Source organism: Phalacrocorax carbo, chromosome 1, assembly GCF_963921805.1.
Source record: "Phalacrocorax carbo chromosome 1, bPhaCar2.1, whole genome shotgun sequence".
NCBI lineage: Eukaryota > Metazoa > Chordata > Aves > Suliformes > Phalacrocoracidae > Phalacrocorax > Phalacrocorax carbo.
The window spans coordinates 186764762-186836850 of record NC_087513.1 but is presented as its reverse complement, the minus strand read 5'-3'; positions in this window follow the sequence as shown (position 1 = coordinate 186836850).

The window sequence follows — 72089 nt, the reverse complement described above, 5'->3', positions numbered from 1 at the left end:
TACATAGCTGAAAGGTCCAGCAGTTCAGGAGTTGGGCATTCATGCACAGGGTGAAGTCATCTGATAGACTTCACACAGGACAGAACCTTTTCCATCCCCATTTGCTCAGTACTTGCAGGAATTTTTTGATCATCAAGGTGTGCCCTTCAGCACTATCAGAGAAATGAGCACATGGATAACAGCAGAGAGGTTGCTACATATCCACACAAAAAGGAAGCTTTCAGGATCCTTTAGCCTTATGAATCATCTAGTGCCTTTTTTATTCAGATTGTCTGTAGTCACAGTTTAGCAGGTGTACCACAGGCTGTGTGATAAAGATGAATGGGCACTAATGCTTCCTTGTGCTTAAAGATGTGCAAAGATGTCCCCTTCCTCTCCCTCCTTGACCTCCAGCTTCTCCAGAAAATCAGTGATATGAAAGGACAAAAGATCACTTATTAAAGGCATGAGACAAACACAACTGAAGGCACTCCAAGTAGTTTTTAAGGCATTTGGTTTAGATTCTATCCCTGTACATTAATAACCAGTGCTGGAGCATTGACTCAGCCAGTGTTCTGATAGGAAAGGAAATGCCTGGCACCTGTGCACTGAAACACTAGAAAAACACATGGGGAAAATTTAACTATCCCAAACAGACAGTGCCAGAGGCAGAGGGCTGTAACATGGGAGGCACCCTGTTCATGATGTTATACTACTTCATAGAGAATCTAATCTCACTTGTTGATGACAGTGGTACCACCCATCAGCTAGGCTTCAGCTTCTTCCTAACCCTGGGTCTGAGCTACCTGTGGAAATGACTACTGGATGGTAGTTAACTGGGTATTTTGACAGCATCTTTGCTACCCCATACTAGATTAATACTCTGGAGGAACTCTACAGTCTGGAACATCTCTGCAAACTGATATTTAGCAGAATTATTATGTTCTGTACCCACGCACAGGAACCCCTCCACTCATGTTATGAGAGACACCGTGTTCAGGACTGAGCTGTAACAGAGTAGGCTGTGTTTCCATGGGCTGAAATGTCTAGAAGAGGCTCTTATTCTACTTTTGTGCTGTTGAGAAGAAGGAGGAAAGTGATACCAAGCTTTCTTTCACACACAGGCTTGGTTCTTGTTACTGCACAGATACTTTCTCCTAGGTTTGCCCAGGGAAAGCACCAAGTGATTACACTTCTGAGGTGGTTTCATACCTTTCCAGAGAAACTTGCACCCTGGTGAAGCATGGCTGACATAATACATGACTGGAAGTTACACACCTGAGCACCTGGCATTTGTCTCTTGGACCCAAAGCAGGGTCTGATCCTGAGAGCTGCATTCCCCACCCAGGGAGCTGCACGCGGCTAGAAGCAGCGGTGTGGCTGTACACAGTCACTAAGCATGTGCCTCTTCATGGTTGTTTTCAGCTTTCTTCATGAAAAACATTTTTACTAATGACCCCTTGTTCCTGAAAGTGTGTCTGTATTCCTGCTGAACTCCTAATAGAGAAATACTTTCCTGGCTAAGTGTAGTGAATGTCAGTAATTACTTTCTTTCAGTTTACCACAGTTCTCAGGATTAAGATTAATAAAACACTGACTATCAGCAAAGAAGCTTAAATAAAGGATAGGTACTTCAAGTTCAGCCTGCTATATTGATTAGATAGCTCCATTTATTTTCCCCTGTTCACTGAAATAGTTTGAGGCAGTTTCATAGCGTAGGTAACTAACGTCAGCTGTGCTTGAGATGAAAGGTTTTTGACTCAAATGCCATGGAGAATAAACTTAAAGTGTTGTTATCTAGACATCACAGAAGGGAAGAAAATCTAGAGTGTAAGCCCTGAAGTAATACAGACAGATACCTGCTAGACATGGAGCAAAGAAGGAGGGCTGGCTCTCTAATAAAGCACATCTGACTTGTGCTCCACGTAGCCCCATGCGACCATAGGCTGGAACAAGGCAGTTTGAAAACAGAAGGAAAACGCAGCTGACAGGATTGCTAAAAACACCAGAAGCGAGACGCAAATACTGATGCCAAGGTGGACATGGCAAAGCCTCCGACTGGATGAAAGAAATGGATGAAATTCTGCAAAGCAATGAAATGCTCGTCAGGAGGACAGGACAGTGGAGATGACCCAGCAATACATAGTGTTGGAAATAGCACAAGGATCTGACCTCCCATGAAGTGACACTTTTTTATTGGCACAAACTAAGGCTCTTCCCGATTGTTTCTCCTGCTGTGTAATTTTCAGCAGTAACTGAAAATGTGTTTTCACCACCTTACCCATTTCTACCTCAGGTGTTAGGGAGCAGCTGAAGTTGTTCCTATGCTTCTCTGACCTTTTCTGACTTTCACACTTTTATTCAAAGAGGTTGTCTATTTTCCAAATCTCAGTAGCATCCAGCAGACATCAAGTGCACACCATACAAGATTTATATATACGCTCTCTATTATCTCATGTCATCAACTCACAAGCAAAACGGCTTAGGCAAAAGTGTGCAGATACAAAGCATGACTTTACTCAGAATAACTGTTAAAATGTCCCTTGCTCTATGGTGTAGTTCAAAGTAATTGTTAAAAACTTGGCATGAAAAGGTTTGCTGACATTTCTGTAAAAGACCATTCTGTGGACTGTGGGATAGATAGCATTTTATTCCAGGTTTGCTCACCCAATAAATACCATAAATTGCTCTGACCTGCCAAGGGCTCACCTTTGAGTACTTCATAAACAAACCTAATCTCATGCCACCTTTTTTGCCATCTCCAAAACTACTTTTCAGGTGTACTGAAAGTGTAGGTTATCCCTTGGGGCCTTGCAAGGGAAAAGCAGAAACACCATAGCACAGCATATGCCATACTGAAACCATGTAGAATAGTCAGTCCACAAGCTTCCTCAGGAAGGAGCAGAGGAGTGAAGGAAACATTTTAACACAGCTGGATACCCAGTATTTGATGCCTTTACCCAAAGTTTATCAAGACTTTTTGGTGTGACCAGCTATATTTGTCTATAAGCATGTAAATTTATGTGTGGGAAAAGTTTTCAGGTACAAAAGTTTGGATTTTTTTAAGGAGTGCCTACTTCCTTATAGGGGAGGATAATTTGGCTTATTCTTTCTATCTTCATTTAAAAGTAAGGTTTGAGAAAACAAAACATATTACACATGATGCTTTAAGACCTCTCACAGCCCTCTGCTCCCTCCAGGGGTGCAGCATGAGCTCCCTGGTTTTGGCCAACCTCAGCCTCTTAGCGCTGAGGAAGTGCAGAGCATGCAGTGCTGCTGGAGATGACATCCAGAGGAATGAGGGAAAGATTTTGGTTAGCCTGAAGTCATTAGTTACCATCAGCCTGTACCAATCCACTGAACTGCTTTTGCATCACAAAATAATTGTGAATCTCTTAATCAGAAGAAATTCTGAACTGTCAGGGTTAGGAGCAGGTGTGAAGGCAGCATCTCGTGCAGACTTTTTTGATGACACAAATGGTGGTGGTTGCTGTCAATCTGCTCTCCCTTTTTCCTTGTACCTGCAGCAGGAAGGCAATTTACTGGCTCACTTCCCATCTGATATTATGAGAGAGTTGCAGGATAAAAAAGAAGAAGAATGGCACTTGAAACTTTTTGCTTTTGAAATCCTGGGTGCTTCTGCAACCATATGCAGTCAAGGGCATAGCTGAAGGCAGGGACGGGAAAGGGGCTGATGGACTTTCTCTTTCTGTGTTGTATCCGGGGTTTCTCACACCACAGCATTCTTAGTTTAAGTGAGAGATTAAAAGAACTTAGGCACGTTAGGAAAGAAAAAGCATGCACAAAGACTTTTCAAAAGCTGCCACTCCACTGTTTTAAGAGTCCACCAAGCTCCTCGTCACAGAAGTGGGAAACTTCCCAAGCTGAGAAAGGGCTCGATGCAGTAGCCATCAGGTGCATGATCTTGCTAACACGTGCAGCCTGTCAGCTCTCTCTCTGCCTCCCAGCTACTGCTGGTGCTTTTTCTAGCTGAATGACAGATGATGTCTGAGAGGAGGGGGATGAGCTCTGTCACATTTCCCTTAGCGCCGCCTGCACACATAACTAAACGCCTCTCTCTTTGCCATATGACAGTTGTGCCAAAGCATGCTGGGCATTACACTGTCTGAAGATTTAGAGCAGAGATAAAAGTGGAGAGACAGGGAAGAGGAAGAAGGTGAGGGAATAGTATTAGTTTAACTGGAGGGTCTGGGTCTGGGAATTGAGTGCAAATTACCAGCTGGCAGGGTGGTGCTTTCTACCATAGACCATGTATCCCAGCAAAGAGTTATTAAAAATGACTGAGACCAGACATGGGGGACACATACCATGTTATTTCCTATCTCATTAAATTCTGCAGCATCTGTATTGTTATATTATTGTGAAAAATTTGAGAGGAAAGTTCTTTGATTCTCCAGAAAGTTTATGTCTGAGCTTGGTCTCTAATTTTTCCTGAAGACAAAAGGGCACAGCAGGAAAGCAGATGGATGAAATATAATTATGTTACAACAAAAAGAATTTAAACCAGAGGCTAACTGGGTTGGAAAAGATTTCATAGCAGTCCCACTTTGGACATTGCACGTTTTCCTTCTTGAGATTGATCTAGCACAAATAGTTGCAAGATGCATGATGGAGCCCGGCTTTCCTGGAGATGGCTGAACGCCAGCCTGCCCATGGGAAGGAGTGAATTAATTACTTCTTTTGCTTTTCTTGTGTGCATGGCTTTTGCTTTACCTATTAAACTGTCTTTATCTCAATCCATTAGTTTTCTCACTTTTACTCTTCTGATTCTCTCCCCCATCCCACCAGGGGGGAGTGAGCGAGTGGCTGTGTGGTGCTTAGCTGCCTGCTGGGTTAAACCACGACAAGAACATAACCACCTATTAACCATGTCTGCCTTTTCTGCATTATTATTGACAGTGTCATCACTTCATCTATCAACATGTCAGTACTGTTGGGGCTTTTAAAATTCCAGATATTTCACTCTTCCCTTCCATTGCCAGTATTATGGAGTAGGTCACATTTATCCCCATAAAGAGGCAAACCCGATTTCTTCAAATTATCATCCATAACATTAGTTTTTAAACTTTCAACCTTTCTTTAATACCTTGTGTCTTCATGACTGGTTTCAGCATCTTGGCTTTGTACTTGATGAGTGCTTTTTGGACCCACTCTTCCTGCTGTTTGTAGGAATTCAGTATCTATAGGATGATTCCAGTCAGCTTGCACTGCAGAAGACTCCTTCCCCTTTTAACAGAAGAATCTCAGAGTGGGTGGGTAACTGTGTCGCTTGTGCACCATTATGTGTGCTGCAAATCATTGCATTCAAGGCTCTACATTAATGGCAGAGTTAAAACAAACAGAGCTGCAGAATAATTCAGGTTAAAGGCACCTTGGGAGGGATTTAGTCCAACCTTCTGCTCAAAGGAGGGCTAGCCTCAAAGTTAGATCAGAAACAAAATGCTAGTTTTGTTAAAAATAACACATCGCAGGTTTCAGTTAGGTAGTAATGAATGTAATTCTCAGTGGAGGTTGCGTTCATAAATTTTAAAAGGAAAAAAAGGAGAAAGAAGCACTTTAGAAAATAACAGCCGTATTTGTCTCTTTCTTCATTTGAATTTTCTTCCTAAGCCTGGAAAAGCACCTGGCCTTACCTTACCTAGTGACTTGGAGGCAGCCTGGACTTGAATAATGAGATCAGGATAAACCAGAAGAACAGCCTGAAAGACAGGATAGTTGACTTGTTTCTTTGTAGACAGAGGGAAAGAAAACAATGGAAAAGACCTGGAGGTAAAGTATTAGAAAACCCAGCTCAATGTAATGACATAATTTCAGTCATAGGTGTGTAGAGCTGCCCTCTCCCCTTTCCAAAGAAAGAGTTCAGTAGAAGACTTATGCAACCTTGCAGAGGGGGGAAAACAAAGGCAATAATATGACCAATTTTTTTCTTTATGTGTGGGTAGGAAGTGGATGTCTTATAAGGTCCTTGATAGTTTTCTTCTAAGATAGGCTACTTCTTCAAAGGATGCTTTGAGGAGAAGGAGAAGTGTGATTCATCCAGCTCTCAGTTAGCAGATAAAGTGCTATAATGATTTATGACTTTATAAAAGGTGGAATAATTTGCTATAGAAAGCAGTCAAGTGTGATTACAAGCAGTGTGATGTAGCCAACAGGGCTGACTTTGACAAACTCGTCTGTATGTGAAGGAATCTGGGTTCTTTGTTGCTGCAATACAGATCACAACATGGAGAGTCATGAGTACTAGGGGTTTTGTCTGCCCTCAGATCACTTCTGATGTGAGAGGAACAACAATTCTCACTACTTGCTGGAAAATTACAGCTTGCAATAAAAGACTGAAAAAATATAATCTGGACAAAAAGAAGCCAAATTTTCAGGCTTTTAGTTTTGAATGCTCTTGATTTTTATTTTTAATGCTCTGACTGTTAAACAGCTATTTGCTTTATTACTTCTTAATGTTGAATGAAATATTAATAATCCTTTTTATAGGATAACACTTCAAGCTACAGTAAAATGCAATGTCTCTTCATCCCATTGAAACAGATAAGTTTCTATTTCTAGATATGTATATTTTATTTATATATAATTAACTTAAAAAAGTATATAATCTTTTAAAACGATATTTAAAAGTCACACTTAGAAAAACATGCACCAGCATTTTGTATACCTTTAGTGGGTAAGCTCTAGTTTTTAAGTGCACATGCAGCAGCCACTTCCACACTCCTTGTCCAAGTAAACTAGTTTCCTGCCTTTGGAGATCAGTTTGTGCTTCACATTTCACCATTTCACTGCCAGAGCCCAGATAATCTATCACTATGAGGGCAGCAGTGGAAAATATGGCAGTGGAAAATATGGCTGTGGCAAGACTTTAGGTGTGGGTTAAAATTCAAGGAGCTCCCTGAGCAGAATTGCTCCTGGTTCGGTGCGTGGCTGAATCAAAACTTTGGCATATGCTCAAGTGCTTTTCTGAATTGAAGTCTCCAGCAGCCTCAATGTGAAGTTAACAGATCCTTCTAGATGCCTTAATATATATTTATATTTTTTGAAAGCTGTGTGCATTCATAGCTAGCATATGTCATTATATATACATCATTATATGTTTTCTTCCCAAAATAGAGTTTGGAGGTGCCAAAGTCTCTTGATGGGAACACACCTGACTCTCAAAACTCCAGCTGTGACTGATTCATCAATGTAGATCTAAATACCAACTGTTTCCTGGCATTTTAAATTTACCTAATTATTTTCTAGTAAAAAAAGGATTATTTTTTTATTGCAACAATTAGGAAAGTTAAATGATACAGTAAGCAATTGCTATGAGTTTATTATACCTTCTAAAGAAGAAATGTCGTACTTTTATATGCTTCAGCGGCACAATTAAAACAGCAGATTTTCTCTTCCCTTGCTCCCCTAGATTTTAATTACCAGTAAAACCTGATTACTCAAACACAAGAAGGCATAGAGCAATAAAGGTTGTTAAAGGAAGAAGCAAACTGTTGGAGAGGCATGTGAGTTGTAAATGCACTTGCCTTTCACTTTGCTGGCAGGCACTGGAGCTGAATTTTAGCAAGAGTCTGGTCATTTTCTGAACAATTTGTAGCAATTCCAAGCTGCTGCTCCACTTTGGGTAATGGAGCAGTTTTACGTGCAGCTGTCCGGCTGAATTGTTTCAATGTCTTATTGGAATGACTTTCACTTCACTGAACCAAGGGATGTAATTACACACTTTATAACTAGCTGTGTAGCAGGTGAAAATTACAGTAAACATTTGAATATTTTAAGTGATGTTGTCAGGAGTTAGGCCAATTCCAGGTCCATCCCCTGCACTTAGTACCTAGGAGATGCTGTAACATTATCCAAGGCAAACAAGAAAGCTGACAAGGGTGCTGATTGCTATTTTTAACGTGCCCTTCGTTTGCGATTTCAGATGGAGCATTTCCAGGTGAAAACATTTCCAAAGTAGGTCACTTCTCCAGCTATAGCTTCAATGACAGCATTCACTGAACTACAACACACCAAGAACCACCCAGCATTAATATTCTATGTCATAACTCCAGCTTAAACTCCTGGAGCCTGGTCAGCTTGCTGAAGACTATTTCCCAGCCACTTCTTTTTCCTATGAATTTTAAAGCACCACTAAAGTAAAAAGTTTACCTTTCATAGGCTTTGTAATTGCCAATGTTCATGCTCTGTAGTGGGTCTGTGTGTTGCAACTACTAATCAAATCCTATTGTGTACCAGAATGATGTCAACCACATTTTAAATTTGCACACCTCAAGGGTTTTTACATTTCTTTGTCTTAAACGTCTAAATACTTTAATGAGGGAAATGTTCGGGGGGAGTGTTAATGCAGTAAAGCAATTTTCTATCTCTGTAATTTCCCCAGCCTGCTTTTTGGCAATGTATGTTGTTTCAAATGCCGTGCAAGATAAACAGCTTTTCATAGTAAAATACTGCTAGGAACTGTAGAGGGTTTTTGAACTGGGAATGCAAGATCTTCTATGAAGTGCCACAATTACAACAAAGGTCCTCCTTCCCTTCATCTTCATGTTATTGATTAAATGAAATTGCACCGTTGTCAGCAGTGTCTGCATGCCTCATGGATTTCTTTTGACCCAGCTAAGCCATGGTTGCTTTTCCTATTTAATCGTAAATACCAGTTTTAATCAGTTCCTGTCATTTCTTGTCTGAAAGGACTGATATTAATAACTCCACATGGTAGAGAATGACAGGTATATATTAATTGCACCATGATTATTTCTGCCCTTTCTCTTTGTTAAAAAGAAGCAGGACTCTGTGTGTCCACACATCGGTGCAGGCAGTGTTGCTAGGCTACTGCTGTGCTGGCTGGCACACGTGGGCAGCATCATTCACCTGTGAGAATCAACAGTACCTGAGCCATCAGTGCACATGCCCACCTCCTTTGTATACGTGGCTGAGGTGGCATAACACCTGGAGCTCAGAACGACATAAAAGGGATGGAAAGATAAGATCAGTAAAAAAAAAAAAATTGGGCACTGTTGTTTTCAAAGAAGTAGGCTCTGTGCATTGCCCTGTCCTATGTCCTCAAAGACAAAGTGCTTAGACTACCATAATCTTGCTTGGTTAGTGAGCAGTCCCCCTTCCCAGCACCGGGACAAGCTGATCAAATAGCAGGTGAAAGACCATGCCTCTTCACCCCATCACCAAACCTCCCAAGCACAAAAGCCACTGAAGATCTTAGGCATCCCAAGTGGGACTTGGGCAATATTTTCTTGCCTGAATCCAAACCCACATGCCCCTCATTCCCAGACTGCAGCAGCCCTTTGTTGATGGTGTCTGTGAGTGTTGCTGAGGGTCCCTGGTGGTCCCCGAACTTATAGGATGGTGCTGTGTGTGGTACTGGCTGGCACCTAGGCCAGCCAGGACCTGGCACATTGCTGTTCATCCACTGTGGGAAATCCAGAGAAATCTCCCTCCTGCCCAGTAAGCAGCTCCAGCCTCTGTCCTGGAGCTGTAGGTGCAACAAACACCCCCAAAACCACAGCAGACCTTGCACAGAGCTACTCTAGCTGAATACATAATTTTAAAAGTACTTCAGTGCTGGAAACTGCTTTGGTGGCTGTAGTCCCACCTGGTTTTCAAGGCAGTGTTGTTACCAGTTTGAGTGAAGGGTAAGCTAAGCTTGGAATAGCCCAATGTGACCTTCTGAAACAGGAGCAGAATGACTGCTGTTGACCATATTGTAAATTATTTTAATTGAGCGGATTTCAAGCCATGAAATCCACTTGCAGCATGTTTGGTGTTGGCTGATAGTGCATGTCTGAGAATACAAACTAATTAACCTAGTACTTCAGAATTCACCAGGCATGGTCACTTGAATGCAACTTTTCTTTAATTGTTAAGAGGTCTCATTAGTGCATTTAAATCCTCAAGGAAAGCATCCCATTTTGTGTGTCTTAGTCACTAATAATGACAACTAAAGATAGCAGCAACGGCAAATAATTTCATTACAAAGGGCAGAGAATCCTCTTTATTTAATGTGCTTTTAATCTGATATACAGGAGAATACAGATATATCCACAGCTGTCCTAGGTTCAGTCCCCAGGCACAAGATCTCACCAACCTGCCTGTAAGTGTCCTGGCATGTCAGGTGCCTGAGATCCCTCTGCTCCAGAGCCATGTTCTCATTCAGCTGCTCTTTTTGGCAAGGGTTCACAGATTCTTGTCCACCATTTCAGTGCTTCCAGTTCCTTGAGGTTTGTTGGGGTTGCATTGCCTCTCCAACCTGACACATTTCTTGCTTTATCTTTCCACACATAATTTCCTCAAAGTTTTTTTGTCCCTTGCTCTGCCCTAAATTATACAGGGCGAGCTCCTTTTCCTGTTGCTAATTTCTGGTGGATGTTCAGTGGTGGATCACTTATGCTAAGTGTTGCTGATGTCTGCAACAGGCTGGTTGCCTACTAGAGAAAGATTTGAACTTTATTCCACCTTGCCCCAAACATGGAAGCAGAGTTATCATCCTCATGTGCACACTTCCAAAGCTGTTATTTATTCTTCTACATAGCAGGGGTAGCTTAAACAAGGGAAATGAAAATGCCAATAGCCCAGTAAATAAGGACCTCATCAGAGACACCGCTTGAACCACAGCTCTCTACCCAGGTGTCTGCCTGGGATTAGGTACATCTTCCTTTTTTTAGTGCTTAGGGGAATGAAGGCACCCTGCTCTGACCTAGTAACTTCAGCTCTTACTTGCACCTGGTCACTTAGCACTCTTTTGGGGCACATCTTGGTTGGCTGTAAAATTCTTGCCATTTGACTGTTCCTTTCAACACTCTTCCAAATGACCTTCTAAGATTCGTAAGAGCCAACAGCTTTGGTTTGTCAGATCACAAGCAAATTATCTGTATTTCCTTTGTCAGCTTCTCAAAATCCTTGCCAAACTGAGGCTAACACTTATTTCCATGCATCTGATTGAGACACACACAGCACTTTATAACCAATTAAGCTTCTTCCCTGTGTGCCCAAAATACAGATGTATCAAGACGACTGACTGCAATCTGGAGAGAAGTTTGGTGCTTTTGATATATAACCATCCAAGACACTTGAGGGAACCATGACAGAAACAGGAATGACCTTTTTTATTCTCCCTTCTGCCTTCAGTTCTACAATGAAGAATGTGTTTTAAAAAATGCATCAATGTAAGAGTGCATCTTGTATGTGGAGGTTAAAAATACATAACCTACATCTGCAAATCTCTTGAAGTGGGAGATTTGATCAGAGGAAAACATGTAACTTTGGCTCTCAGTAGATGCTCTGAATATTTGATTACCTGCTTAGATTACTTCATTACCATTTAGACCCTTCAGCTTCATCAGTCATTTTGGAAAGGGATCTGACGATAAAGCTCAAGGATCCACCATTGTAACCCCACCATTTTTTCTCTGCTGCAAAAGATGGATTTGTCACTGAAAGAGAAGACACTGTTGCAATTAAGCTGGTAAGATATGGCTTAAGACCTTGGACTTTATTTCAGTTCTGCTGGAGGCTTTATTCATAACATTGGGAACATCACCAAATTTTTGGGTCCCTGTCCTCTATTCATACATGAGATGTCCTTTCACCATTGCTCTGTCTGCTTCATCTGGCTGAACTTTCCTTGATGTTTGTACTTCAGTATGTTTCACAGGGGTCTCTCCTCTTGCCAGGGACTTTTAAACATCTCTAGAATAACAACAAAATAGAAGCAATCCACAAACAACCTGGGAAGGGAATTTACAGAGTTGAAGTATGTATTCTACTCAAGGCACTACACAAAAGCATACTATATATCATAAGACCTCCTCTATTTCTGTTGTCTCTTTACCTCTGTCTCAGATTTACATCACCATGAGTAATTTCTCTAAAAACTACCTGATTGACAAAAAAAAATTTGTTTTCATGCTTGCCTGCACATGTCTTTTGGAAGAGAGTTTCAGGAATAGCTCCATATCTGAGTGCCTACTCCAGAGTAAGAATAAACCTGGCTATATCAAGGGAAAGCATACAAAGTTTTACCTCAGAATTGCCCTGTTCTCTCTGAGACTTCATGAACAAAACCTGTGACCATGGCTGCTGTAGATAACTTGTGGCAGCCTTAAACTACCCAGCTCACATCCCAGTGGTAGTGATGCATGGGGGGATGTCAGAAGCCCAAAGGACCCCACTCCTGGAGGCTATGCTACTGTTTCTACCTGCTCTAGCTGGTTTCAAAATAAGGTGGCTGCTTTTTAAAGACTTTATTTTGTCCTGCAGAAATACCCAAATCCTGGTATAAAATGGCTCACTGATGGCTGCAAGTGGTTTTACTGTTGAGCAGTGCTTTGAGTGCAGCTCCCCCTCTGTGTCTATAAAGCACACCACATTTGGCCAAACGTCTTAGGGGTCTCAGTAAGTACCATTTGAACAACCTTCCCTGTATTTAAAAAAAAGTATAAGGTGGCGACCGATCCTTACTGGACCCTTTGTACCAGCCCTGCAGACGGGCCTTTGAAGGGCACCGCTCTTAGACCAAGACTCTGTCCACTAATGAATCTCCCTTGTTAGCTTTAGAAGCAGCTGAGAAATAGCTAAACAAAAGGTTGGAGTGTAAAGTACTGGCCTGAACGTGTCTATTTGATTTTCATGAGCATTATCTCTGTGGATTTCCACCATTCTCTGGCTGATGAAGGAAGTAACTATGATCAGTACAGGACTGAGAATCTCTTCACAACAGGCTACCAGTAAATGCAGCTGATTATTTATAGTACAGCTGGAAGAAAGAGGTTGTTTTCCTTAATGTATTTTTCCCTACAGTTGGCATAAACAAAGGAAGAAGCACTCAATTTTTTTTGCAAATGAAAAAAAAAAAGGAACTAAAAAAACCACCAGGCATAAGCTTAATTAAGTAAAGCTGGTGTAGATTTCAAACAACAACAAAAATTGAGCTAAAATATTCCTGCTAACATGACATATTGTGAAGGCCCATTTTGCACCAATTCAGAATTATGCACTGAAGTCAAAATTGCATTAAGTGCAAGGGATCATTTTACAGGACTGGCAGAATTGTCTGACTGACCCATCACCTCGAGTATTTCTAGATGTATCTGTTGTGAATGGAATGTCTTTTTGGGTGGAGCACTAGAATCTCCAAAGTATTCTTCGCTTCCAAATTACTTTAAGAAAGATGGCTGTATGACTACTGATAGTGATATTTTCAGTATTTCCTTAAGACCTGCAGCCCAGGTCTTAAGAAGACAGACATCAGCTTGAATCAAATCCAAGATGCATGCAAAGAAGAAAGTCTCACTTAAAGCCATGGGGAAATCTTCATGTGAGCAAGTAGTGGGGGACAGCAAGTTGTTTTCAACTCTGTACAGAGCACTAGGTGAGCAAATCCTGTATGGACCTGATCTGTCCTGGATCACTTCTTGCTTGAGTTTTCATACCTGTCTAAAGACCTTTCATGCTTGGCTGATGAACTGATTAACTGAATCACCACTTTCCCCTCTCTGTTTGCAGGAATAACCTTTATTTCCCTTTAAAGATAAATTCTGGGTAAATTGACACTTTAGATCCAGCAGAGAAGATAATCGCGTGTGAGGTAATTAACTCTTAAAGTGAATTGCACAGTTAGTTCCATTAGAAAGCTGTCCTTGCTGTTCACTCCTCTTAAGTGCTCCTGCTTACATGACACACATGTAAAGCTGTGGGTTTAGATTAGTGGATTTATCTTAGTTTATGACTGTGCTGCTGTTAATTATGTTAATGGTAATGTAGTCTTACGTTTCTTAGTTTTCATATGCAATGACCATTATCCTACATCTGTTTTTCCTGCTTCATGTTTTTCTCTCCTGTTTGTGTCTCATTTTTGGGGAATATGCCAGTATAATGACATGCCATTGAAATCAGAGCCAGGACTCATTAGCTTTAGCAATTAACACCTTCGTCTGCCCTGGAGGCTTAGAGCATCACTCCTCTTCCTACTCTCAGCCAAGCCTTTCATTAGTAGAGCCATCCACAGTGTTACCAAACTCACTTGGAGCAATGAGCTCCTGCAATGCCCACCTAGAATGTAGGGATGCTCTTCTCTCAGTCAGGGGATCTCCTCCCTCTCCCTCCACTGAATCACTGACATAACAGCCAATGCAAGCTGTCAATGTACATTTGAAAATCTCCCTCATTATGATGACTTACGACTTCTTTCCACATCCAATTAGAAAATATTTTCTCTCCAATACAACTCATATTCTTGCCCTTTGCTTTTCTTTCTCCACAGTTTCACTACTCTTTTCCCCATGGTAACATTCTATGGCCTCATTCTTGGGTATCTCTCCTTGCACCAAATCATAACGGTGCTTGATTTGCCTCACACCTGCATCCCACCTCTTGAAAGGATCAAAAATAGAATGAAGAAGAAGGGTACATGACTATTGAGAAGTTGGAGATCCAACGTCCCAGAGACTTCCTGCTTGAGCCATCATTTCAATACAGATTAAAATGTAGGCTGGGGGGGCAGGTCCTGTTTCTTGTCATGCTGTAGATTTACTGAAAATCATTGCAGAAGTGTGATGTCCTGTGCTTTGCTTGTGCTACTAAATATCTGTTTTATTTTGATGGAAGTTTATTTAACACACTTTTTTGAAAGGGGTTTTTACCACTCAGTTATGACAAAGGGATGACAGTTGGGTTTCTTTTCTGGTTGAAACATGGCATAGCTAAGATTATCTTTAGCATTAGCAACAGATGACTACTTCTTCCTTCTTTTTAAAACCAGGAGGGATGGGAGGGCTGTTATTTTTGGACACTGAAGATGTTCCCTTACTTTTGGGTTGCTGAGGTTAAATGTCAGAGTCTGGTTTTGATTTCTGGCTCTTATGCGTCATTGCTCTTCCACCACTGCTGGCTTTTCTCCTGATAGACATTACCCTCTCTTTGGGCATCAGAGAAGCACAGAGTATGAAGAATAAATAGAAATGAATGGTTTGCTTTGTGGACCAAAATAGCCAGAGATCATACATCATGGGCAAGAAAGCACAAAAGCAGTTGTGCAAGATTTAGTCAACGTAGAAACATGTGGTCTATCTGCACTCAAGCGAAAGCTAGAAGAACATGGGGTCTCAGCTCAATTCAGACCTGCTCTTACTCTTAGCTACATGACAAGAAATAGCTTGGTCTCATTTCCTGAAACTTCAGTAAACCATGCAAACAACTTTGCTATTATATGCGGATGATGTAATGTTTTGAGACCCAGTCTGAATTTCTACACTGATTAAAGTGTTGCCCTATATGGTATGTCACTGTGCTGGATGAAGGGTAAGGCCTTCTGCGGATGATTAGCACTGCAGAACATCCTCTGACATCTTCTGTTAGGAGAGTGACATCTAAAGTCTTATGCCATTAGCTAGAAGATAAAATGGTCCTAAATGACCTTTTTTTTTTGAGACAATTAGAAGCAGTTATAACATTTACATGTATTTCTGTCATAAAAGCAAATGCATTTACAGAAAAATAAAGCAATTTGTTGGAGGTGAAGGCATCGTTCTCAGACAAGAATCTTAGCAGAGAGATTCCTTCTGGCAAAGCATGTGTGTCATTTACTTGCTAGCCCTGCTTGGTAGTATTCTTGGAGAGTAGAGATCAGTCCATGAAGGGCAGAAAATTGTCTTTTTTCCACTGATGCCAACAGATCTGCGTGAGTTTAGTGGTGGTGGTTTTTTTTCCCCCACACTAGTCACAGGTCTGAATCTTCTTTACTACAGAAGGTTTTTCAGATGTGGAATTTGATAATTTTTGTCCCCAGGCAGATAAGAGGCATTTCAAACCTTAGAGTGGATGCTGCCTCTAAACCTAGCTAAGCTTGGAGAGAAGGTGTGTATTTATAAAAGCCTGCTTCCCTTTGCATCCCCTCCTCAGGCTACTCACTCCACCACAGTGGGATGCAATTGTCTTTCAACTGTACCTACAAGCATTGGCCACAACTGTCACATGCTTTGTGGCATATGAGTTTTAGAAGTTCAAATAATGTTTAAGATGGCACAAGAAATGCAGAATCTGAATCAGTTTCTTGGGGCTCCCTGGATCTTGGAGGAGCAGCTTGTTTTCACGTGCTGAAGTAGAGGTGGTGGTTTCAGATCTGGAAGCTTCAAAAATACACTGGAGTAGATTAGTTTGGAGCTAACCCGTGCTTAAGCCTACAGCTGTAGGTGGAATTACCCTAGAGACACATCTGATCTGCCATGGCAGTCATCCAGTAAGTTATGTAATCATATGCCTAACTTCAGGCCAATGAATAAATTTCTTCAATCAGGTTGCTTCTTTAGAGCTAATAGGGCTATTCATATCTCCAGATTAGGCATACAGGTTCAAATACCTTGCTTAACTAGTGCCCATGATTCTTTATGTTGGCCAAGTTCTAGGTGAAAGAGTTTTATTAACAATGAAGTAAAAATTACGTATTTCAAGTTCCTTTCATTATCTCACCAGGGAGCATTTGTATCGTTAATTAATGAAATTATTATCCCAAATCAGTTTTAACAGTGCTTGAGAATTTTGCAAGTATCACAGTGTAAGTATAAATAACAAAAGGAAGAGATCAACTCTGCTAGTATAGCTAAACCTTTAGAATTTATACATTAGATCATGGGGAATTTAATTTAACATTCTCTGAAGACTTTCACGGATCTTCTACTGCAAGATATTTTTCCTATCCATCTATTTTAGAGCTGTGGGTTTGCATTTGTATTCTAGCTAGTTATTTTTATCCTTAAAGGCACACTGTATTTTTTAATTTCTGAATTTTCCCCACACTTTCATTTCCAAAACCAGTAAAAAAATCTTTGGGAGAAATATGTTATTTATTTTACATCTTTCAGAATGAGTTAATAATGCATCAGTGTTACAACTAATGCCTGCAGGTATGTCAACCCATGTACTGGAGAAACAGCCTGTTTCTTAACACACTGTAAAAGGTAGGAGGCCATCTAAACTCTTGGTTTTCCTTCCCAGGCCTTGAAAACTCATGTCTCTCTGCATGCATGGGGAGAGATATTGTACTAGTCAGCCAGCCCTGTGCAAAGTGAAGCTGAGGGTGTGGGAAGCCGTTTGCAAGTATCTCTTGGTTTAAGTTTCAAACTATCGGATCAAGCTGTGCTGGCTGTCCGGGTCACACAGGGCCAGACTCAGGGGCCCTGATTGTAGGTTTTATCCTATGACTTCTAATGATGAGGGTGGATTTGAAAAAGGCAAAGGAGCCGATAGAGCAAATGTAAGTTTTTTTGTCTGTATCTCTTTGTTTGGCTGTCTCAACATGGCCTTTCCAGCCCCAAGGTGTTAGTTTAGACCAGTTCACGTTCAGACTAGAAAACAAATGTGCAGGGTGCACATTGACTTTAGTGAGCAATGAGCTTTGTTTTTCATGTCTGCAGATGCCCCACTTTGTCTACACCATTTGTGACAGGACACCAGACAGAAAGTTTTCACAGTGAGGAGAGTCAACCATTGGAATAATCTCCCCAGGGAAGTGGCTGACTCGGCCACGTTGGGCACCTTCAAGAGTCATCTGGACAGGGTGCTGGGCCATCCTGTCTAGACTGAGCTCTTCCTAGAAAGGTTGGACTAGATGATCCCTGAGGTCCCTTCCAACCTGTGGTTCTGTGATACACAAAAATCACAGAACAAGAATACATCTGTACTTTCAACTTACTGGGAGGTGAGATAAATGTAGCACATCACATGTCGGATTCTTGATTAGCTATAATGAAAAAAATTCCCAGACAGTAGTGGCTAGCTGAATGATGTCTTCCAGAACAGAATTAATTTTTGCTGTGCAGCTGAATTGACTGATGATGGGATGGGCAATATATGATGGGGTGTTGCTGTCAGCAGCATGACAGTAAAACACAGCAATAAGGGACATAGCCAGCACTCAGATAGCTGAGCAACATTTGTAAAGGTAATTCTATAGCTTTGCAGTTGCTGAAACCATGTGCTTTGATATGCTAAATTAGCAGGTAAGCTCAAAGCCAAAGGTTTAAAACACTCAGCATTGCAAAATAATCTTATGGTGTTTAGTAAATTGAAATGACGTCCAAAGGAATAGCAAGAGCATAAATTAAACAGAACAGGCTTTTTTGAGAAGAAAATTTAAATAATGATGACATTTTTCAGGGCTTTGTGTCATATAGACAAATCCCATGAGGGTAAATGCTCCCTCTTATCCCAGGATAAGAAGGCAGATCCTGGAGAAACACTCATTCTCTTCTTGCAGCAGCTCACTCAGTCACAGCACTGTCGCTGGGGTTAAGCTGCCACATGTGCCTGCAACCTTGCAAATGCCTGGCAGCTTATGTGTGCTGGGCAGACAAATGCTGCCTGGCCATTGCCTAGTGGAAGTGGCTGCTTATTTAGGTCTAGCCTGGAAGTGATTTTCGTAAGCTGCAAACTTTCCCCTACATGTGGGTCTAGACATCCCTGGAGGAGTGGAAATAAATGTGTGCGTGGACATGCAACAGTGAATTATGAGCTTATTGCTAGGCTCCTGACTTGCCTGTGGGATTTTTAATGGCCAGTTTTTGATGAAAGATTCAACAAACTTACTGTTGAATCTTTTTGCTAAAGTGCTTCTTACAGGCCTCAGTTCAGCCAGGCATTTTAAGACATGTTGGAATCCATGGTCCTTTAGAAAGGCACTGGTACATCAAAGTCAGCAGTTTTAAACATGTATTTAAAGCTTAAATACCCAAATAACCACATTTTGTGTCATGGTTCTGCACATTGTAAAATATCTACATGTGAGACAAGTGACTCGGGTACCCAGAGGTGGGTATGTAATGCTTTCTTAGATGCCCCTGAGCACCCAAGACACATGGCAAAAAAGCTATAGAAGACTCGTATCCATCTGCAGCTGGAGGCTCAGGGGTGTAGCCTGAAATGGATGTGTGAGTTCTCACCTCCTTGCACATTCACAGTGGTGTAAACTTAAATGAATGATAAAGTGGGTTGAAAGTGGATTGTAAAGTGAGAAGTACTCTTATGAGGATATATTTTCATTGCCAGCTCTTAAGATTCTTTTTGGATATTTTGTCAGTGTAGATCTTGAAAAGCTTCTAAGCAGCCATCTTCTGACCCTCTAAAAACTTCCCTGACTTCCATTGTGATGATACTGTGGCATACAGGAAGCTATTAGAATTTGCTACAGTTTTCTGACAATATTACCCTGTTTTATAATATCAGAAAATGTCTGCACCTGCCTATTCTGCCAAGTAGTCTGTAAAAGGCTCAGGAAACATAAGAGGGGAAAGGCATTGACAGTTGATGTGACAAGGACAACCCTTGCAGAGACAGAGGGAAGAAAGGCTGCTTCAGTTCTGAAGTAGCTTATAGGGATTTATAATTCTCTATTTCAGGAGAGAAGTGGTGGAGGGAGATTAACACTTTACTAGTGAATACAGGCACACAAGCAGATAAACACTGAAGGACTTCAATGACTTAAGAGTCTCTGATTTTAATCAGTAGTGATTATGCCACAGTAGTCAAGAGAGAGACAGTGTGACAAAATGAATGGTTGTTCATGCTTTCCTGCAGTTCAAGTTTTCTGGAATTTATAACGTCTGAAGCACCTCCAGGTAAATTACATAAAAAACAGATAACGTTTGCAAGATTTTATAAGATGCTTGTTATCAAAACAAGGGAAGAGGACAAAGACTCATCACTCAGTTGCAGCAGTTTGTGTCGTTCAGTGGTACTCTCTAGATCTATGCCATACCCATCAGTCTTACATAAAATACAAGCAATGAATGGATGATGATATGTCTGTTGAGCAATAGTGATGATGTGAAACGAGAAGCGTCAGATCAGCAGGCTGATCTGACAAAATCTTTTGTTTGTCAAACAAATTTCAGGTATGGGTACTTGTCTGTATAATATTTGCTTCCAATAATGCTTCCACTCATGAAATACATCAAAGCAACTTACATGGACGATTCATTCCAAGCCCACGTGCAGTCCAGTCAACTCATTGAGTCTTCAAGGCCCTTGATCCTTCTTACAACACTGGCATACTAGTTGAATTCTCTTTTGAGGTACTTTATTTAAGCAGAGGAGGATTAAATTCTTCACAAAGTCATTTAGGTACTGGCAAAGCAGCAGAATGAGTGGAACAGAAATATGCTTGAGCAAGTATGTGGATGAAGGACTGGACATTTCCTAGGGTAGTAACCTCTCAAAAGTTTCAAGAAGGCCCTGAATGCCATTAGTAAAATTTCGATTCATGTGGAATCTCAAGTGTACTAGTCTTGTTTTCTTTATCTGCTTTGTCACATTTTGTGTGTCTGCTTTAAATGAGAAGAAATTTGGTATTCTTCCATAATATAAATATTAAAGTTGCAAGAAGATCCTGGGTATGTTGTTGCTATCTGAAGAAGTTGAACTTCAGTGAAAACTGGTATCTTTCATGCTCATCTTTTTCATGTTTACAGAGAGGGGTACAAGAGTCCTTACAAAATTCACCAGAAATTTGCTATTTCCAGCCATATGTTTTTCATACTATGTCTGGTTACCTGTGCAAATTTAATGCTCCACCCTCATCTGACTGCACCTTCTGTTGTAGAAACACATTTCACCAGCCTTCATTTCCACTGTCTTCATTGTTGGTAATTTGCAATAAATATAATTTCCCCGTCAGGCCTGGTGAATGAGTTAGCTGTGGATGTAGATTAAGCACAAAGCAATGGATGCATTGCGTATGCTAAGTCTTAAAAAGCAGGTCAAGATTGTACTGCTGCACTTCACAATCCACAGAGAAACAGCTATTGCACCAAACATTACACAGCATAACTTCTGAGAGGTGTGTAGAAGTAGGTTTATAGACAGCTTGGAAAGTATCTGTTCTGTAAAGTTGGTTGTGAGTTGTCATTTCACCACAAATTAATGCAGGACTTCCAAAAAAGGAATAAACCAAAAGCATCTGAGAAGTTTCATAGTAACCCTACAGTTGAGCTTTAAATACCAGGAACTAAAAGGGATTGAAGTTCATGGTAAAAGGCATTAAAAATGCCTAATAGTGCAAAAACGAGATTACAGAAATCTAAAAGAATCATGAGCAGATGTTGGAGTCCAAATGCAGAAACGTCTGAAAGGACCTGATTGTAGATCCTTATGCAGGCTCCCACCTGCTTTTGCACTGACTCATTGACACAACCATGTGGGGATCATGTCTTGCCGAGGAGCATTGCCCATCAGTACACTCCTTCCCTATTCAGAGCCACAAGAACACATAAAGGAAGCAATGTTTGCTGTGACCCTTAGTCTCCACGTAGATCACGTTGCTCTGACTGACCCACAGCCATGTCGCTGGCCACAGCTCTATATGCCGGGTCCTGTGTAAACACAGACCATTTCAAAATTCTTACAAGTGAGGACTAGAGGCAGGAAAATACTGGGTGAAGGGCCATGGACTGTTAAGCAGACCTTCTCAGGGATTTCACCTAGCTGGTACCATGAATCTTTCATCACAGCAGCCCCCTTACACCTGGGCTCTACTGGACCTCAGAAGGTGGAAACTAGAGCAGTACCTTAACTCTGATACATAACAAGGATAACTTAAGAAATTAAAAATGTTCTAATTGGTTCTTCCCCTCCTCTGTGAAGAAGAGGAGGGAGTGTGTCCCGGTCTCCACAGAAGACAATGACACTGTCAGAAGATGGATCATGCCTTTTCCATAACTGTACTGGTTTTGGCTAGGATAGAGTGAATTTTCTTCACAGTAGCTCTTTTGGTGCTAGGTTTTGGATTTGTGACCAAAACAGTGTTGATAACACACAGATGTTTTAGTGTTGAACAGTGCTAGCACAGAGCCAAGGACTCTTTTTTTCTGCTTCCCACACAACCCTGCCAGTGAGTTGGCTTGGGGGTGCACATAAAGACAGGAGAGGGCACAGCTGGGACAGCTGACCCAACTGACCAAAGGGATATCCCATACCATATGGTGTCGTGGTCAGCATATAAAGCTGTGGGGAAGAAAGAGGAAGAGGGGGACGTTTGGAGTGACACTGTTTGTCTTCCCAAGTAACTGTTAAGCATGAGGAAAGTTGCTTTGCTTTATCTATTAAACTAGCTGATTTGCTTTATCTGTTAAACTGTCTTTATCTCAAACCATGAGTTTTCACACTTTTATCCTTCTGATTTTCTCTCCTATCCCACCAGAGGGGAGTGAGAGAGTGGCTGTGTGGAGCGGAGCTGCCTACTGGGGTTAACTCACAATGGCAACACTCTTCTGAAAGACTTTTAGTAAAATATAAACCATAAAAATGGGTGTATTTTCCACCTATTTTATCTAGTACAACGTATTTCAAAGGACTTGTGGAAAAATCTGTGGAACTGTTGTTAGCAAAGTCAGCCTTGGAAGACTTGCCTCTCTGCTGGAAACCTTGCGTACTGTCTGCTTTCTTCAAGAATCATAGAATGGTTTGAATTGGAAATGACCTTTAAAGAGCATCTTGGCCAAGAAGTCCAAGAAGTGACGAATGAGTCCTACTATGCACTTTGGTAGACCCCCCCTCTGTTGAGGGCATGCCTGTTTTGAACAACTCGGGCAGGCCACTTGACTGGGAAAGTCTGAACTTCAGAACCCAGTTCTAGTGATCTGTCAGCCAGCACCATAATTGCATTGGAGTAGGAGTGAAGAAAAAAACTGCTACTCAGCAAAGGTTGTTTAAGCAGTCATTAGAATCTCAAATAAATATGGTGAAATATTTTCTTGCTAAAATATTATTTGTAGTTATTGCATATTTTATCTTTAACAGCTCAGTGTGTTCGTTACCTGCCTATTTTTTTATTCAGACTTAAACTGTAACAGCTTATTTAAAACTGCATTTATTATTTTTCCTATGCAGGCTGCATAAATGAGTGTCAATAGTAGCAGCATGGAAATGAATAATTTGCAATTGAAATAGATTTAAATATATTTTTCTAGTGTCTGAATGGAAAACATTTCAGAAGAAAAATTAATTCCACCCACTTGAAACAAGAAATCAGAAGTTGTGCTTTAGTCTTTGCCCTTTAAAAATAGTTGCCAGTCAGCTTTTTTTTATTTTCTGGTATTTTTTTAAAATATATTTCAGCTTTTCTGTGAAAATGAAAGCCACTGTTCTTTCTTTAAAAGAGAATTATTTAAAGAAACAAGGATGAGGTCTGTGTTGGAAATACTTAATACCAAAATTCAGGAACACTTAGCTTCAGCTGCAAAGCACTGGTAAATAAGTTTATTTGGTGAATATACCTGAAAACAATCTCTCAAACAAAAAAATGGCAAATGAAATACTCATAAGTTATCCTGTGGTGTTGTCCAAGCCTTATGACTTATGTATGTCTTCCTATTTCATGTGAAAGACAAGTAATTGCAGATGCAAGTTGTCATTTGGGTACCTACAGGTCCAGCTATGTATCCAGGTGTGAGGGAACAAGAACATGCAAATGTTCATATGTTCATATAAGCTTGTTCACCTGCCAGTCAGAACAACTGCCTGCTGAAAAGCCCCACGTTAAGAACGTGGACTTGCAAAAATGTAATAGCAGAGCCCCTAAAAATGATGGCAGAAATGACTTGATAAAAGCATTCTTAATACCAGCTCTTCCTAACTTACTTAACAAGTCACACTTAGGCTGTTGTAGTGTTCACTGTGAGATAAAGTTTTGATATAACAAGTTATATGTACCACAGTTTCTTAAGCATATTATAAATAGGAAATAAAAAAATCTTGAAAGCAAAAGTCATGACAAGCATACAAATGAAAAGTGTTAGAAGGAAAGAGAACAGCCCAAGAATAAGGTGATGGGGCAGATGGGGGAATGCCTCGTTTCTTACAGTTTGCATGTGGCATTTTGAAGCCTACTTGCAGACAACCAAGTTCCATGAGGGAGAAAAGCAGCTGAGAGAGACTAGTCAAGGCCACTTTGACATATGAGAGAGAGAGAATGAATCAATTTCTTTGGCTCCATGCTGGTCCTGGCAGCCATTTAGCAATAGCAAGAAGAGAGATGCGATGCTGGGAAGAGTCTATGGGAACCCAGCTATGAGGTGGACTGGGGAATAGGGCCTGCATTATCTGTTTCGTAAACTACTTAAGGTGCTGTAATAATTAAAGAAATACATCATTGTTAAATGAAGTCTAGAGAACCCCTTTCTATTTTAGGCACTTACACTTGGAATTCCACTTCCTAACGTGCAATTACAGGTTTAACTGTTACCTTATTACAATAAATTGGTATTTTCCCTTTGACTACAAAACTTGACTTGGTTTCATGGCAAACATAGGCTATTCCACGCCTTTGTGTGTTGCAAACCCAGAGTAAATCCACCCCTGTGCAATGTTCTGCCAAGCTCTTTTCATCAGTGCCTGATAACCCTGTCCTATTCACAAGAAGCAAAAGATGCTTGAAGATGGAATCTAGGTCAAAGGACAAAGGATGATTAGGGATAATTAAATAATTTTAATTTAGGAACTAAAATACCTGCAACAATTAGTTGTCCTAGTTGCATTAAGGTGGTGCCTGGCTCAGCACAAATGAATGAAAACTGATTTTGTTTCCTGAGATTTCCATCTGAAAATGAAGGCCCTCGGAGGTCGGACAAAACTACAAGCAGTGTGTGTCTCAATGACTTAATGAGTATGTCAGAAATGAGAGGCTGCTGTTCAGCTGACGACATTGACACTCTGGAGTTCATTAATGTCTTTTTAATGTATTTCCAATGAAATGTTATCTGAGGCAGTCCCACCAAAAAGTACGGAAGAACCAGATTGTGCTTTTTGCAGGAGTTTTCAACATGATAAAATTTGTTTTAAATTAAAACTTCCAGGCTTTGACACTTGCCACAAAAATAATTAAGAAATATTTGGGAATCTTTTTGAGTGTTTCAGTTTAGTGATAACACTAAGATGCTTTGAGTAACTTTTACTTTTTAATACCATGACATTGCAAAATCAAATGTCATTTCAAGCTAAAAACTCAAACCTTGTGTTTTGATAAGGATTGAAAGAATTGGGTTGGCAGAATGTCCTGAGAGGACTGAATTTTTTTCTTTTTTTTTTTTTTTTTTTAAATGAAATTTCACTGCAGTGATATGTTCCAACAGAAAGGTTCCATTTTGTCAAAGCAGCTTTTCAGCTGAAAAAATATTCTGTAGGAAAATGTTTGACTGGTGCTAGTCCTCAAAACTTGTTGATCAGCAAAACTTTAGGTGCTTAAATCTTACATAACCACTGCATAATGCATGATTTAAAGAAGATAAGGTTTTACAATTTTTTAAGACTGACAGAATGAACTGCAGAGATAATAGGCTTAGCCTGAAAATGATAATTTTGTTAACATACTGTATGCCAGTAATGTCTTTCCTTTGCTATTTTAGCTGCATGTTTCTGGCCATCCAGAAAGAATGGTTCTATTACTTGAATTTCTGCTAGCTTATGGTATAGGTTAATTTTTCAGAAAGAAGCCTTAGTGGCTCCATTTGTGCCCATATCAATTTACACAGAAAGCTTAATTTGGGCTTTTTTTCTGTGCTTTAATTGTGCTTTGACAGTTATCTACCACAGCTTCAGCAGGCTGTATCCAGATAACTGCTGAAAGGAGCACGCCCTTTGTATTTATCGATGCAGAACACAAGCAAAGGTACTTGAAAACGATAGGTATTGAAGAAGAGCAGGTACTAACATGAATGCCCATTTGAGATGAAGTTCTCAAGTACATCAATTGTCTTACCTGGCAATTGATTGCTCTTCCCCGCTTACTTATTTGACTTGGGTAACGTACACAGGGGGAAGGACAGAAAGGCCATTGCATGAAATGTTTTCTAACTAGAAAGGCTTGAGAAAGGCATTGAGAAAAGGGTGTATGAAGGCAGAAGAAGGAAAGATACAAGCATAGCAGGTGACATAGGGCAGGGTAATACCTTCAGTTCCTTTTTTTTTGCTTTATTTTTTCCCAAAAGTTTAACTGTGAGCGATACTTAATGTAATGAGTTGTAACACAGAGATACAAGTTTACACCAGAAAAAGAAAAGGTCATGATAAAGAATACATATGTTTAAGTAAATTGGAGGTATTTTAGCTGGCCAGTCCCAAAGGAGGCCTCCCACGGGTACCTAGGGAGGACCTCCTGCAGTTTGACTCACCTGCAAGCACCTCCCAGAGATCCTGACAAAGGAGGGTCCAGAGGGCAGGTGAAGGACATTGCACAGATCTCTAAGAGGAAGAAAACGGAGGACCTAGTGAATAAAGTAATCTACAGGCCCACAAAGAGAATAGTTTGGTGATATATGCCAGCTATTACAGATTAGTCAAGAACAAGTCGTGTTAAACCATCAATTTGACTAATTAAGGGGAAGTAAAAGGTGTGATAAATCTTGACCTGAGCATGGCTTTTGGCACTGTCTTGCATAAGCAAATTAGGGAAATATGATCCAGATGAAACAATGATGAGTTAGGTGATAATTACATTAAAATTTCTCTAGAAACTGTTAAGAATGATTTAATCTTTAATTAGCGGCACATTTTAAGTGGAGTCCTGCAGAGGTCTGTCTGTTTTACTCAGTATAGACATTAATGACTTAGAGGATGGAATATGAAAAATGCTTATGATATTTTCAAATTAAACAAAATTGGTAAGAATTGAGAAAGCTTTGATGGGCAGGATTTTAATTCAAAATAATCTAGATATATTGGAGAAATGATCCAAAATCAACAAGATGGAGTTCAACCAAGGCAAGAGCAAAGAACTGTGGCTAGGAAAGAAAAACGTAAAAGGCAGCTATAAAATGAGAAATATCTGCCAGTGCAGCTGTACTGTGAAAAAGCATTTGAGAGTTAGAGTGGAATACAAGCTGGATCCTTTCTGGGGATGTATTAGCAAAAGTGTAATGTGCAAAACGTGGAAATAAATGTATGTTTCTCCACAGTGCTGGTGAGACTTCAGTTGCAGTGGTGGTACCAATCTGTAAAGTCGAATGAGAATACGTAGGAGACACACAGAAAATAGGAACAAGAACCATAAATCTTTGGCTTTTTTAAGAAAAGCCTGAAGGAATTGTCCTTTTTCTAGAAAAGAAGGTCAGTGATCAGACATGACAATCATTTCCAGTGTTTAAACTGATTGATACAACTAGAGTGGTGATCATTCTTCTCTGTAACTGGATGGTAGGATAGGAACTGATCAGTTTAACCAGCAAAAAAGAGGTTTAGATGCATACTGGAAGAGACCACTTTGGGAATTTGTTGGATCATTGTCTTTGGACATTATTACAGATAGTTCAGACCAGAGCTTATTAGAGAGGTTTTCCTGGTGATTAGTTATACCTATGTGGGATCAGAAGGTGTTGAGCAACATGAGCAACATGACTTACAGAGTATCACCCAGCCCTGTTTTTGAATGATTGCTTTTGAATGATTGATTAGCTTTGCCTCATAGGGATACTTTGTTGAGAAGATTTTTAAAAGTATGTTATCAGCCTTCTTATCACACAAGGACTGATGGACTGAACAGGACAAGGTGCCTGCAGGTGAAGACCTTGGTGCATAATGCCGCAATATACCTGCTGTTTGGGATGGATGGCTGCACAAAGACATCAGTGTGCACTGTTCTTGTCTGTCCATCTCAAAACTGGCACAATCTCTAAGAGAGCAATTGCTCTGACTGTGCAAATTCTATATCTTAACTGGGACAGTTTTCTTGGTCAGGTTTTAAATTAAGTGACCAGAATTGGGCTGTGCAGAAGGAAGCAATTTTTTATCACAGAAAGTAATCCTTGTGAATCTCCTCAGCTAGAGATAATCAGAAATAGAATAAAAAGTGCCATCAGCAAACTGGCATTGTCAGCTGCTAGCAGGTATGTATGCAAGGAGAAATATATTCTTTACCTGGTATGCTTTCACATCCTGTGCTGAACTGCATCACCACCTACCTTTTGTATCTGTGAAAATGTAGGACAGTTCTAATTTCCTTTGGCAAGGCTTCCTTACCAGAGAGGTAGTGCTGGATACATAGGGATACCCCAGATACCTAATAATCAGGATAGAAAGTAATAATTCACAGGTAATAGTGGCGGACAGTTGGTTTTAAAGTTGTCAAAGCCTGAGGCTAGTGTTTGATAATAATAACTTACCTGAAACTGCAGCCCTGCCTTGCATTAAGCCTGATGCAGTGGTCTTTGCTGCTGCCTAGGAGTGGAACAAACCCTTGCTCAAAATGACATCAGAACTTGGGCTCATTAACCTTGAGATCAAGCTAAAGTTCCATACCTTGGGTTATAACTGCCTTGCACACTGGGTCAGAGATGACTTGTGAGTGTTGTTGACAGGCAGCAGAGGAAATCAGTTTTGAGGCTGAATAGTTGCAAGCTCATAAATCTGAGATGTCTTAAAGTCCTTAGAAGTGTAAAAGTGAATAGAAGCAAGTTCTCTTACAATTTCTTTTCTTTGAAATAGGCTGTGAATAGCCATAAAATCTCTTCGCATGTGTCCTGGATTTATGTGCAGAGAATATTAATTTGTCCTGTTTCAGATTATGGTGTATTTTATTTGGAGTTAGGACGAGATTTAGTCAGCCAAGTCAATGGGTATTCCCTTTGACCCTTGTCATCATAGGGTGCTTTCTGTACTAAGGTTGTAATCCTATGATCTGTTGGTGAAAACTTTGTGCCCTTTTCTGCTAACAGGACTAGGACTGAACAGCCGAATGTTGGCATGGTACGTTTTAATCAACAGACTGTTCCTAAAGGAAAGTTTGTGTAAATTTAATATGTGAACATGTCTTAAAATAAAATCACTTTCAGAGCTAGACCTGTACTTTTTCACACTGGCTGTAAGTCTCTCTCCAGATCAATAAATTAAGGGTTCAGTTTAACGTCTACTGATAAAAGTAGAAAGACTCCCTTAGCCAATACTGAGACTTCGGCTTCGGTCCTTGACAGGGTATTTTTTAAGCATAGAAAATTATTAGTTGATTATTCACTCTTTTCTGTATTGTGAATCAACTTGATGGACAAGCTGCTGTGTGAATATGCACTATAGAAATATCGAATATAAGTGAGCTCAGAGAGTACAGCAAAACAAAGTAAGATTTGGAGGCATAGTGAAAAAAGGGTGGTTCTTACTTAAACGTAGATTTTTATAGGTTTATGTTGAAAAATGAGTTATATGTTATTTCCAAGTTCTGGAATAGGTAGAGAATCCATCTGTAACTGAACTCCCGTAAATGTTTGGTTTAGGCAGTGTCAAAACCACCAGGTAAAGCATCAGATAAAATTGCTTTTCCAAGGAGCAGCTTAAAATCATCTACACTGCCTGTACTCCTTGACGTTTTGATTTCAGCCAAATATTTCTAGTGCAGATTTGCCTTTAGATTGTACGGAAACATAAATTTTCCAGCTTCTGGTGAATGGGGAATCCTGTGATGTCACTCAAAACCATGTAATCTGTGCAGCAGGCTCTGTGAGACCACCTTGAAGTTCTTGCTTGCACTTGTACTAAGTTCAGAGAGATTATTTGAAATTAGAATATTCTGTCCAGGAAAACTCTTCAGCATTTGCAGAAACATATCCCTATTCAGAGGAGTGCTGAAGTGTGTACTTTATGTTAAGTAGATGTATTGGCAATGCCTGCTTCAGTGGGACATTAGGTTATGCTTGACGTTAAGGAAATGCCATGATCTTGTATTCAATAGGTATGTTTTGATGGGGGACTTATGGAAGGACTTCAGGATTTGTTTTCATGTGAAGCCTGTCATTTTGGGAGAGCTGGGAAGGGCCTCTCCTCTTTTAAACACATTTGCAAACAAGGAAGCCCAGGCTCATCATGCAGAGGCTGAGGCACCTTACCGAGGGCTAACGCAGGAGGTTGGTCCCCCTCGGAACCTTCCTAGTCAGTGGTGGTGACATCCATTTGAAAGCTGACTCTCCCTTCAGAGGGTCTAACTCTCACAAAATTGAGTGACTGAATCTCACTCTTTGTAGCAGAAGTCAAATCACACCTAGTGAACTGATCAAGCCCTGTGCTGGTAAAAAGGATAGCACAAAATGGCAGATCCTCACAGAAGAACCTTCAATTAACAAAATAAAATACCTGCCACCTCTTAAAGCCCGCTGCGTTGCCATGTCCCAGGGCTGAGATGTTAAGAAGCAACAGCAATAATGTTCCGGGAGATTTACAATCGTATGAATGTGCTCAATAACAAACCTTGGGAGTTAATGAAATGCTGGAAACCAGAGGTTCATTATTTTTTGGAAAATCTCATGCTTCTCAAACCAAGCACCCAACTTCATAGGAAATGGCGCATGAATTTGACTTCCTCAAGGCTGGTATTACTGACTGTTTTTCAGTGCCAATGACCTAATTCCAAGCTTTTTAGCAATAGGCCATAAGATGGCACTAAATACAATGAGCCTAAAATGCTTCTAGGCTACGTTATGTTTGCATGGTCCCCTGCCTGCACATGTCTGTTGGCCAATATGCCCACAAGCTGTGTTAGCGTGGTACTCAGCCCAATTTGAACGGCACAGTCTCCCAGTAGGTTCTACTAGTTTGGGGTCTGTGCCTTTGCTAAATGTACCTGTATGACTTCTAGGCTGAATGGCCTGCCAAGACCATAGCAATGGAAAAGTCCTTAGGGCTGGATCCTAATGCTCTGTAGTAGGGGTGGACAGGTCATCTACTGTACCTACACAATGTGATGTAAGGCATGAAAGCATGAGATTTCCTGTACCTCTCCTCCCACTGTAAATCTACACCTGTGGACCTCTGTGAAATAATAGCAAGACTAATTAATTCCTGGAGACTTAATGACAGTATTACAGGTTACATTTTTTTAAGATAAAGCATTTCTAAGCTTCTGAAATGTCTTCTTCATTCTAGAAGCAGAAATCTGACATTTCTCAGAGTCCTGTCCAAGAAAGTGGAGAAAAAAGTGTCTACAATATACTTAAACATGGAATTAAAAAAGATATCGACAGTAGACAGAAGAAAGAAGGAAAAACTCCATGAGAAGTGATGGGAGTTTCTCATTCCTGCTAACTGTATAAACCCCCAGTTCACATGAAAATTACTGGGCAGGTGACAAAGGGATTTGTTCTGACAGCCTGCAAAGTTGATGGCTGGTGTTTGAACCCTGCTGAAGAGTGAGGTGCTGAGTGGAAGGAGTGAAACTGCAGTCATTAGAAGGAAATTAACAGATTTAGATGAAACAAACAGGTACTGACAAACATTGCCACATCTCATTTTGGTTTGTGCACTGATGTTTGAGGCATCTACTACTGAGTCACAAAGTGGAATAATTTTCCTGGCTAAACTTTCTCAGTTTTGGTGTTTAGGCTGTTTCCTTAATGGTGCAACAGATACTGACACCATTGTCTGAAGCTGTCAAGATTTGAGCATTAGAGAAACTGCAGAAAGCATTCTATAAATGATTTTTTCTATTCCCCCCCCCCCCCCCAGTTGAAATATTAGTAATTTCCAATAATCTTTAGCAAATACTTACTCAGCATCTCTTAACCGTTTATTTGTAGTGTTGTAAATACCTACATTTTCATTTACAGTGTTTCATCTCTCTCTCTCCCTACCTCATCTTTGAAAAATCTGCTGAGGGAAGTTTGAAATATATACTTCAAAATATATTTGGAAGGCCTTTTAGTTTCAGTTTTCCCTTCATTCTCTTTTCTAAGTCTTTTCCATCCTTTTAAAAAATAATCACAGAATCACAGAATAACAGGTTGGAAGGGACCTCAGGGATCATCTAGTCCAACCTTTCTAGGAAGAGATCAGTCTAGACCAGATGGCCCAGCACCCTGTCCAGATGACTCCTGAAGGTGCCCAACGTGGCCGAGTCAACCACTTCCCTGGGGAGATTATTCCAATGGTGACTGTCCTCACTGTGAAAAATTTCCCTCTTTGTCCAATTGGAATCTCCCCAAGAGCAATTTGTGGCCATTCCCCCTTGTCCTCTCCATGTGACTCTGTGTAAAAAAGGGAGTCTCCATCTTCTTTGTAGCTACCCCTTAAGTACTGGTACACGGTGATGAGATCCCCTCTGAGCCTCCTTTTCTCAAGGCTGAACAAACCCAGTTCTCCCAGCCTGTCCTCATATGGCAGGCTTCCCAGTCCTTTGATCATCTTGGTGGCCCTTCTCTGGACCTCTTCCAGCCTGTCAACATCTTTTTTGTATAGAGGGGACTAGAACTGTACACAATAATAATTTCCGTACTCTTCCAGCTTGCCGATTGATTTGTTTTTCTTCAGAAACTCTCTGAGGGTTGTATAATGAAGGTAAAATGAATTAGTTTCAAACCCTTCCATCATTCTCACTTCCCTTTGGAATCTTATGACTGTTGTATTAACTTCTAAAACATCAGAATCTAATATGGAAGAAGGTTTCCAAACAGTACTTCATCTAAATGTGTCCTGCTCCATAATTTCTGTGTTCAGGCTTTTCTCTGCTTTATACAGTTTACATAAGGGTCAACTGGATAATGTATCTGGAAGCATAAGACAGATTTTTTTTCTTCACAAAAATTTAATATTGTACTCAGTACCTTCTGTACTTTCTGTAATACAGAAATTAACATTTAATTTAAATTACGCAGAAGCCAGTGAAATCTAGGAGTGAACCCTCTGCACTTGCTAAAACAATGACAATGCAAGTTATTTCTTAGTACTGTTGAGGCAATAAGAGTAAGAATGATGGATTATTTTGCAGTGCTTTGCAGATATACAGCACGCATGAAGTATTGTAACTATTGTTTTTGATTTTTTTTTTTTAAATACAGGTAACAAGTTGTGACTCTTAGCATCCTCCTAACTTTAACAAAGTATTTGTGGCAGTCTATAAGCATTCTGAAATGCACATGAGAGAAGTTCACTCCCCCACCCAGTTTTCAACTATAAATCTATAGGTTAAGGAAAAATGCTGAGTTTTGAAAAGTAATAGGAAAGGAAAAGTAATACGAAAGAGAAGTATGGTGAAAAATTCACCTTTTACTGATACACTCCTTTTTCCTTCGTCCTCTTATTTCAGAAATAGCTCTGGAAATATGAAAACTTTCTTTTCAATCTGCAGTTCAACATCCTCCCAACAATGAATATATGTGATACAGTTTCCTGGGAGAGATTTTTGTTGTTCAGAAGAGGCTCTTCAGCAGCCACCAACCTGAGCTGGCACCTCTCTGCTAAAGCTAAGCTTGGTGCAGCTAAAGCCTGGTGCAGCCCCCAGTGAAAAGGAAAGTGACAGGTTAAAGTTATCAGTCCTGTCATGGGATTTGCAAATAAAGAACTTTAAAGTGATTTAGCTTATTAGGCAGGCAGAGGAGAATATAAAGTGCATCTTTAATTTATTACTTTGATATTATCTTTTGCTGAGCAGGAATCTATGTCTATGTCAGATGTATTTCAGCAAGGTCTTCATCACGCAGCCACTGGGAGCCTTCCAGCATTTTAATCTGAAGGCAGTTTGCTTGGTCCTTGCCTATTATTAATGCTCTGATTTATCAGAAGTGCCAGAGTTTATCATGTGTTGTTCCTGAAAGTTCAGGAGTTTAGAAGAGAGAATGATTACCCCATATCCTATAATACTTCATCTTTTTAGGTAAGCAGAAGCACCTTTGATGCTTGTCATTCAGGTGTCATCTCTGCATGAGTTGGGGTGGATCAGGGTGTCTGTGGTTTTATATATGCTCTTCTTTTTCTCAGCCAGTGAGCTATATGGGATAAGGCACAGTATACTGAGTGGAAGGGATGGAGCTTCGGGTCTTCACCATGCAGGTCTTCATCATCAAGCCTTCACCCAGCAGCTGCCCACATATGTTAGGTATGAACGATGACAGCCCTGAGCTCTGTGGGATGCCCCAAGTCACCCCATGCTTGGGAGATATGAATCATTATCTACTTGCTTCCCTTTCAGATCACTTGGGGAGGGAAGAGCAGGACCTGCTAAATGAAATCTAGTCTTCTCCTTCCAGACACTTGAGTCAGCTTAGTAGACGGTGATGTAGGCTTCTGCCAGCATTGATGGTGTTTACCATGGGAAGTTCAAGTTTAGCTGAAACCTGGAAAGTGGCTTGTTCAAAGCAGTTTCCTCTTATTAACGAGAATATTGTCTGCCAGAGTGTACAATTAATGTACGTCGCAACTTTACATGTGTTTTTTCCAAAATACTCTGGTCTGAATCTACCCTCCATCCTTTTCCCAAGAAAAAAGTCACAGAGAATCTTCCTGATGATTTGGGAACAAACACACCAATCCATCTGTCAGTGACTCTGACCAACACGACAGAATGGAAAGAACAGCATGAAGTGGAAGCAGCATAGCCAAAATAAGTGTTAGTCTAAAGGGCATGAGTGGTACATCCCCACAGAAACATTTTTACATCACTTGCCATCTGAAGCAAAGTGTGTTTTTTTCTAAAAGCCAAATGCTATTTTGCAAAACAGAGCAGTCGTGATGTGAATTCCCATATCCATTTTAGGTCTATCCAGTGGCCAAAACAGGGTGAGACACAAGGCATTCTGCACTGGCCTCTTTTTAATGTATTTTGTAGTGAATAGGATGAAGAGGTTTCAAAACTGGATACCTGTCTCAGCCAGGTCTGAAAAATATTCAGCAGAATATCAGTAGCCATGGAAATGGACTAAAGGGAAGCTTGCAAGTCTGGTGGAAAAACATTCAGAGAAAAGACGAGCAGGCAGGAGGTCTGCAGTCTTTCAAAGGACTAACAAAAACCTATCCAAGCTTTTGTGCTTTGCACATTGCTATTGTGCAGCAAGAAAACACACTGCGAAATGTGCAAATATGACATTCAAAGATGTTTTGCATGAACTGGGACGTATGCTGAGACTGCTAATGCCTAGAGACATGACAGAAGGTGATAACCCATAGGAAAATACGTGATAGTTGTACCCTATGGGTTATCAGCTTCTGTATAAGCAGCTTATTAAACAACACACAAAGGGAAGCTGTGGCTTAGGCCTTTTGGATTCAAGCAACCGGATCCTGCTGGGACTTTTTTGTTGCCAATATGTGATGGCATGCTGTGACAGGCTCTTTGGCCTTCACACCCTGTTGGAATAGAAGGCTGTACATGGCAGAGCCTGTTTTGAAGGGACACTGACTGAAAATATTGGAGTGAGCTGTGGTGGTGGGAGAGGCAGAGTCTGGAACAGCCACTATGAATATTCATCCTTGGACAGAGGAGAAGCTGGTGGTGATCCCTGTAGAACAAGTAGTGGCCTCTGAAAGATGCAGGCACTGGAAAGAGAAAACAGCCAGCAGGTAATTTAAATCATTGACTCCTGGAGCTTCCCACTGGAAGGATGCTGGACAGCAGGGTATCTTCTTAGTTTCACAATATTGATAAACTGCCAAAGCTGGTTCCCAGAAGAGTCCACAGCACAGTGCTGATAGCTATTTGACATGAACAGATCTGCTACAATCTGGGAATCCCCAGGACCTCTGGAAACTCAAATGTAGGGACTCCATCTGTGAATTTCAAAACACAGATAATTATACAGAAAATAAATGGTAACAGCTTTATGACTGTAAACAAACTGCTTCTCTGTTTTGTCTTACCAGGTAGCGATGGCAGTGATCCAACGTGACACCAGTAAATCAACAATAAGGCAAGTCCATAGCTTCCAAGGTTTCCATTATTTTATTTAAACTTTTGCTCTTAACCTGGGTCAGATTCTGCAAAGCACCATGCTGACAGAAGAGTTCTGCTGGAGCAGTGCCATGCAGGGGACAAGGGAGCAAGGTGAGGTAGCTCCAAAGACGATGTAAAGCTCTGGGAAACCAGGTTTTATTAACTCTGCTGGGCATGAAACTGCTGTGTATTTTAAACTTGCTGTTGACTACATTGAAGGAGGAATTTCATGTTGTTTTCTGGCTCGGAAGTGACAATACCTTCCTCTGGTCTGAAAAAAAGATTACAGAATTTTCAGGCAAAAGTGTGAGAGCTTCTGAGAGGACACAGTAAGCTTTGGTTTTCTCCCAGATGCAAAAGCGAATGACATTTGTCCCTTAACATCAAAGTGTCTGTACACAGGAAAGAGTCGAATATCTTGGAGATCCTGTATTTCCCTTTTTCTGTGAAAAATATGGATGCCATGTCATCTGCCTATTAATATGGAACCAAACTTTGCTCTCTTACTCTGAAGGGACAGGGCTGGTCCCCATTGCACTTTAGAGGCACTGGCTCTCCTTGTGAAGCCTGAATGTGCTGTGGGGATGGTGTGCGCTCTGAACTTCTCAGAGCTGCAGTTAACTTAGGTTTGGATTAACTGGAGGTGTCATTACAGCCGCTGCTCTCCCAGGCTGGCTGCATTCAGTCCACAGGAATCTCAGAGAAGTTGCGAAGGGGAAGAACTTTTCAGGAAACTAATTGACCAGTAGATTTCCTCTCTGGAAATATTTGGCCTCCTTTGACAATAGAAATACCATGTCCTTTTCCTCCTCCGGGGCTCTGTTTGTACAGACAGCTCACCCAAGAAGTAGTTATTTACACTGCGTTGCTGCACAATTTACAACTCGCATCCAGGATTAGCTCTGACAGTAGTCATGTTTAGCACTTGTTTGAAACCTAAGAGAGGTCGGATTTGGCCCGCTACTTTTCCACTGTGTGGGAGAAATGTCAAAGGGTGTCTTTCAGAGTGTGGTTAACGGGTCTAGAGCTCATGGCACAGAGCAACTTGTGACTGGAAAGATAATGGCCAAGGGAGGTGCTGCAAAAAAGGGACATAAATGGAGACCCAGCATGAGGCCAGGTGGTAGACATAGGAGGCTCTACATGTAAAGCCTACATGTAGAGACTACAGACACACAGCCTCCATTGGCTGAGGTGAGAGCCAGGTAGGTTTTTTTCCTGGGCAGAAGGTGTGGGCAAGTACGAGGAAGAGACAGTAAACATTGTTAGCGTCCCTGGATGGACATGGAGTCTGAGATGAGCTTTAATTGCATACAGTTTATTATTTTTCTTAAAATTTGCCAACTTTTCTCCTAGCTACTGGCCTTTATTTCGCCATTCTCCTTCATACTTTCCGTGTGTGTGTGTGTTAGATGTATGTTAAGCTACTTGCATGAACCATAGACAGCTCAAACGGAATGAAAAGAATCCTGCTCATTATGTATCACTTAAATAAATAATAAAAAAAAGCATCTAAAGTCCTTAACTGATAACTTGCACTACCAAAGCCCCTATTCGATTGTGTGTAACTCTAAATGTTCCTTTTGTCCGCATGTAACTTTCTCGAGGTACCTGCTTGTCTACTTCTGACCAGATCTACCTATGTCAGGTCCACACAAAGCAGCAGGTCCATCAAGTGGTGTCCCTTTCTACTCCACTTAACTCCACAGCTTGGGGGTTACGAGACGCACTGGGGGGGCAATCTCCCCCTCTGTTCGAGGAGTCCTGAACCCTCTCTGCTCCCTGTGCACCACCCCCATGCCAAGCATCAAGCAGAGGGGTGGTGGGACTGTTGGGGTTTGCACAGCCCTGGGAAGACTGTGAGAAGGGGATGGGTTCCTTGGGATGGTGTGCCTGTCCCTCTTCCACAGGCACGTCAGGATAAAAAATGCTAAAAAACTTACTGGCAAAGGGAGCACAACCCAGATTTCATCCTGTCAAGTGCAAATCTCTCCTCTCTTGTTCGGTAGAAATTTGAATGCCTCCAGTCAACGTGCTTCATAATTTAATTATAATAAGTGAGTAAACCCATGAACTGCTGGATTGAACGAGGCCACTTGCCTCATCCTCTGTGTTTAATGTAGGAAGAGCAAGTGTAGACAAACATGGGTGCGGATATGACACAAATCCTGAATTGTGAAAATTGCAGCTGATGAAAGCTCTCCCCCCAAAATTTGAAGAGGTGATGGCCTGAATCATGCTTGAAATAGGAGACAAAGTGTAAGACAATTCTGTCCTGAGCTTTCAATGCAATTACAAAAAAAAAAAACAAACCAGGAAAAAAAGCACAGGTAGGAAAACCATGATCACCTTCTCTTTTGATGGTGATTAGAAGTAGTTGTTGGTAATCATAGAGAAATGAGCACTTTTTTCTGGTCTACAGCTAGTGTTTTTTTTTTTTTTTTTTCTGAGTATTGGTGAAAATTTGACACTCTCAAGATTCACAACAACATTCAAATACATCTGATATTTATGGACTGTTTAGAAGTGCCCGTGGTGAGGCTGGTAAATCTGAAGATACATAAAACTAATAGATGTTAAGCCTTCCAGCATAACACAAGCATTCAATTTCATGGGGCAATTCTGTAATTTCTGGATGAGCTGCAGAAAACCTTTTAGAGTAGTAGGTTAAAAAATTGCTACATAATGTTCATGTCTAATTTTATGTATTCCTGGGACTGCATTTTTAAAAAATTAAACACCAAAAGATATTTTTTCCTTTCTCTGAGAAATTTTCAGGACTAATATGACATTTTCCAGGTTAAACAGTTACTAAAAGTAACTGTATTTTGTTTTAAGAATTTTTCTCCATGCATTGCCAATTTCCATAACCTCACTTCTTTCAGTAGCAAAACCCATGATTAAAATGAATTAAATGAAAGAGTTTCTACATTCAGGTCAAAGGTATTTTACATCCTTTTTAAAGACAGTTGTTAATACTTAAGTAATTTAAATTTAGCAAAACATATTCTAATGGGCTTGTGGTCATGAACTTTTCATTCTTTGTGCTGGTTTAAATATTGTCCTTATCACTCTACATATAACAGTTACAAATGAGATAATGCTGTATATTAATATGTGAACATCCTTTTCAATATTTACATTCAATATATTACTGACCCTGACATTTCAGAGGATGCTTGGTACCTCTTATCTCTGTTGTCTGCAGCTTATCTCCACATTTGCACATTTTTTGCTTTGGTGTTACAGATGATGGAGCCAGCCTGAAATGTGTGTGTACTGAAGGCACACTCTTGCATTGAACTTCTAACCTCCACAAACCCCCAGGAAAATTATTGCAAGCTATGAATAAATAAAATGCTAAAATTCATACTGGAATTTTTCTAAGACAGGCGATTGCAGTTAGGATCCTAACTGCGTATTTAAACACCTAAATATCTCATCCATATTTCAGAAGCAGGTATGGGCACCGGTTGACATTACTGACTGAAGCTACTAGAAGTAACTGGGGCACTTCCCTGGGGTATGTCAGTGCTGTCTACAGAAAGCAAGACATTTTCCAGTTGTACTCCAGAAGACTGTAAAACTGCACTGCAAGGACACATCTACCTGCCTCCTTCTTGTTGGCTTTTTGGTGCTGCCTGTAGTTGTTCTTTTGCAACAGGTAGAGGGTCAGGGTCTTCCCCATACCCCACTTCATGCAAGTGCTTCGGAAGTGGAGACTCCAAAATAGGAACTCTACTTGCTTAATTTTTAGGGGTATCCTAAAACAATTATCTGACTTGGTTGATGTTAAATGAGATTGGTTTAATCCACAAGAGAAAGGAATTTGGTATGGCAAATAGAACAAAAGAAAATAACTGATTTCAAAAGCATGAAAATTTCTCTTAAATAGAATCTACCTTGTAATTTCTCCCTGTTTCTAATGGGAAGAGGCAGGCTTTCACCTCAGGGTGAGCTAATGTTTGTATGAGAGAGAAGCCGTTTGGCTGGGGATATATCCTACCCATGCATACCTTGGGATGAGGTGGCTTATTCTTGAGGAGATGCTTATTTTTCTCCATCAGTTCCAGGGAGCTAAGGGTCTCTAGCTGAGATTTAGACATCATTTTTAGTTACCAAAAACTAGATGGAAAGTATTTTAAAGTCTGTTTATTTCTTTCTCACTGATGAAAGGCAGCCTTACAATAAAATTCTTCTTTGTTGCACCTTTCTTTTTTGCACATTCAGATCAAACGTGTAGGCACTATATTCCATGCCATCCTTTTATTAAACTTATTATTTTATAATCTTATATATATATAATCTTATATATAATCTTATATAATCTTATATAAGAACTGATCTTATATTTTTAGTGTGAAAAAATATTCCCCTCATAAAAAGTCTTTGAGTGAAACATCGAATGCTGTAGAGCTCAGTGATAATTTTTGTTTACCATTCTCCTTGAAATGATGTTGATGAAAACTTGAGTAAAAAATACCTCAGAACAGGAAATGCCACAGCAAAATAGTACATGTTGCAGAATGGAAATTTAATCTGCCTTGAATCTAATGAGCAAGGCGCAGATACAATTGTTTTGCATACCATTTCCCATCCCACCACTCCTGTTACTGTCCTAGAATTATCTACATCTCTGAGCATAGTGACAGCTCTTTCCTCCCTAGTTTCTGCCCTCCCCATCTCATTTATTCATGTCATCAAGGTGTTTTGTATCCTGCACACACTTGAACCCCCAACTAGTTTTTTAAGTGTAGCCCTCATCATAATAACAGTAGGAAAAATAGCTATAGGAACACTTCCCTTCACATAGGTGTTGAGGATGTAAAACAACTTTGTTGTAAGAATTTTGGGTTCATCCCTGCCCTACCGTGTCAAAGGTAGAGAATTGACAGTTCAGTGAATCGTTTAGTTGCACGCATGTCTTTAAGGACCTGAAAGCCCCATCAGAAACACTAGCAATATATAGGTCTAATAACCCAAGTCCATGCATGAGTGCACTGTGGGCCTGGGGTCCTCTGCTGGTGTAAATAGAGAGCAACTCCACCGAGTTGCTGAGTTATGGTGAGTGTCACCTCTGGGACAGAGAACTGTCACAGGTTGTTTGGCTGTTGAGGTCAGTGAGAATGGCAAAAAGCAGGAAACTGCTCTGGAAAAAAGAAGGGGCCTGACTTGCACTTCCACATGTGGATGGAGTGAGCTATGGTTGGGAGGCTCCATAAATCACTTTGCATCCTATTCACTATATTGTGCAGCCTTAATCTTATCTTCATGGCCCAAAGCTGTTTTATTCCTATTGATTATCTCAGAAACCTGAAGGCTCTTTCCAGGACAGATTTCTGTGCTCATTCTGCATCTAGTCAGAGCCTCCTGGTATTGATCAGTGAGAGTTTGCTGAAGCAAATGAACATCATGGTTGTAGTGAGCAGGGGGCAGACCATAGCCCGCAGAGGTCTAAGGAGGCGACCTCCTTTTCTGCAGCTCCCTGGTTTTGCAAACAAAGGTCACCAAGATGCCAGCAACTCCCGTGGGCTCTTGGAAACTGCAGGTTGGCTTGGCGACAGAGGCAAAGGGGAGATGTTTGACACATTGAACATGGTGTGTCAGGAGTGGCCATGTGGGCTGGAACAAAGGTCTCTGCTGTGGCTTGCTTTCTGTAACAAGGCTCCTGCTGGCAGTGGGTTTCCAGGGAAGCCCTGGGCAGTGGGAAGGGGTCCTGTGGCACACAGAAAGCAGGGGTGTGGGATGACTTTGGGTCTGAAAGCAGTATGCAGATGAACCCATCCTACTGCAGCACTACAAGCTTTTTGGAGGGGTGTGTTAATTGTAACATAGCTCAGTCATAGAGTCCAGGTGTCTAATAAAATGAAATTTCCTATATGTAAATCCAGGAGGTTTCTTTTCCAAATCTCCAGAACAAAGTTTCCTCAGAAAACATTATCTTTTTTTTGTTTGTTTCTTTTTCAGGGTTCAGGGTTGTGTGCTTTTCAACAAGTTGGACTTATTTTCTCACACTAAAATGAGCAGAAGGAGAAATAATTGGCAGAGGACAATTTTTTGTTGTATTTTTGTCTTTATTCTGCCTGAGAGTTGCCTTTCCACAAATTATAATAGGTCCGTACCTTGTAAGTCTGGATGAATGTGTGTGCAAATACATTTTACACTTTAGCAACTTCTGGACTAATTATGACTACTAAATCAAGACTTTGCCATTAGGTTTGGGGGAAACTTGTCCTCAGTGAGGTAACTATTTTCAGAAAGAATATATTTGTAATATGTTTAAAATATTTTTATGACTGAGTTTAGAAATATTTCTTATATTTGAAAAAAAGAGCATTTCTGTAGATGCACAATAATTCAAACAAACTGTCACAGAATCACAGAATGGTAGGGGTTGGAAGGGACCCCTGTAGATCATCTTGTCCAGCCCCCCTAATTGAGCAGGCACACCCAGAGCAGGGGGCACAGGAACGTGTCCAGGCAGGTTTTGAATGTCTCCAGGGAAAGAGACTCCAAAACCTCCCTGGGCAGCCTGTTCCACTGCTCTGGCACCCTCACAGTAAAGAAGTTTTTCCTCATATTAAGGTGGGACTTCCTGTGTTCCAGCTTGAGCCCATTGCCCCTTGTCCTGTCGTTGGGCACCACAGAAAAGAGCCTAGTCCCATTGCCCTGACACCCACCCTTTAGATATTTGTAAGTATTGATGAGATCCTCCCTCAGTCTTCTCTTCTCCAGGCTGAACAAACCCAGATATCTCAGCCTTTCCTCATAAGGGAGATGCTCCAGTCCCCTGATCATCTTGGTAGCTCGCCGCTGGACTTGCTCAAGCAGTTCCCTGTCCTGCTTAAACTGGGGGCCCAAAGATCTTGAAGAGCTTGAAGATCTATCTTGAAGATCAGTCACACAGGTATGTGAATAAGACCACTATTAACACTAATTTTTGTTTAACAAACACTTTCTTTGATTTGGAGTGACTCCTTATCTATTCTTCCTACAACAAATACATGATTTGCCTTACAATTAATATAAGTATTTTTGCCAGGAATTAAACATTAGCCTTACAATCATAACAATAGCAAAATAATAAAATACACATTTAAGAATCATGCAGGTTTATAGGAAAATATACATAGCAAAACTAACTCCTCCATCTTCTCAAAAACAGGTCTTCTCTTTCACCCATTAAAATGAACTTATTGAGCGAATTGCTATTTTCTCTCTGAAAGTTATCATTCTTTTTATTCATTGAAGTGCCTGGTACTGAACTATAGGTGTAAAATTTTGGAGACTGGCCAGATGCTCAGCCACTGTAAGGTAGCATAGCTCTTCCTAGAAGGCAGCAGGGAAGAGATGTTTCTGAGGAGACAAACTGAGCTTTTAAGAAAAGGAGGACAAGGAACTTTATGGATAATATTTATTTAAGATCAAAAGGAAAGTATTTGTGGGCAAAAACCTCTAATGAAATGCATATTAGCTGTGCCTCATTTTCATCCATTCATTTTATAAAGTGAATGGTCACTTCTGCAGGCTGAGACAGATCAGCTGAAATGGCAAATGTGGTGAAAGTACTCAGAAACATGCCTGGGGTGAAAAAAATGAAACATGGTGGATAATTTTGTTTGCTTGCTCTTTTCCTAGTGAAATGGAAAGTTCAGGATCTTGAAGGTGGTAGGTCCTTTAAAAACAAAATAAAACAGACAATAAGCAAAGTGATTTGGATCATGAACTTTCAAAATTAATAATGAAACGACAGTTCAAGGCATCTTTTGCCAGACGTAAAAAAATCAAGAGCCTGAAGGTATCAGAGGTTTTAATGACATTTGCATGGGGAAAGAGGCACTACTGATGGTACCAGGAGTGGAACGACCAGCCCAGGGTGACATATTGTCCAGAGTTCATTCAGAACTCCTGCAACATGAGTGGTCAAGCTGAGTCAGACACAGGGTCCACTTACCCCATTTCTGACAGAAGACAAAGGCAGCTGCCTAGAGGAGACCATATGGACAATGTAACTATATGGTCCCCCTGAGTGTGCTCCCAACCTCCACAACCATTTGTGACTCAAAATGTGATCCTAAATCAGCTCTACTCTCCATGAAGTGGTTCCATGGGCAGGACTAAGAAGGTGACTGTGTTGTGTGGGTCTGAAGACTACAAGCATAAATATCAAAATATCCCTGGGAAAAAGAGTCTGGATTTCTTGCTGTTCATAGCAAGATTTCCCCTTAGTCTTCTATGATCTGAAATTCTCTGTTGGTAGTCATTTACACTTGCATATGAGACAATAAGTGGGGATATGCAATAAATATTGAACCTGATAAGACAGTGGTCTTGCTGGTTTTTTTTTCCTCAGTGGAGAAGACCTGTCTTTAATCTGCTTCTACAACCTGGCCATCCTTTAGAGAATGAATTGTATATCATTAGGTGCCACTGGCTTCCTCTCATCCATAAGGAATCTAGTTCACACATCCTGAGACTGCTTTGTAATTTAGATCAGCATTCACTTCAATGCATGTTCCTGCTCTTATATAAAATACTGAAGTAGATACATGCTGCTTTTCCTTGTGTTCCAAACAATTTCTATCATCCATAATACTAGAAAAATTGCCTGGCGTCCAGTATAGTGTTTTGCACACACTAACCATATCCAAGAATTACATTATCAGAATTAATGCTGCTTTGCTGTGAGTGTTCTGAAGGATTCATAAAATAATCAAATGCAGTTTTGGCTCCTCCCTTCTACTCTTCGCTTTTTGGGTCATTGCATTTCTTGAAAGTTACAGAAGCTAGATATTCTGAGGCAGAATATGAGAAACTCATAAAGGACAAATCCAAGCTGAAGCTCAGAAATTTCAGTTTTGGCAATGACAGTGATATGCTTAGAAACATGGCCAATATTCAGTGAAAATTTTCACTTAAGGACGAATTCATTCGTCTGGGAAAAGAGAGGATCTGAGAAAATCTGCTGACCTCATCTGAAATGAAAGGACAATTCAGCTTTTTTCTCTTGTAAGTTTTAAAGATTTTAGGTAGAAACTCTTTAGTCTCAGTCTTGACTGGACTTCTTACCCTGGTTTAAGTTTCTTCAGTCTGTCCTGAAAAGTTTCTCTGCTTTTACTGCCCTGGCTTCTAGCATCCATTCATCCTGGACTGGGAGAATTCAGGATAGATAGGTTTGAATTTGTAATATTTTAAAACCACAATCGGCAACAGGCTCAGAACCCACAGAATCAGGTCAGGGTTGGTTTAAGATTCCTCTGACATGTGGGCAACCCCAAATTTCATCATTCTTAGGATAAAATTACCCCTGGTTGGTAACTACTCCCTCCTTACAATTCTGTCTCCACAACCAGCAGCAAAAACCCAGCCTGTTTTTTCAGGACTTGGCAGCATCACTCCAAGGCTTTTGCCACTCCTGGCAGGCTGCTAGCCTCAGCCTTCCACACCTGTAGTATGAAACTTATCAAAGCTCACACAGTTTCTTTCAGGATGGAAAGATAGAATTTTAGAAAGAAAAATAATTTGATGAGATACAAAGCAGGAGGGAAAATGCCAACCCAGTTTTGGGGATGGTTCCCTGTTGTGCATGACTCTGAGGCAATATAGGGACTGATGAGAAAGGGTGATTCCATTGACTGTTCCAAGAGACTAGGCTAGCAGGAGAGAATTATGGCTGTGCTTTTGTGTACATCCATTCTCACTTGACTCAGTCGTAAACATCTCCTTGTTAAAAAGTAAATTCTAATTAAAAAACCCCAAGAAAGTAAAACAGCAAGAACATTAATCTACTGCTTCTAAACTGCTGCTGTCTATCTACCAACATTAAATTTTATCCACAATGGCTGTTTGAAGGGTTTCCCATTAATGTTATAAAAAATTGCTTAAGAAAAACTCATCTGTTCTAGAAGATATTGGATTTGATTTTTCAGAAGGAGTGGTTTTGGGGACAGGTAAATGAACAGTGTTCCCGGTCCTAAATCAGAGTCTAATCATGTTCCTACTGAAGCTGTTACAGGTTTTTGCTGTTGACTTCAATGGAAGGAGGATCAGCCCTTTTGGTTTTATGTGAGGGTTGGCAAGAAGATTAAAGAAAATCAGCATCACTGGTTGAAGTTTGAAGGATTTATTTCATTACAAGCATTTATTTCACCTCAACAAAGCAAAATGAAGTGTATTTCTCTTTACAGTAATGGCAAGATATCTTCAAAAGGCAAGTCAAGATAATAACGTTCAAAATCTTGCTGGATACTAAAAAGATTTGGGATCTATGTCATATTACAGTTTTCTTCCTCCCTTGCTGTACAGTGTCTCAGTATTCCTCAGGTGATAATTACTTGGCTTTCACTCTGTTAACCTTACTATCTTTTGCTAACACTTGTCCTCAGCTCTGCAGGAACCAACCACCTTTAGTCTGAAATAATCTGCTTGATTAACATTGGCCTGTTAAACTTTGAGCAGTTGGTTCCAGCCTGTGCTTTGCTTGAAGCTTGTGGCTCCTGCCTGGGATAGGAAAGCTAGCTGCTGAATAAGAGGACTTACCTCTCTCTACAAATCCTATTTTCTTCTAATATATGGTGGATAGAAGTGTTCAACAAAAGCTGAAAGGAAGCTTCTTTCTGCATAAGGTCTTGTAGGAACAACAAATGAGTCTGATTCTCCAGAGCCTTGTGGAATGCATTTCCCCCAAAGTCAGCATGCTTCAGGTGGATGTGAGAAACCAGCATTTGATCTTCTCCAGGTAACAGACCCCTAACACCACCCACAGCTCCCATGCCATGTGCATCCTCCTGCACACATGGTACATTCCTGAAACTGGGATGTTCCTGTGTGGTCCTTGATGCATGGGACCACACCCCCAGCTGGGGGGAGCAGGCAGTGTATGTGAAGGAAGCCTTGACTAACCTTTCTTGTTAAGCCATGTCTTACATGTGAGATCTACCATGAAGTCTTTTCTATTGACATTTTTATAGATATTATCGCTTAGTATCTGAATGTATCCAGTGGCACCTTATGCAATATGAATAACATCTGTCATGTGTTGTTTGTTCTATCTTCCCTCCCGCACTTGGGGAATGAAAATGAATGCAGTGACATGTCTTGCTCCAGAAGGGATTTGAAAGAAAAATAAACATATATTTACATGTGTTTATATGTGTGGAGATGACAGAGTCAAAGCAACCTGCTTTGTCTGGAAGGTCCATGTGCCAGGGTTGCAATGGTCCCTACCTACTGGGGTATTCCACTTCATTACTTGACTCAGTCCCAAAAGACACTGTCTTTCCTGCACTGACAAGCTAGACATCTTTTCTGATAGTTGCATCTCCCCCTTGAATATAATTGCCAGCCACATCCTTCATATTGAGAATTTCGGAAAGCATTTTTTTCAGACCATTGAAGCCTCAGCAGAGAAATCAAAAGCACTACTCTGAGTGAACAGAAATCGATTTGCTGATCTGTGTTGCTGAAGTGTAATGTACAGCTGATCTTGATGTATTATTACCTTAATTAGGTCTTCCTTTTGAGGGAAAAAATAGGTTAGTTTTTCTTCAGACAACGGGGTATAGGAACCTTGTAGCATGGGGTGACATGGTCTATCAGCTAACTTACCACTTCCTCTGCTTTTCAGCCAGTCAAAACAGGATCTAGGAACACAGAAAATTTATGATAACACTGCACGAAATCTGTCAGGAAAGAAGGATTTTTTGCCTTTCTTTCCTGTCTCAATGAACAGGACTAAAATGGTTGGCCCACTTTTGCCTGAGTACAATAGAGGAAGACTGGACTTCACATAGAAATCCCAGGGTTGGTTTTTTTGTTTATTTTAGTCCCATTCTGGTTTAACACACTTTACAGCCAGCCTGGAGGAAGGTGGGTAAGGAAAATCTGGAGGGATCTGCTGGGGCTTCTGTAGGTTTTCACACCAAGTTGGAAGGGCTTAGCATCAATGAGGACACCTGAGCTCTTCTAATCTTCAGGATGAACTGATCACTGGGTGGGCACCTATTACAGAAATAACACTGCTCTCCAGTGTCTCATCACTGTCTTTTCTCTGCCCACCACTGGCATAGGGACAACGCTCAGGTTTGACTCCTGCTTACTCTTCTTCATCTTATCTAACCTTGCCACAGATTTTGGTCAATCTGGTGACAGGAAATGGCTGCATCTCATGGTGGGTAAAGCTGTATATCCCTTGTTTATTGTTGGTGTTGGGCGCACTTGGTCTAACCAGTTTACTCAGGGGCTGAATATGGCTGCTAAAAGGATCACAAAGTCAGCCAGCCCTTCACATTTCTGCAAGGGAGTTCCAGGTTCAGTCTTCTGTGGACACCTATTAGATGAATCTCCATCAGAAGTACTCAGTCTATTATACATTACATTAGATTCCTATCACTTCTCCTGAGACCTCACCCATGTCTGCTGTTCCAGGAGGATGAAAATAGACATCAGTCTTTTTTTCTTCATGAAGGAAGGTCCTCTATCAGTGACTGTGAGCTGATTTCATCTCCCAGTACTGGCTTGAATCCAGATTATGCTGAGATTTGAGGACTAGCTTTGGTTAGGTGCATGTGTCAGCTGTCTTTGGCTGGTTTCTCTTCTGATGTGCTCAGGAATAGGAAGTATTTAGTAAGAACCTGATACCCATGTGGCTTTCTTCAGTGCTGATCTTTATATGATGCACTGTTCCTTGAAAACAGGTGATAAAATATAAGAAATCACTGTTGAATTGTAAGTGTAAATAGGTGTAAACCAGATGCTCCTAGTGAGAGTGTGTGACCATCTTTTGCTTCTGGTTTAGACAATCTGTCTAGTCCTTGCTTGTGCATCATGACTTCTTACTTGTGTGAGCTTCAGTGAGGGAAGAACTTGGGTCTTGAGCATTCATTAGTTACAGACTGGTCATCAAAAAAGGCTTGTGTCTGGAGTAACCATATGGAAAATGAACTTAAAGTAAATGCAGTGATTCAACCTTGCCTCTCTTGTAGTCAAAGGAGAAAGTGCTTACAACTTCTTAGCTTGATTTAAAATTACTGCAGTTACATGGTTTCCCGTAAGGATAAAAAAGAATGTTCAATGTGTTTTATTATTACAGTAAAGATGGATTATTGACCTGAATACTAATTCAAGTCTTTTTAAAAAGGCATACCATGTCACTTATATTTTGACATTGAAAAGCGTTAGCACAACTTTTTCCAAAGAGCACATACGTTACAGTCATTTTTCAAACTGAGTCTTTGAGAGTGGATTAATTTCAAAATGCAAAAAGCAAGTGTAAATTTTAAAGAGTTGCCTACATGTAATCATCTATATTTACATCAATTGTTATCACAAGAAGGATGCAAAGGTCAGACAAGAAAAATCCTCATCCCTTTGTTAAAGCACTATTTTGTGTTATAGAGAGCACTCTTACAAATTTGACCCCATGCTTATGGCCCAGTTATACTGCTAGAAAGGTGCTGTTTCATAAAAGAATGATAGCATTTACAGTCTTTTTTCCTAGTGGGAAAATGGGCCTGCAGTTTGAGAAGTAGAGCACTGAAACTATTTTAATGACCAGCTGTGTTTACCTCCCTTGAGAAAGAGACATGTTTGGAAGAAGACACATAACTTTTGTGCCCAGCCATGAAGTTCAAACATAGAAGAAAAAGTGGTTCTTTTCCACAAGTTTTTGTGAATATTAGAAAATGAAAAAAGGACTGAATGTGAGTTGCACTCTGAAAAACTGTTCACATTTTTAAAAAGTTACCATAAAAAAAAGTAAGTCTCTGGTCATAATGCTGATGTCTGGACACACTCTCATAAACGCAGTGAAACCATGGCACAGTGTGAGATTTCTGATCTTGAAAGATGATGATGATATGACACACTGTAACGTTGAGCTATATTTTATCTTAATGCAACCTGATTGCTAGGAACGAGAAGAAGCCTCATGGGAGCAATGATCTGGTTTTGAAATCTCAAGCTATTGTCTGTAAACACCAGGATCTCAATTCAGTTATCTAAATGTAATTTGAGGCATCCAGGAATAGCCTGTCAGGGAGGGGGCTGGTGAACAGGATGCAGGAGCTATGGGAAACCTGTGACCTTCTGGGCTAGCAGCTGATGACAAGATAAAATATCCTTGGGCACATCAAATAACTTATGTGTCTATGTATGGGCAATTGTATCTTTCTTTATCTAGGGGATGGACTGGACCTCCACCATATTCACCAACTGTCATCTTGGTGGGAATCATGTAATTGTTGTCTTTTGGGGGCAAATTCATTCTTCCAGCGCTGTCTGGATCATAGACACCTCTAAGGTCTATCTGGCAGGCTGTCGTGCTTAAGGCTGTGTATTATGTAGGAAATGTAAGAGAAATACATAGGACATTTCTGAGATCTGCCTCTCAAAAGTAGCTTAAGACAGATTACCTTGCATTTTTCCACAGGTCAGGAGAACTGGTGTTGTCCCAGCTACTGGCACTGTGCTACTGGCACAGATGGACTGGGATTCAACTCCATTGTGTGGGCATGTCATTTCAGGTGTCTAAATGTAGATGTGTCCTGTTATAGTCAGTGGAGGTTCAATTCCCTACATACAGTCACCTGGTGCTCTTTGAAATGCCCTTGGATATCAGAGGCTTCTTCAAAGATCTAGCAGATATGGCATGGGAACTGCTGGAATTGCCTTTCTGGAATGGCAGCTCCAGAAAGTGGCAGCCTATTGGGATCCCCAAGGACATCTCAAATGGTGCTACACCCCTAGGTGTGAGAAACTGGTCTGAGCTTGCAGGACAGCTTGCAGGACCATTCAGCTCAACCTAAAGTAGGTACACATGTGGTCATTGGCTCACCAACCTCCACTGACTGCATTGCTTTTACATGACAATGTCAGTACAGATGTTAAATTGTACTTCACCCATGGCACTTCCCAGTTCTGCAGGAAATGCCTGCAGGTTTTGGTACTGAAAAGAATAAGGGGTTCCTGAAAAAGAGGATGGATCGGGCTCAGATAACAATGTTGAACTCCATGAACCGAAGAATGTTTAGTCCTCTTCCTCACCTGGGGCAGCAGGTGCCTGTTCAGCTGCCTGCTGAACCTGCACTCCTACAGCTTGGAGACACAGGTACAGATTGACATCTGAGGATGTTCTGCAGCATGCATGAGGGTTGCGTGTTGTGCTTCGCGTGTGAAGAACTACACTAAAGAAGCCAAGACACTCAAAGTGTCCAAAAGGAAGCTGAGTGAACTCTTCCCCTTCAAGAAGTTAGTCCTTGAGTTACCTCCCTATTGAAATATTAGCAGCACAGACATCTATACAACTGCCCAGAGATGAAGGAGATTTCTTCCCTTCACTGTCTATTCCAATGGGTTTCTTTTCTTGCCAACATGCAAAGTCAGAAAGGGCTTGAGTGCCTCACCAGCTGGCCCATTGAACAGAGATGGCTTTTGCCCTTTAGTTTGTGTCTTCACCAAAATGATAGGATTTGAAATAGTATTAAAGACCAAATCAGTTCAAAGGCTTCTGAGTTCAGAGTTTGAGTTTCCTAGAGAGAGGCAAAAAGCCTCTTCTGTTAGGAAAATTGACTGTGGGCTTTTTTTTTGTTGTTTTTTTTTTTGTTTTTTTTTTTTTGCTTGAAAGCTGGCCTATGATCCTTGAAGAGCTTTCTACAGTTTTTAGAAAAAATGAACATGGCCTATTTTTAGTTTCAAAGCTCATGCCTACCATTTAGGAATCATGTAGATATTGTCTCAGTCTGTCTTTCTACCACAAAAACCACCACCATAAAGCCAATGTAACATCAAGTCCAATTTTTGAGCAAAGCTTTTTCCACTAATAAATGTCAACGCCACTCACAGTGTTAAATATTTTGCTTTATTTACTTGCTCCTTTCCTTCAATTTGGAACATGATCTCCAAGGTGCATAATGCAATAATGTGACTTGGTGTCATGTAGGGGGACAGATAATGGCAAATGGATCTCCAATTAAATTCAATTGCTCTTCAAGGGCTGCTGCCCTAGTTTGAACAGAGCACATGGGTAAGAGTTTGAAGTACTGCAAATACATGTTTCTAGAACTGTGATGAATCTCAATTAAAAGTTTTGACTACTCTTCCCCTCCCTCCCTCCCTTACTATGTCTCCATGGGGTTTGGTGAGCTTTCCGTGTTCTGCATGCCACAGAAGAATGTGTCTCTGGCTGGCTTTGAGCTGCCAATGGTAAGTGAGAGGGAGTGCAGAGCCTACTGGTGAAAGCAGCAAAATTCAGAGTGGCAGTGGTTCAGTGGGAGGGCGCTGCCATGTGTCAGGATGATTTCAGAGGGCCAGGAAGTGATACAGGGAGGATCAGTGTAGCTCTGGGAGGTGTGAGAGCAAAAAGATAGAAGGTGCTTTGGATGGAATTTCTCAGTATATTGCCTCCCTGACTTTCAAGCCATCTCCTTCCTACCTTGACCCTCAGCCAAGTTGGTATTGCTGGAGGCCTAGGACCTATTCATGGGTAACTTCAGTCCAGAAGGGCTCATATTCTGGTATACTTGCTCCTTCAGGACCAAGATGTGAGGGCCCCTATGCCTCAGGCTCACACCTACCCTATGCATGCATTCTACCTAGCCATGCTCTACCACCGTCTGCCTGCCTCCCCTGCTCCCCCCCTGCCTCTGCTGGAAGCCTGAGTTGGCTGGGGAGGACCTGCAAGGTCTCAGTACAGCTGAAGGACAAAATCAGGGACAACAGAGCCAGGGTGACTGCCAATGGCTTGTCATGGTGCAAGGCAGCCGCATTCCCTGACCCAGCCTTGGGAGGGTCCTGTTTGTCTATATGCTTTGCATGTTATTCCCTGCACAAGGAATTAGAAAGCAAATGGAGTGAGAGTGCCACACTTTCAGAAATGCATGGTTTGTTTCATAGCTGATTGAATGAGATGGATACTTTCCTTCTATGCACGTCATGGTATGTCTCAGGTCTACTAATTATATTTCTAGTTCCTGGCTATGTATGCTTGTATGGCTCATTGCAAAGCATTAACTGGAGGGCTAGCTGTCAGTCCATTACTACACTGCTGTAGCAGAAATCAAAATCTCTCCAAAATGTCAACCCCTTTCAAAGTGATGCAAAGAAATGACGAAGTTTTGCAGAATTTCCACTGCTTAATGCAACCACCTTTAATGCTAAAAAATAAACCAGCTCAAGCAAAATCTGGATTCATGTAAAAGATGATGATTTGAAACTGAAAAAAAAATGATTGTGTAAAATAAGATACAATCATAACGCACTTTACAAGGTAGGAAGTAGTTCTGGCCTAGTCCAGCAAAAGCTTTTTTTTTCTCAGCTCTCCATATGACTGTAACATAGAATGACAAACACTTCTGGCAAGCCCTCTCTCAGCAGTGCTATTGAAATGTTCAACCCATGAAATATTTTAATGAAAGGCAAACTGCTTTTGCCAGATTAGGCTAATTCTCCATGAGAAATAATGTTGTTTCAGGAGCCAGAAGAGACAAGTTGGAGATCAAAGGAAAAACCTAATGAAGCAAAATGGCTGAAAAGTGACTAGAATCAATTAAACATCTGAATGTTTTGTTAACTTCATGCTGTAGAAACTGCACACTGGAATATACATTTTCTAGTTCTCAGAAGGTGGCAACCTGCCACCTAACTGCAAGGATAAAATGGGTAAACAACTCAGAGGATCAGAGAAGTGCCAAATTGCTCTAACTGTGGACATTACATTTGGCCCAACTTTTGTTGTGTGAAATCCTGAGCAAATGTTTTTCTTTCTCTTCAGAATCAAAGCTTAGTACAACTCCAGAGTTCAGAAAGATGAACAAAAGTTTTGTGGCTGTTTAAAAGAACTGGGAAGGCTATGGGAGGAATCCAGGCAGGTTTAGCTCAGGCTTTTCTCCACATCAAGTAAGGACAGGGAGGATGTTTTAGTAGTCACAGGTATGACTCCTCTATTTCTCATCGTGTATCATGAATGGCATATGCTGCGATAACACTGTCTGGCTTATTTGCAATCTTCTGTCCATAACCTCACTAAATATTGCCTAGTGATATCAGAAATTAGTAGGAGGTCATGGAAAAACTCCCTTCCGGGACAGGCAAGCTCATATCTTTCCTTCCAGTATTCCCCACCTCTTCTTTGTCACATACGGCTCACCTCATTGTACATTATTACAAAGTCTCCAGAAAGGATGTCAAAATACCTGTAAAAAGCTAAAAAACTAGAAATTTCAGTTTATAAGAAAGAAATGAGATCTGACAGCTTGTGAGGTTGTAGAGAGGATGAGGCAAAATTTTTGTACTGAATGTTGCTCACATTTTTCTGCCTCATTCTCAGTAATATTTTTCCGTGGTTATTGTAAGATAGTGGTGCTGTTCAGCTAGGAGAACTGGAATATAAATGTGGGATGAAGTTTCCTACCATGTTGTTCATAACTCACAGAGACGAGTGAATGACATAGAGGTTATCCATCTCCAGACTGGTTGGAGATTAGTCCTGGTTAGCCAGAATTAAGAATTTCTGCCATCATGGTGAATGTAGTTGGAGTATGGATCCAGCTCGCCAGCTGTGTGATTCTGGCAGCCTTCTTGGTTGGAGACAGGAGATGCGTTGCCAGTTCCATGATTTCTGCAATTGCTGAAGTGCGACCTGTTATGTCCTAACAATTATTTTTGCATCCCTTCTTCATTTTGGGTACCTCTCGTCATTAGAGGTTCAGCAGTGAGGCCAGAGGAATGGTTTGGGATCAGTTATTGCTTTCGTGAAAACAGAACGACATGTGCAATTACTTTAAGTGCATTTCCAGCACACCTCATCTGTGTTACTTGGCTCATTGTTACTTTCATGTGTAGGAGATGAAGCATGTCACATATCCAGAAAGCATTCTGTATTCTGCATTGATGGTGGCAGTGTTTATGAGTTGTACTTTTTCATAAATTATTTCCAAGATGCATTCTAACTTCTTCAAGTCTTTCACACCCAGTTTGTTGTGGGGCAGCACATCAGATTTTTCATCTCACAGCGGCTGAGGGAGCTGGAGTTGTTTAGGCGGCTGAGGGGAGACCATATCACTCTCTACAACTACCTGAAAGGAGGTTGTAGTGAGGTGGGTGTTGGTCTTTTCTCCCAAGTTACTAGCGATAGAATGAGAGAAAATGGCCTCAAGCTGTGTCAGGGGAGGTTTAGATTGGGTATCAGGAAGAATTTCTTTACTGAGAGAGTGGTCAGACATTGGAACAGGCTGCTCAGAGAGGTGGTAGAGTCTACATCCCTGGAGGTATTTAAAAGATGTGTAGATGCAGCACTTCAGTGCATGGTTTAGGAGACATGGTGGTGTTGGGTTGATGGTTGGACTTGATGATCCTAGAGGTCTTTTCCAACCTTAATAATTCTATGAATCTATGATTATATGATCATTCAACACACTGAAACAGATTTTACAGTGTGGCAGAGGAATGCTCAGAGCAAGGGGAAGGTTCATGAACCCATGCAGAGTGCTGGCAATAGTTGATTGACTTCACTGAAATGACTCCTGTGAGACCTACAATGGAGAGAAAGATGGATGAGCAAACTCTGCAGGTCTGCTGGAGGGGAGGGAGAGTTTTTACAGAGGCTGTCTGAAGGCAGAGAGCAGTGAGCTCCTTGCTCAGGGGCTCTGAATTGTGCTGTATGTAAGGGTCTAAAATTAGACAATGTGAATACCCTGGCAGGGGAGTATGGAGGAGACTCCAGAGTATGGAGGAGATACCAGAGTATGGAGGAAATACCAGAGTGGCTCCACAGTGCCAATAAAACCTCAGTGTAAAGAAGACCTTGCAGAGGCTGGTTTGGGGGGTTGGCTTTAGGCCAAATGTACATCTCTAAAGCCTTCAGGAGTAACTCATGATTCCATCCCATCTCTAAAAATGTGGCAATCCCACTCATGTTTTAAGCAAAATAAAATATATTAGCACCTTTTATTATGTGTTTTTTCATAGAATCATAGAATAGCCCAGGTTTGAAGTGACCTGAAAGACCATCTGGTCCAACTTGTCATGGGAAAGGGAACCTAGATTAGATTGGCTAGCACTCTGTCAAATTGCACCTTGAAAACCTCCAGTGATGGGGACTTTACCACATCCCTGGGGAGGTTGTTCCAGTAATTGATTGCTCTCATTGTAAAAAATTTCTTCCTTATATTGAGATGAAACCTCTCCCAGTGCAACATGTACTCATTGCCCCTTGTCTTCTCCATGTGAATTCCTGCGAAGAGAGAGCCTCTGTTCTCTTTGTAGTTGCCCTTTAAGTGTTGGAACACCTTAATGAGGTCCCCCCTGACTCTTCTCTTCTCCAAGGAGAAGAGACCCATCTCCTTCACTCTTTCTTCCTAGGGCAGGTTCTCCAGCCCTGTAATCATCTTCATGGCTTCCTTTGGACACCCTGCAGTCTATCTGCATCTTTCTTGAATTGTGGGGACCAGAACTGGGTGCAGTACTCCAGGTGTGGCCTGACAAACACTGAGTAGAGTGGGATGATCATGTCTCTATCTGTGCTAGTAAAGTCCCTACGTTCTTCATTTCTTCCAGATTGGAACTTGGCCTTTTTTGGGCAAATGTGTCCCAGATAGATATGAAACATCAGGGGAAATTGCAAAAGTTGATGAAAGTATCTCCCAGCCTTGTGTTGTAACTTTTTCAACAATGCATTACTTTTAATTTTATGTCCCTGAGGGATCTCAGTAATTTATCTTAATAAATTTATAACTTGCCAGTGAGATTTCTTTTTTTCTTTTTAAGTTAACCTAAAGTAACTTGAAAAATTCATTTGCTGAATCTAAACCTCAATGCTGAGCTGGATTTTTTGGAATCGATAATCAGACAGTGGCTGAATAATGAGGATATTGGATAATTAGAAAAAGCATATGGCTTCCTGCAACTTCATTTTTCATGCCAGAAAAATCACTGGACAAACAGTGTCAGTACAATATATTCCCTGACTGCTGAGTAAGTGAAACATAGCTAAATCCTGTGCAGTGTTCAGACCGGATAAAGTGTGGGAGTAGTAAAGAAAACCCCCACAAATGGCACCGATTCTGCTTCTTAGGAAATAGCAGTGAACATTTCTTATTATTATCTACCACACCCACTCTCCAGCAAAAACCCAAGATCTGGCAAGAGATGCAAAACTCTTCATCGTGACACTGATTCCTGTGTACTGAACATATGTTGGATTTTGGTGGAGATATTCTTTCTACGAGAGTGGACGTCTCCAGCGGATGACTAGACACGCAATAGGTAGCATTTGGGCTGTGAAGGACCCAACACATAACTTGGTGTTAAAGTGACTAAAATAGGAGGAATAGATGGAATACCTTGCAGTTTCTCAGTAGATCTGAAATCTTCATTGCTGCAACATGTCAAAATATCACGAGGTTCAGAAATACAAATTCTGCCCTCGTGTAAGGCGGTGGGGATAACTTCTCTGAGATCACCTTATTTATCCTGTTTAGGTCCTTGGACTGCTTAAATGTTAAAGGAGAGCTGAAATTATGCTTAGTAACAAGATGTAGGGCACTGTATTTATCCTTATCTGCTCTCGGCCCTCTTAGCTCACCAGGTGACATCCATGTGCACTTCACTGCTAAGCAGATTTGAAACATTTGTTATAAATCTTCCTAGAATGGTCTGATTTTAGAAATGTTTATCAGCGGGGTCCCCATTTCTCCACTGTTATTATCTGTGTATTTACCTTTTTCTCTTAAGCATTTTTTTAACTATAGATGTTAGTCAGTGTGACAGTAATCGAGAAGGTTTCTGAGGCGTCACTACCAATGTTTGTTATTCTGTAGATCTTTCTCTTTGTGACATTTGGTGTCAATCTCTGATCACCTACAACATGCAGCTGGCTGCGTTGGACTTTTCAAATATATATTCATTTCTGCAAATTTTGACCTCTAATGTGTCTTCTGGAGAAGAGATTACAAATGAATCTATCAGTTCCCTATTTCGAAGGGAGTCAGCTGCTCATTTTAATAATGGTGTACTGAGATACAGGCTATGCTATGACTAAATGCAGTGTGACTGATGCTCCAGGGTGGATTAGAATTCAGTGGCCAAACCTTGGAACATTTTCCAAGATTGTTTCTCCACCATGTAGTTTTCTCAACCTGTGAGAAAGTTTTGGCAATATTTAACAGCTGTCTTTTATTCCCTGTGAGCATAGCGGTATGTGGTATGCTTGTGGTCTGGTTCTGTGCAAAGCAACACAGTGTTGAGCAAAGCAGTATATCAAGAAGAAAGCTTAACACTGCATTTCTCCCTTTCCCTTTTAATTTTTTTGAATAGGAAGATCCAGTAATGAAGGGCACCCAGCAGTTTTTCAGTCACATAAATGGCCTTTAATGAAGCCTTTTATCCCTGATCTTGCAAAGTTTGTAACAGAGTTAAAACCGAGCGAATCTTTTCCACTTGGAACAAATACTCAACTTCAGGTGCAACAATAACAGGCCATTGGGCAGGACAAATAGGAGTGACTGGGACCTACGTACTTGTAATTAGCATCCAGCTATATTTAATGGATGCTGGAAAACAACTTTTAAAAAAAAAAGATTTGGGATGAGTGCAAATTGCCAGTGGTAGAAAGGGTGCATGGGAAATCTAGCATCTCTACACACTGTATATCCATTTCTGTCTAAAACAGGTAGTAAATTATATGTAGAAATGACAGAGGAAGGCCTTTCCAGCTTAGAGGAAAACCTCACGCTTTTCAGAATGAATGCCATTTTTGTCTTCCTCTTCTGCGGTGTTGGTTTTTGTTTTGTTTTGTTTTTCTTTTTTACTCTAGAGGTTTTCAAGAGCATCTGCTATCTAAGGAAAATAAAAAACTGCCAAGAAATCAAAAAATTGTCATCTTTAAAAAATAAAAAAGAAGTAAATTATGGATGCATGAACTAAGCATGTTAAATAACACGTGTTGCTGAGCAATTTGAAAAAAGTTAATCAACACGCTTTGAGTATAAGCCCAACACAATTCACAACCCACAGCTGTGACTCAGAAGGAAAGTTCTATATTAAAATGTCAGCCTTATCATTTATTCCTTTTGCCATTTACTTAATTCTTTGAGGAAAACTTCATTAATGTTCATTAATGTTGTTCTTTATTCTTAGTAGCAGTCATGCTCTGATGAACTTTTATCTGCATTCAGTCTGGAATTTGGACTTACTTGTAAGAAGTTTGCTCATGATCCTATGCTGCATGTAGTGTTTGGGTCTATGAAATTTCATGTGTAAATTGCTACAGCTATACTACACAAGAAATAATTAAATTAAAAATAAATACCTGGTCAAGATCTTACCATGATCAGGAAGAAGAGGAGAGCAGAAGACAATAAAATGATCTTGGAACTTACTTTCCTTCTAAGACAGTCTTTAGGAACACATGCATTCAGGACTTGAACACTAAATATATGATAAGGCTAGAGAGGTTCATATATTAATACTGTTTTCAAATTGACCAGGGAACCGGCAATGATTAGAGATCAAGCCAGGGGGAGAAGGCTACTCAAAATTGCCTTTCCTCTTTCCAAGACAAGCCTCTGATTGCTCTGTATCCTACTGAAAATCTGTACATGGACTTCTGAATGCTCGATATGGCTATTCATAGCAGAGGGGGGTCCTCATATCATTTTGCAGTCTTCTCAGAGAGTCAGAGCAGAGAGTGGTGAGCTGAATTTGAACTGTTCCTTGCAACAGCACATTGCAGTAGAAAAGATATGGGGATCCTCACAGAATTATTTATTCCTAAACGTCCTTACAAAGAAATTGCAATGGGCCTAGGTGGTATGAGCTACTGTACTTGGACATCTTTTACACCTAAAAAATTATAAGACTATGCTTCCTAGGAGGAATGAACACTGTGGTCATACTTCTGTTATCTGAATTTGACAAGAAATGTCATGCTCAAAGGTACAGTGCATTGTTTCTATAAGCCTGATTATGAGTGACACCCAGTAGTCACCTTTTAGATGAGTAGATAATTGGCAATGTGCTTTTCTATCACCTCTGGCTGGGTCTCTCAGGAAATCTCTATTATCTCTCTATTATGGCCTTTAGGGAGAACGGAGCTGCTTCTTTAATATGCCCTCCTCAGCTTCCAGTCACTGTGATGAGCTACTTACTCCATGTTGCTTTACTCTGTGGATGACCTCTGCTTCTGTCCTTGGAGCTATTGGCAGAGTAAGGGGCTGCTCTGTGTGAGCGGAAGTTTCATAATCCATCCCATAATATTTTACTGGGACACACAACAGCTCTTGTAAATTAACATTCCTCCACTGACTCCACTGTGAAATGGAACTGCAGTGGTTGGCATCAGTCTGTCCTAGCTTCTGTGTACATCGTCCACCATGCCCTGGACTACTGTTCCCTTGGGGCTCCTTTATCTGTTTTCCTCCACTACACATCCCCTCCTCTTTTGTTGTCATCCCCAGAGGTTGCCATCTCATCTTCTCCATATTCTCCCACCCTGGACCACAGTCGCTGCCTTTTTACCCACACCCTCGCCAGCTCTTTGCTGTGTTGGTGCCTGTGAAAAGGCCGTGTCAACCGGCTTAGCCTGAACCAGCTGACTGCCTGGGACATTGCAGAGATTACCTTGCTCCCTGTCTCATCTGTGTATGAAAAGTGTCAACAGTTGGGAGCTGGGAATTCATGACACCTGGGAAAGTGCTGAGAGCAAGCTTCTCAGAGGGTAGGCAAGAGAGCAGAGCTGACTCTGCTCCCTATTTCTGGGAGATTTCCACCGCTGCCACCTGACAGCTGGGCTGTATGCTGCTTTCCTGCAGAGAGAACCACCCCTGGGAGACCTCACTTGCCCCTGCTTTGGTCCAGATTTACACCACATTGAAGACAATCATTGTATGCACACAAAAATGACACTCAGATGCCTTAAAGTGAGGGCTAGGCGGCTTACACAGAACAGAAGTGAAACTGTATTAATCTCCAGTTTCTGTGTGCTGAGCTGGATATCCTCATTTTGTAAGTGGAACTCACTGGTTTCGCGAGGTATGTGTAAGCTGTACTGTGTCAGCACCTACTGACAGTGTTACAAGGTCACCCTCCATATTGGACAAACTCTAGGGAAGCAAACGTACTTAATGTGTTTGTAGTATTTAAATCAGAAGGATGCTTAGGACATTACTTTGTGCCTCAGTAGCATTTTATAACTTGGACCAAGTATTCACCTGCTTATAAGTTAAAAACAATCTCTCACTTTGCCTCCAAGAAATATCCCTGTGCTAATACTCTTTTAAAGGATGTATCCTGCTTGTTTTATTTTTTTTTAAGAAGAAGGGCTGGTGAGAAGAAACACAGACTGACTTTCATCTAACTGACTTCCAAAAATCATCCTGCAGACTAATCTATATTTCATTTGATGAAGTACATAAGAGGCTGCATCCCTCTTGATTTATGAGCAAAAGTTTTATGAGAAGTATGAACTGTATAATGTAGTCAATCCATCATTCAGAGATAAGTATTAGTAACCCTAGCCAAAATCAAAATTCTCCTGGGCTGCTCTCCAGTGATTATATGAGATAATTTTCCAGAGGTCCCAGAACACTGCAACATGAGTAAATTGGCCTTCAGACCAAGTGCTACGCTAGAATGTGTAATTTCTTGAAAAAGGATCATTAATCTCAATTTTGACCTGAATTAATATACCCCAAGGATGACAACACGCTTTGGCTTGAGATTTGTGTACAGCAACAGAGAAGAAGAAAGGGACTTAAAAAGACCCGGTGAAGGTCTTCTGTTCCTGCACACAGTAATTGATCTAATAGATGAAGTCACTTCTTCCTCACCCTCTAAGATATTTAGACCACTATGGTTACAGCAACATAGTTGCTATTTACAGATATGCACAGATTGTAAGGGAACTCCCCCTATTGCTGGGTTAAGACCCTGGATACAGGTTTAGGCTGCGACTGTCTCTGTCTGCTGGACAGTGGCTGTGTGAGTCTGCTTGTGCGTCTCCTACGTGCGGCAAACAGAGCATACATCACTGGTTTTGGGTGGGCTTGTGAGGAGGACCACATTTGGGGTGGAAAGATCTGTGCTGTGGGTCACAGCTGCAGTAGTGATTTTGGGTTGGGGGCAGCAGATTCAATCGTCTAACCTCCAGTTCTATCGGGACTGTGTGCAGACAAGGCAAAGCTATGACTTACCTCAGTAGCATTCCTGATTTCAGTCCTTGTGTCTCACCCAATGTACAATTTTGTCCAGGGATATTTTCACAAAGGGTACACTGATGGAGCTGGAGCCCCAGACATCCCCTCTGCACACGGACACTGAAATTGCTGGGGCACAGGGTGAAACTCTGATGTTCTCTCACCTTCCAGAACCAGAGATCTCATGTTTCTATATCACAGGCAAAAATGAAGGATGCTATCTTCCTCCCCTGCTTACTTCCAGCTTCATGCCTAAGGCACTGTCTTGGAAAGAGAGAAATACAGGAATCTGCACTGTTTCATGGTGCTACAATGGCCCGTTTCTTCCTAGGCAAGGGGGAATTCCTGTCCTTTATGGAAATGGAAAGAACTCTCCCTCCAGCCTATTCTAAAAGACCGAGGCAGTGGTCAGCCCCTGCCCCAAAGGAATCCCTGTGTGTGGGTCCCTGATGGGGATCCTGACCTTATGTAGGTGCCTGTGGTCTGAAGGACGATGCTCCCTTCCCCTTGGAGTCTCCTACTAGATGATTTTGTACCCTGCCCCAAAATTTGGTGTGCTGACAGGTGCGAATCATCTTCTGAGGCACTGCATTCTAGCTTTCCCTGGGCATGTTTTTTAGATGCCAAAATCCCTTTCATAGGTTCAGCCCAAGGTGACTGTCCACAGTCTTACATGATGCACGCAAGGGGGAGATGCACTGGTCCCAGCATGTGCCACTGCAGGCTTCCTCTTCCCATCCACTGTGCCCTGTACTTGGCTGTTCTGCTCAGGCTTCCATCACCCTTCCTATCACCACAGGGTCCTCCACATCCCCCCAGAAGCCTAGGCAACAGCCCCTCCTCTCCAGTAGCTCCAGGACTGAAGCTATTCCCAATGAGCAGGTCAACAGGGACTTCTTTCAGCATCTGTTGGTGCTGTGCTGAAGCTGATGTTGGAGAGCAGGTCAGCCTCATGCAGATATCTCAGAAATCCCAGGGCATACCAAATGGTGCTAGGCATTCAGATTTGTTGAGCTGCTTTCTGGAACTGGTTTCTACAGCCTACTGCTGAATCTCAGCTCTAAAACTAGATGAGATAAACCTCACCCAGCCCAAGGGGCACATGACTGCTCTTCCATTTTCTATGTGTAGCACCATCCTTGTCTCCTCATACTTGTACAGTTCTCATACTGTTGATGATGAGTATGGTTTTAATTTCTTTTCCTCATGCTAGCTTTTCAAACAGGAAAAGGAAAACCTATGATCATCATCCTGGAAGAAGAGTGAGAGACACTCCTGAGTTCCAGTCCTACCTATCATGGTGTTTTCTCTTGTAGCATTGAGCAGGTCACTTTATATATGTCAGAGATTGGTGGCAGTGTCTGTAAAGTGGTGATGACAATGCTCCCAAGGATTTTGCTGGGAAAAAAGTGATTACAGGAAGCTTGTAAGAGCACTTAAAAACTGCAAAGCAGGATCCAACTGGTAAATTGCTTTTTAATGATGATGCTAATTGCACAGAGCTTCAAGAATGAGGAGAAAAAGCAGAGCATGGGCAGATAGGATTGACTGGCAGAATGAGGCAAAGGTGAACTTGTGTCTTTTTCATGGATTCATTGTGAAAAACAGAGAGGACTGAGATGCTTTGACTCATGAGGGCTCTGTGAGGACCTGGATTTGCTCAGTTAAAAATCTCCTATCACAGCCAGATGGTCCAAACCTAACGAACTGAAAATACACCATTCTTCCAGCTTCTGATCTCTCTTGCACAGAGGACATGGACCTGTCATACCATCTGTTCAGAATACATTTTAAAAAATCCTGCTGGATCTTCATAACACTGCTTCTTCACAGACTTCTGCATTGCATTGTATCTGCTTTGTCATTGCACCCTACCTTACAGAATGTGGTTCAATTTTATCGTGTCTTTATATAAATTGACTTTCATCCATTTTCAGCAAGAATCCTGAGAGGATAATTTAACTGCTGGATAATACATATATGTCCATCTACTATGAAAGTTTTACTTATAACTGTAAAAGAATATCAAGGTTTAAATGTCATCATAGTTGGTGAAAAGAGCTTGCAGAAGGTCCTCTTCTATAGTACTTCTGGTTGTACCTTCAGAATCAGTTACTTGGAGGCAATGCTTAGGTACTAATTTTTGCCTCTTCTTAATGTTGAGCATAATTGTTCACTTATGTTCAATTACAAATTCCCTTTAGTATTTTGAAAAAGATAAAGCTCAGAGAAAATAGTAACTCTCAAAAATAGTAGAAAGTTTTAAGAAATGACTAGCTTTTCCATGTTGTCAAGTTTATGCTTGTCACTAATGCCATTATTTCTCACACCATCTCTGGGGAGTTAGTATTGTTATTTTTATAATTTATCCAGGTCACCATATTCACATAACACTTCCTTTTTAGAAGAATAAGAACAAAGGCATCAAAGCAGGGCTGGGCTAGACGTAGTTTGTCCAATTCAGAAACATGACCTGTTAAAATCACACCTGATTCCTGGAAACCTTGGAGTTTGTTCTAGAAAGGTTATCCTTCTGCTGCCGCTATTTCTCCTTCCAGAAACTTTGTCTACCAGATTTCTCCTTATTTCCCTGAATGTCTGCTTAGATTTGCCTTGGCAGTTGGCAAGGGGTGTTGGCTATGACCCCCCCCCCCCCCCGTCTGGCAATTACTACCTCCGTCTTAGACTCAAAGTAAAGGGAAAAAAAAAAGGCGGGGTGGGTGCAGGAAGGGGTGTTGTTTTATAGTGTTTCTCTCCCAGTAGATTGGCCAGGTCCATTTTTGCACTTCTGCTGCTCTTTGGTGTCTGATCATTAGAGGGCTCTTTTCATCCTTTGCTCTTTTTTGTGGTTGAATACCAAGTATCCCCTGATAATATAGGAGCAATCAGATCTCATCTGAGCCTGACATTATGTACACATGACCTACCAAACCATGCCGAGGGAAAGACAAATGGTGACTTCGCATTTAAAAGGTTTGTCTGAGATAATCTTTCCCTTGCTTTCTTAAGAGTCTGGTGATTTCCCAGTACTTAAACTTGAAAAATGCTTCATTTCATCCTATTACTTTGTGCTACTGATTGATTATGTTCATTTAATACTCCCAAAAGCACTGATAGAGATGTCATGGTTTAATCCCAGTCAGCAACTAAGCACCACACAGCTGCTCACTCACCCTCCCCCCCGGTGGGATAGGGAAGAGAATCAGAAGGGCAAAAGTAAGAAAACTCATGGGTTGAGATAAGAACAGTTTAATAAGTGAACTATAACACCACCACCACGACCACCACCACCACTACTACTACAAAATTGTAATGAAGAGGAAAACAATGAGACTGAGAGAGAAACAAAACCCAGGAAATCAAGCGATGCACTGCTCACCGCTTTCTGACTAATCCCCAGCTAGTCCCTGAGCAGCGATTGCTGCCCTCCCCGCCAACTTCCCACAGCTTATATACTGAGCGTGGTGCCATATGATACAGAATATCCTTTTGGCCAGTTTGGATCAGCTGTGGTCCAGCTGTCTTGGCTGTGCCTCCTCCCAGCTTCTTGAGCACCTGCAGAGCATGCAAAGCTGAAAAAGTGCTTAACTAGTGTAAGAACTACTTAGTAACAACCAAATCATCATGTGTTATCAACATTATTCTCCTACTAAACACAAAACACAGAACTATAATGGCTACTAGGAAGAAAATTAACTCTATCCCAGACAAAACCAGGACAAGAGATTAGGGTCCATCTTCGCTAGCCTCTGCCAGGGACATGGCAAGAGAAAGTCCTCCTTTCTGAAAACTTCCCGCTTTTGTCCTCCAGCTGTGAATGAAATTTCAGTGAAAGCTTCTGCTTTCTGCACTGGACATTGCTACCCATGGCTTTGGCCATTGGTGCCTGTGTTTTGGGAGGTGGGTTCTACCCACTTGGCAGGCTGGCTTCAGCTGGGGTGCCCAACTGGAAGATCTCTTCTTCCCTCCACCGAGGCAGCCTGCGCTGACCACGCTCCCAGCCCAGGCACCTCCATTAAGTGCCCATACTGGAAGCTGGAGTGAATTGGGACGGATGCCTCCAGGAAGAAAGTTTGAAGCCTCTGTGTCCTCCTGGTGAAAGATCCAGTTGTACAACAGCCCTTCTTATTTCTGTGCCTTGGCTGGATCCGAGCAAGCCAGCTCACCTCAAGGGACCCATATCCCTCCTGGCAGGCCAGGGTTAGGGAGTGTTTCACCGCCTGCTGTCCTCAGCCTTTGCTTCCTTCCTCACTCTTCCTTCGTCCCCACTCATTCTCTGGACATCTAGGGGCTCCTTTTCTCTTTGGTTGACTTTGCTATTACTGTTTTCTTTGTTATTTAGGTAGCACTGCCACAAAGATTGGTAGTAAATGGGGTGTGACAGATAATAGCTGTGTACCCTGAGGGCCTTAAAGTGGAAAGGTAATGCATCTATACCCAAGCAAACAAACAGAGGAGAAAACAACAAGATCAATCACAGACTAGGGAGGAGTGCATTGCAGTCAATACGCTTTTTAGAATATGGGCCTTTGAAACACACTGCTAAGACAGTAAGAAACTTGAAGACCATTAGGTAAAAGATATTTCAGACACTTGGGGGAGATTAAATGTGGTGTTCCTTCCTTGTCTTTATTCCTCCTTTCGCAGCTACTAATTAGCAGAAAGTAGGTAGCCATGGATGGAGAGCTCATTGTTGGAGCAGATGATGATGTGAACATTCGTCCCTTCTGGAGAAGTCCACTCTGAAGGGACAGGATGGTCTAGGAAGACCCCAATCTCCTGTGGTGCAGAAGCATCACACCATTGCTAGATTTTAGGTCCAGGTGAGGTTTAAGCATCCCAGGGCCTTGCCATGTGCCACTGGTGTAGAAATACATCTGTTCATTCACCATTAACAGATCAGTTCATTTCTAATCAGAGCTTGTCAACAATTGTAAATGTAACAGTTTTCTGTCAGCAAATGCTATTCAAAAGAAATGGAATGAATTCACTGTTGTGTACTGTGGCTGTGTCAAAATATTTGTGGAAAATTATCAAAATATTTGTTAGATAAAAGGTTGTACCATTTCAGTCTGGCTTTATTATTGCACTCATTTGTTTCAGAGACAGCTGAAACAAAATATGTAAGAATAGTCAAAGTGAAGATTTTGTTGTTTTTCTTTTTTGATGTAGGATGAAACCAAATGCCAGTGCCTTGAAGTTCCCCCCAGGATAAAAAAAATTTGAATTTCACCAGCTTGAATTATAATACTAATATCCCTTCCTACATAAACAGCTTGGCTTCCTCATCTGTGCTGGAAAGCAAATGAAAGCCAGACTTCCTAACATTGGATCTGCATATAGAGAAGAAAAAGAGGCTATTTCTGAGTAGGTACCTTATACTGTCACTCCTGCTCCAGGCTACACTTGATTAGCCCAATACTTTGATTAAAACCCATCTTGCCCGCACCTTTAAATACAGCTCCACTCTAGGAATAGCAGGAAGAAAGCTGTCTTTGTCTAAGACGTGTCTTCCCCTGCAAAATATATAAACTAACCAAAGAAAATGTAACTATTTATCTTTCTTTTAATGATGATCTTTTGCTCTGACGTTCGTTCACTTTTCCAGAACTGTTTTAATTAAGCTGCTGTAATCTATGTTTTCATACCAAACACGGTGGTTTCATTATCCAAAAGACACAGAGCAGGCACACATTCTGACGCTTCTGAAGTGAAGATATATTATGGAAATGAAAACTTATCTCCTTATTTCTAGGGGCACATAAAAAGAATTAATTGTGTTTAATGTGGAATTAACTCCACCTGAAAATGCTGATGTTTTGTCTCCTGTTGAGAAAAACAATCATGATAATATACGAACCACAGTGACACGCTTCTCTGTTATTTGACAGTCACTGGCTAGAAAATTTCAATCCAAATGCAAAGTAAAGACATGAAGCAAAGTCAATTGCATTGACAGGAAAATTCCTATTTCTTTTTAGCTTTTGGAAGGTTGTCTGGATCAAGCCTTGCTTATCAAGGCAGGAGTGATGGTAAAGAAAACATCTTCATCATTTCTGCATCACTTAAAAGAAGACGTTAATCTCTAGGAACAATAATTGCCTAAAATCCACCTGGGCCTGCCCGTGTCAGACTCTTCTTCTTCCTGCCCAGCAGTCCTGCCTGGTGCATGGATCCAGGAAACATTCTAGCACAAGTCTGATTTAAACCATAACCCTTTGAAATGGGATTCCTCATGCGTTTGTCAGTTAGCACTCCTTGCTATTAGGACCCTTGCTTCTCCCCCAGCCATTAGGAAGATCCCATGTTCCTCTGTGACAGATGCTGTGCTAATGATATAATTGCTATGGTGGACAGCACTTGCCATGTGTCATCTTATAGAGCAAAAGGGGCTTGACTGAGCTGCTAGGGCTCGCTCCTGCCTTCCCTATCTTTGACCTTTGAATCCCAATAGAGGCTGTACTCTCTTAAACCACAGCTCTGTGTAGCTACACCTGTCTGCATGGTGTACCACAGCTCTACATCAGCCCCAGCACAATAGACAATGTCACCCTTGAGTATGCCCCAAATGCTGTGGTGGGGCTGCTACCCTCAGTCACTGAGCTGACCAAATGCATTTTATTGGTGTGTGCTTTGAAGACTGATTGTGTAAAACATTGTATAGGGAAAACAATTCTCATTTAAACTCTTTCTAAATTACCATCAACTTTGAGAAGCAGGGACTCTACATTACAAACATGCATTTACTTTTGAGCCCTAGATACCTAAATCATTAATCCATAGCCATGTCTGGGCTGGTTTGAAACCCAAAGCTAAACCATTAACCTACAGTTTGGACTCCAGAGTGTCCAGGAACACAGTGCAGAAGTTCAGGAAGGCAGAGTCAGCTAGTGCTGATGCAGACCTCATTAGTTCTGCTGGATCCGGGCTCATGTCATGCAAAACCATCCAGACGTCTTTACTCTTCTCTGCCCTGGAGGCCAGCAGCCCAAGTTGCTCAGGCCCAGAGTGATGAGAGCATGGCATCCTGCTCCCAGGGCCTGTGGCAGGGGCCCTGTGTTTGTCCTGTCATTTCTCTGCAAATGGGTTTTCATCAGGTTAACTTTGAACAGTCGATACTGATTATACTTTGCAGTCTAGCAGAGACAAGCTCTTCCTGTCTGAACCTCAGAGCTGGACTAAGACTTCTGTTCTGCAACAGCTTGTGTATTGCCCTGACAGAGCATCTCTTCATGTCTGTCTACCTGCCTACTACCAAACTAAGGGGAAATGCTTTTGTGAGTTTGCATGTACAACAATCCCCAACCCCCTGACCTCCCTCCAACTTCATAACACCTGACAGTTGGATTACAGGACAAAAATCTGAACAGATCCTTTTCTTTTATGACTCCATACACATTCAGCTAAGGGACAGGATGTTTATCTTCAGATGTATAAGGATAAAAGGATGGATAGCTCTTACCCCTTGCCATAGAAAATGTGGTCCCTTTTGCAATCCCCACTTCTACAGGGATAACAGGGTGGTTGGGCACCTCAGCATTTGGGGCTGACTGGTCTTTCAACAGCTGTGGACATAAACAGGCAACTCCTCTCTCCCACTTACTAGAAAGACACTTGCTAAAGCTATTTATTGATGGGGTTTGGACCACATTCCTAAGGAATTATCTAAACTGTACTTATTTCAGTTATCTTTTCTAATAATATAGTTAATGATTTCAGTAATTTAGAGCACAGGGAACCATGGAATTCTGTAGCCATTATTCAAAGAATTTATCTCAATGACTTTAAAGTGACCTTCCCCCAAATTAGAGCAAAATACAGTTTTTTTTTCTGCTGTCTAAGAGGCCACGGAGAAAGTGAAAACTGTCTGAGAACAATTATGCATTGGCCTGGGAGGAAGGGAGAGGAGTTCCTTTGTGATAACGCTGCTTGGTCTGCTGGTAAAGCTGCCACAACCAAGCCCATCAGTACTGTGACAGCCTGGAAGGGTGGCTAGGCCTAATTGCCCTATTTCACTTATGTGTGAATATTGAAGTTAAAAGATTTACTCCAAGTCCGTAGAAGGAACCAGAGTAGGAAAACAGTCCTATTGTCTATATGGCACACCCCAGGAAAGTTTTGAGTGCACACGTACAGCTACAATACAGCACACTGTTGCTACTGTCCTAAAAAACCAGAAAACCATTTTACCTTGGTGCTGCTCTATTAATGACCCCATACCCACAGCAGAGCTAACCAGCTTGGATTTGGTGCCTCACATTGTCCCAAAGCCAGTTCTAGCTAATAGGTCTCTGTCTTATGGTCCTATGTGTGGAGGTGTGTGCAGCCTCACCATCATCTGTATTCCTGCTGAGCAAGCTTGTACCACTTTGCAGTTACACCTTGAAGGAGTGCATTTATGAGAATAAACTAGCTTCCCAGAGTCAATGTGCCAGTGAGTGTCCTCATTTAAGCACTCTCAATCTATCCATTACATTTCTTAATAGAGTTATTAGAGTTATAGTCTCTGCTGAGAAAACCAGAGAAATATGAAGCTCCCTGTAACATCTTTAATCAAGTTCTGATGCAGTATCAGTAAGGTCCAGCAGATTCCTATGAAGCTTTTCATTTTCCTTGCTCTCCATCTGCTTTCTGGGTATGAGCTTGAGAGAAGGATTTCTCATCTCTCCACAGAGGTATGCTGGAATTAGACTGTCAATGATGAGCTTGCGTGTGCTCTGGCAATGTAATTTAGCAGGTCATCAGCCTATAATGAAGGCTTAAGTCCCTTCTGGCATTTTCATTCGTTTGAGATAGCTGAGTGCTTTGCTTCCCTTCTTTATTGCGTAATTTTTGTATAATTGTTCCAACTTACACATAATTACATTAGATCTGCTATTTAAATTCCATATAGTGCTTTTCTTTATTCAAAAGCCTGCTGCTGCCATCAAACTTAGAAGAACATGGAAATGTGAGACACTTTTACAGGAATAGTAGACTTCCAGTCTAAGTTACCCTTTTATACTTTACTCACTCTGTAACCTGAAGCACCAAGCGCACAGTCGTGTACCACTCACGAAATCCTGCTGCAGTGAGGCAAACCTTAGCAAGGGAAAGAGAAGCAGCAGGGTAAACGTTTTACCTCTCTTTTCTTAGGTCTTATTATTTATGTTCAAGTAACTACTAGCTTCAAGCAGAAGATATGTGTATCAGTGTAGTAACTTCTAAAAGTAACCACTCTCGGGCTTGAAGGATGTTACCTTCCCTTTTGAAAGCACTTAATCTCACAAATGGTTTTGGTTTGTGCTCTGCGCATGAATCTTTTTGGCACAAAGACAATGCTTTTAAGCAACTGGAACAATGCTTATGTTCTCCTGAACTTGCAGACACTCCTGACTCTTCTATTGCTCCAATCTTATTTCAGGCATCACACTATTAACTTGTAGAAATAGTTTTTCCCCTGAGCTAAGGTTATTGCTTGGTTTCTGTTAATATTTTATTGTTCTATTTCGTCCTTTTTTTAAAAAAAAAAAAGATATCAATGATGTGTCTCTGAGTATATATAATTTCCTAAAACAGATAATTTCACAGAATCACAGAATGGCAGGGGTTGGAAGGGACCTCTGGAGATCATCTTGTCCAACCCCCCTGAATGAGCAGGCACACCCAGAGCAGGGGGCACAGGACTGCCTCCAGGTGGGTTTTGAATATTGCCAGAGAAGGAGACTCCACAGCCTCCCTGGGCAGCCTGTTCCGCTGCTCTGTCATCCTCACAGTAAAGAAGTTTTTCCTCATATTGAGGTGGAACTTCCTGTGTTCCAGCTTGAGCCCATTGCCCCTTGTCCTGTCATTGGGCACCACTGAAAAGAGCCTGGTCCCATTGTCCTGACACCCACCCTTTAGATATTTGTAAGTATTGATGAAATCCCCCCTCAGTCTTCTCTTCTCCAGGCTAAACAAACCCAGATCTCTCAGCCTTTCCTCATAAGGGAGATGGTCCAGTCCCCTGATCATCTTGGTAGCTCTCTGCTGGACTTGCTCAAGCAGTTCCCTGTCCTTCTTAAACTGGGGGCCCAAAACTGGACACAGTGCTCCAAATGTGGTCTCACCAGGGCAGAGTAGAGGGGGAGGATAACCTCTCTTGATCTGCTGGCCACACTCTTTTTAACGCAGCCTTATTGGCCACAAGGGCACATTGCTGGCTCAGGGTCAACTTGTCTACCAGCACTCCCAGGTCCTTCTCAGTGGAGCCG